The sequence below is a fragment of the Salmo salar genome, chromosome ssa06 (assembly GCF_905237065.1).
Source record: "Salmo salar chromosome ssa06, Ssal_v3.1, whole genome shotgun sequence".
NCBI classification, from domain to species: domain Eukaryota; kingdom Metazoa; phylum Chordata; class Actinopteri; order Salmoniformes; family Salmonidae; genus Salmo; species Salmo salar.
The window spans coordinates 37,089,570-37,150,517 of NC_059447.1; the positions used below are offsets into that span (position 1 = coordinate 37,089,570).

The following is a 60,948-nucleotide window of genomic DNA, read 5'->3' on the forward strand; positions in this document are numbered from 1 at the left end:
GTGTCAAGCTTATAGTGATCAGAGTGATCAGATGCACCAACTCTCTGTGATGGGTAAAATCTTGACAAAAACAGGCAGGGAGAGTTTTGTGCTGAAGCTTGAAGAGCAGTGACCGCAGATAAGGTTTGCTGGATCAGAGTTCTCCAACTTATCTCTGCTCTCTCCCTCTCTCTGGGACTTCTGCAGCAGGCGACCCGTGCAGGCTTTGCAGCCAAGAATGAAGTCACTTTCTGATGATTCATCTTTCTGTCCCTCTCTTTCTCTGCTTTCTGTCTGATAGCAGTGGTCCTCCTGGCCCCTGTCACTTAAAATCCGCTCCTTCTCCCTCTCTCTTCCTCCCTCCTGGGTCAATGGCCCCTTCATTGCCTTTCTGCTTATCCATGACTGCTGAGGATAGAGCTGGTGAAAAGAAACAGACCAAGCCAGGATGAAGGTTGCCGCCGCGTCTCCCTACCAGGTGCTGACATTTAATCCATGCAAATGTATCACAACTTTGGCCCACCGCAGCACACAATATTGGATGGCAGGCGAGTCAAAATTGACTGCAACCACTGACATATTGCGGATGAGAAGCAATGTGTGTGTGCATGTGAGACGTGGGTGTTTTGTATTTGAATAAAAAATACAGGAGCCTCCTCATAAAGAGCTGATTCTTGTAACTGTAAAAGGAACAAACAAAGTGGCCGCGGTTAACCACGGTACTAAGACGTATTTATGAACCTATTTGAATAGCAGGATGTAATGTCGCAAAGTTCCCTCCATCAGACATTCGTTAGCATATTCTTTGCTGCATTGAGGAAATTGTCAGGAGATCCCTTGGGACTTCATAAATTGTGCAGCAGGTCACTGTGGAAGCATCTATAATGTGTTTATCAAAGGCGAAGTCAGCACTAACAGGCAGTACGACTCCAACAAGAGCTAGGTGTTTATGTACACAGAGCTGGAACTGTCAGGACTAATACAGTACCTCCCACCAAACTCGTCTCAGAGCCTAGGGAGTGTTTTCCCCCTCCATCTCTTGAGATAATAACAACACAGATTATATTAATTTTCTGTCAGGTTCCACCCACACTCTGTGCATCATTGTGATTGATTTTCAGCTTATTCGCTACAGTGAGACGTTCAGCCCGGGGCTTCAGAGAGGAGGAATCAGAGGTGGTTCTACCAACAGATTAATGTCTGTGTGTGTGACAGTGTGGATTCTGTCTCTCCCACACAAAGCAATGTTCCGGCTGATGTTGACATTCAAGGTGTCACGCATTCACTGAGAAAAGCGCATCAATTTTTTTCCCCCCCTCAGTATATGTGTATACTGCAGGGAGAATGCAAACAGTCAAGAAAGAGGAGGACAGCCAATCTATCTGACATCATTGAACATGCTTCTTCCCTGCTTGTAGAACCACACTTACAAACGATCTCTGTCAGCCGTACAGCATATACAAAAGAACATAGTGCTGAAGTTTTATCCGTATTGATGTGAAGCATATAACGGATGCTACTGGTGGTGAGAAAGTCATTCACCTGCCCTTTCAAAGTGTGGCTGACTGGGCAGAACTAGTGTCTAACTAACTAACCTGTTTCTGCTGCTACAATTCTGTTCCGTCAAGTCGTTATCAACCAGAAGTAAAAGTCAACATGGTCTGCCTGATATCCCTGCATAGTCCCAAACAATAACGTATAAAGGTTTTATGAAGTATTCATAAGCACTATAGAGATACTTTCTAAGCAAAGTCATACTTTTGTGCATTCATGGTGATAAAAGATCCTTAGTAAGGACTCCCTACATCTGGTGTTTGCTCTGCTGCATTCATAACAGCACCGATGAAATTTCAGCTTGGTGAGAAATGCCGATATTATGGACTGCTTGTTGCCTTTTCTCCCTCCCTCCCTCCCTCCCTCCCTCCCTCCCTCCCTCCCTCCCTCCCTCCCTCCCTCCCTCCCTCCCTCCCTCCCTCCCTCCCTCCCAGGCAGGCAGGCAACAGTGGGCTCTCTCTCTCAGGCCCGTGGCCCATCAGTCCAACCCAGAGCATAGCTCTGAGGGGCCATCCATCACAGGGCCCGCCCCGCAGCCAGGGGATAGATTTCCGCTTCCCCGGCCCACTCATCAATCACCACGGGCTCCCCTGCATACCCAAGCAGCACAGAGAGGATAAGGTGGGAACGACCAGGTAATGTCACAACTACTAGTACGAACCTGCCAGGCAGCTTGCACTAAGGTGATAAACATATACACACAGAACACTGCTTCTGAGGAGACCTCCATGAAAAACAGTATAAACCAGCAACTGAAGAGGACTTGCATTTCTGTACACTATTCCATTTTTGCTTTGGATTAAATGAATACCAAGTATGTATAGTGTAAAACTCCACCACGGTTGGAGATATTCTCTCAAACTGTCTAAAATGGGATTCTGTGATCAATGCAGTGAGTGAAAACGGGTGGAGCCAACTGATGCAAGGAAGAGAGAGACCTGAGACAGTGCACACTACAGTGATGATACGAAAAAAAGGAGGGAGCTGATGCAACAGGATAGAAAGAGCAAGATATGGGGAATGGGGGCAAAAAAACAAAGCTGCTGTGGGGGTGTGTATTGTGGGTTACACCACTTCAGCACATCAACTGTAGTGGAGGGAGAGGGAACATATAAACAGTACTTACTGTATTGAGTATGAGTCCAGCTGTTTCTGGTACTGCCGCTGCTACAGGCACACTTGCAATTAAAACCTCTAATTAATCAGAGCTATTTAAAGAATCCCATTCATCCCCCTCGGCAGGCAGAGCAGGCAGGCAGACAACCAGAGAGCAGGCAGGCAGACAACCAGGCAGGCAGACAACCAGGAAGCAGGCAGGCAGACAACAAGAAAAGGCAGACAACCAGGCAGGCAGACAGACAACCAGAGAGCCAGCAGACAGACAACCAGGCTGGCAGACAGACAACCAGGCAGACAACAAGGCAGGCAACACAGAGCAGACAACACAGAGCAGGCAAGAGGGAAAGATTAACTGAATGTTCTCTCTAATTTACCTTCTCTCCCTCCATCCCCCACTTTTTAGTTCTGCTGTTCTCGGTTTTCTTTCAGAGGCCTAGCAGCTGCTTCCAGAATTATTGCATAATGAGAGATTGGATATGCATTCGTTTGAGGAAAGGGCTGGCCCAGAGCATAAAGATGTGGACTATTATAAGCAGAGTAAAGTTTGATGTTTGTTTGTTTACAGTTCCAGCATAGCATTCTCAGCATTGTATAGTGTTCTGGAAATCAATCGTGCAATACAGTACATGGTTTCCGTGACTGAGAATCCACTGACGGAAGTTCCAACCCCACACACAGAGCTATACCAAAAACCTGAAGCTTTTCCTTATTTTCTCCAGTGCCTCTTTCTCCAGGAAAATGGAACTGATGGTGGATCTGGCTGTTGAATCTTTAATCACCAGTGCTGTACTCCACACAGACATAATATCTTGTTTTGTTGGAACATGCAGGAATAAAGAGCAAGTGTGATAGAAACAGGCTGATGGTGGCTGACGGAGACAGATTTCCACTGGAGATAGTTACAGAGGATCAGCTTGTTACTCATATCTACAGTGTATATGTTCCCATGTAGCTCTACATCTACAGTAACTGATCAATAATCATCAGTTATCGGTTGTTTAATGGATACTCTGATATTTAACAGCTACCGACAAAACCACAGGACATCTTAGTTGGGAGTTGAGGTTATACTCTTTACCCATGAATTCAAAAGCTCCTGCGGGTGATGCGCCATGATCTGCCCTGACACAAACACTCCCTATCTACGTAATGAATATGAACTGGGTGGGTTGAGATTAGTAAATATAAAAGCACTAAACCGCAATTAATTGAAAATGAAACATTTTTCAAAGTATCTCTCTTTTTCAAACAAGTATTGCAGGGCTGTCTACAATTTCAATTTCAATTTCATCCCGCTGAAAAGATAGAACAAATATTATGGCTGAACTCAAATGTGCTGGTTGATAAAATACCTGTATTTATGGAAAAGGGTATTTTGTTTTTTAAATGATATTGTAAATTGGAATGGTAGAGTTATGTCTTTCATGGAGTTGTCAAAATTGTATGAGAAGGTCTGCTCAATCCAAGATTACAACCAATTGATTACAGCATTACCCCAAAAATGGAGGAGGCAGGTGGCAGTGGGAGGAGGTAGGGAACTGGTCTGTCTGCCTAGTATAAACGATCAAACCTGGCAGAGGAATAAAAATGGCAGAAATAGGAAAGTATACCAGTTTCACCTGAGTACCAGGATGTTGAGAGCTGTGCCGTACAGATTGCAAAATAGTTGGGAAGAGATTTTTGATGTACTGATTCCATGGCACAGGGTATATGAGTCGATATATAAAATGACGCAAGATTCAAGACTTTGTGCTTTTCAGCTAAAATTATTGTATTCTTGTCACCAACAAAATGTTGAATATCAGTGGCATACAGTCATCGCAGCTCTGCAGATTTTATTGTGAGGATACAGAATCAATAGATAATTTGTTCTGGTATTGCCCTCAGGTAGCCTGTTTCTGGTCTCAGGTTCAGGAATGGCTGAAAAAGCATAACATTAATCTAAAATGTACCCTAGAAATAGTATTGTTGGGAGATTTGAAGAGACCTGGTCAGTCAATTACTAATATACTAATACTCTTAGTAAAAGTATTTATCTTCAACTCACAATCTGTGGATTCTATTTGATTAGATAGACTCAAATTGTATGTTAAACATCAAATCAAATCAAATGTATTTATATAACCCTTCTTACATCAGCTGATATCACAAAGTGCTGTACAGAAACCCAGCCTAAAACCCCAAACAGCAAGCAATGCAGGTGTAGAAGCACGGTGGCTAGGAAAAACTCCCTAGAAAGGCCAAAACCGAGGAAGAAACCTAGAGAGGAACCAGGCTATGAGGGGTGGCCAGTCCTCTTCTGGCTGTGCCGGGTGGAGATTATAACAGCACATGGCCTAGATGTTCAAATGTTCATAAATGACCAGCATTATCAAATAATAATAATCATAGTAGTTGTCGAGGGTGCAATAAGTCAGTAACACAAGAGTAAGTGTCAGTTGGCTTTTTCATAGCCGATCTTTGAGAGTATCTCTACCGCTCCTGCTGTCTCTAGAGAGTTGAAAACAGCAGGTCTGGGACAGGTAGCACGTCCAGTGAATAGGTCAGGGTTCCAGCAGGTCTGGGACAACAGGTCTGGGACAGGTAGCACGTCCGGCGAACAGGTCATGGTTCCATAGCTGCAGGCAGAACAGTTGGAACTGGAGCAGCAGCACGGCCAGGTGAACTGGGGACAGCAAGGAGTCATCAAGCCAGATAGTCCTGAGGCATGGTCCTAGGGCTCAGGTCCTCCGAGAGAGAGAAAGAAAGAAAGAGAAAGAGAGAATTAGAGACAGCATATTTAAATTCACACAGGACACCGGAAAAGACAAGAGAAATACTCCAGATGTAACAGACTGACCCTAGCCCCCCGACACATAAACTACTGCAGCATAAATACTGGAGGCTGAGACAGGAGGGGTCAGGAGACACTGTGGCCCCATCCGATGAAACCCTCGGACAGGGCCAAACAGGTCGGATATAACCCCACCCACTTTGCCAAAGCACAACCTCCACACCACTGGAGGGATATCTCCAACCACCAACATACCGTCCCGGGACAAGGCCGAGTATAGCCCACAAAGATCACCGCCACGGCACAGCCCAAGGGGGGGCGGCAACCCAGACAGGAAGACCAACGTCAGTGACTCAACCCACTCAAGTGACACACCCCTCCCAGGGACGGAATGGAAGAACACCAGTAAGCCAGTGACTCAGCCCCCGTAATAGGGGTAGAGGCAGAGAATCCCAGTGGAAAGAGGGGAAACCGGCCAGTTTAGAGACAGCATCACAGGATAGTTGAAAGATATATATATATATATATATATATATATATATATATATAATGCGTAGAAATCCAAAGAGGGTGGCCAGCAGAGATAGGTGGGATGGGCTGAGGGTTGGCATGTGGAATTGGAGACAAGTGGGAGTAGAGTTGCTGGGCAGAGGGTAGCATGACGGTCAAAGATAAAAGTCAACAACAACAAAAAGTCTAAAAATGTTTACAAAATAAAGTATGTTTGAATGACAGTGGCTGATGCCGCGCAAGTATTCGCAGACATGCATATACACACACTCTCATTCAAATGCACACACGTGCACATAAATGGACACACACCCATACACACATGTAAATAGTGACATACATGCACTCAAACATATTCAGTTGGCCTTGCTGTTATTTTTTGTGTTGTCCTTGATGTCTTTGCTTTTTGCATTGGGGTTTTCTGTTTTCCTTTGTCTTTCTCTTTTTCTCTTTTGTTCACTTTGTTGGTGCATTGGGAACGGGGCGGGGGGTCTTGGAATGGAATTATTGTATTGGGGGGGGGTTGAGGGGCAGCTCTTGGGGAACTGTGGGGGGAACATGGAGGGCGGGTGGCCTGGCGGTCGGGAGCTTGGGCCGGTGGCTGAGAGTGACAAACATAGTAACCAAGCACAACACACTTCACATGTACCTAGGGTTTCCTCGTAAGTGAAGCCTGTTTTGTTCATTTTCTCGGACAATTCAATCTACATCCAAACATGAAACTAAATATGTTGAATTCCCATGAAGAACTCATCCAACTCAAGGAGAGCAAACATCTACACTTAATGCACACATGGATATCTGAGAGCATGAACATCAGTGTTGACATTGAGCCCAAGTACATCAAATGCACACACATCGATACAAATCCCTTATGCAAGCAGGTCGCCTATCATACATTACCTAGTAGATCTCCAGCTATCTCTGGTCTTGTCTCTCCTGTTTACTTTTCCTCTGCCTTGGCACTACATCTCTTGTTCCATCAGTCTCACATGCCTATTGAGGAATCCACCATCCCTTCCTGTCATTTAGTCTTTGAACAGCTTATTTTTAGGGGAAGAAGGGATCATTAAGTTTGTTTTAAGCACAGGAGCTTTTCCTGCTCTCCCACCTTATTGATTGATGAATAACGTCCTGAGTTGATGTATCGTTAGCACCTTTTCACAGAAAGAGCAGTACAGGGAAATAACATCGATATTATTTTGTTGACCGTTTGTCCAGATGCAATAGGCTTAGGCTACATGAGAACACAGACTACAGGTTGGCACTCTGACCATGTGAAGCCCCCTTATCTCTGACAACCGCTGCTGCTTGCAGGGAGATATTTTAAATGATAAAAGTTTTAAAATATCAGGCTATCCCTTGACATTCAGAGGGCAAACAACGAGATGTTCCTTTCTGATTGGAGGAAGTCTACACCGTATAGCCTATCTGCTTGGTTTCTTAAAGCCACAGTCTAAGTTTTCCAGTGCCTAGTTTGAACAAAGAAAATAAACTTGCACCATCCCGAAGAATTCTGACCATAGCCCAAACTTTCCAACCTCTAGTGGAGCGATTCAGCCTCCCACCTCAACAGTGAGGACAAAGTCATCGTTAACGCATCAGTTATGACAACAGAGGAACCATCGGATCGTTTATCAGTCGCAGCGAGGAATGCTTCTTTACAGGAGAGGCTGATCCCGTTACCCGGGCAACCCCAATGCGAGGACAGGCAGTTTTATGGACCATCTGACCTTTATCGTTCTGGAGAGTAAGACTAGTGCATACAAATGACCAAGCTCAATCAACTGACCGGTCAATGCTGCCTGGTGGTCACTTGGCCTTGAGCGCAGCAGCAAGCCAATTAGGTGTTAGAAAGGAAAGGTATAATTTCCTCTGTGAGGGCCCCCATACAGAGCATCATTATTATTCAAAAGATCAATCAGTTATTGAAGGACTTTTAGATCACTAAAAAAAGTCCTTGTTTTGATCAAGCAGAGGCCAATGTTCGGAATGAGCGCAAGCGCACCGTGATTAGCAGGGCGTGCGTGAAAATAACCTCTGTAGTTGGTATGTTTTCAAGTGAATAGGTGTTAATGATGCATGCAAATTATTGGTGTACATAATATTAAACAGGTTTAGGAAGGCTTAATAAATAGTTTGAATACCCCGCTCAGAGAGAGCAGGATAGAGGACGAGGCTATTTGGATATCAGATCACAAGAAATGATACACTACAGCAATAGTGCCATCTGCTGTGACTCTGCTATACACTCTAGAAATGAGGGGTTCAACAAGGGTTCTTCTAAGATCCTCAAAGTCCTTTGAAGAACCTTAGGGTTCTTCACAATGAAAATTGTCCCTAAAGGTTTCTTCAAAGAACCCTGTTCTTTGAGGAACCTCCTTAGTTATTGGGGGTTCTTGCAGGAACCTAACTGCCCAACAGAAACATTTGGATTTTAATTTGAGACAGCAAGGGCAGTCACTTAACTGAAAAATGTAAAGATCTCCTCAATTTAAGGTAAGGTTTGTCCCCTGTATGATCTAAACTGATATTTTTTTATGATGATACCATCTAGCTTTTTATATTTGTGCAAATCTTTCTAAAACAGAAAATGGACAATTCAATGGATATCAATTGAGAAAGAGGTAAGAATATGTAGGCTATAAGAATATGTTGAAGGCTAGCTGTATTGGGTGCAGATGACTGAACTGCTCACTTTTGTGTCTGCAGGAATACAGATGAGGAGGCATACAAAGTTATGTCAATTGGTATTGGTATGCAGATCAAATTTAGCATCCTCCTCCCTTACTTCTTTAATGAATACCCCATAGGCCTCTACATGATGGACATGGTATGTGTATGACACCCATTAACACAGGTTTTTTGAATTCACATTTACCACAAAAACCAATGTATGAATACCTGTCATGTGCATGTTTTGTTAATCATCTGTATAATTACTATTTTTGGGATTCACAGACTTCACCCTCCCTTCACCTCTGATGAATGTAACAGGAAACCTGTTAAATCACCATACACTGCAAAATCATTCTGGCTGTGGATACATCAACACATTAACCATTTGGGGCGGCAGGTAGCCTAGTGGTTAGAGCGTTGGGCCAGTAACTGAAAGGTTGCTGGACTGAATCCCGAGCTGACAAGATAAAAATCTGTCGTTCTGCCCCTGAACAAGGCAGTTAACCCACTGTTCCCCGGTAGGCCATTATTGTAAATAAGAATTTGTTCTTAACTGCCTTGCCTAGTTAAAAAAATGTAATAACATTAACACACCAGAGGACTTGGGGTTCTGCTGGGAGTTTGCCTCATTTAGATTTTTTTATTCTGCTTTACAACTAAAATGATAATTAAACACTGAAATATTTATATGCATATTATTAACAACAACAACAGGGGAGGGGAAGGGGAGGAATAGTTAAAAAATGTACCCCAAAAGGTTATTTGAGGATCCATTAAAAGGGGTTCTTTGAAGAAGTTTCAAATTTGAAGAACCCCAACAGCCTTTCCCTTTAAGAGTATGTACATGCACCTGATATTTCTAGGCATTTTCTCATCTCATTCAAATGCATCTTATTTCTTGGGGACCAACTTGCTCTCTTATAAATAATACAACGGTTGGCTCTATGCAAGACAAACATTCGCAATAAAAAAAGACATGAATAAATGATACAACCACTTGAACTTTGAAATGTGTGTTACATTTATTAGTCTTAAAAACAGAAGACATTTGGATGTTAGGTATATACACAATGCTTTTAACCAGAAAGGCACCTTGACATGCGAGTGAGTTTTTACGTTAGGAATATTCCTGCGTGGCTCAAAACTGGAGTGTCGTTTAAACTCCAGACAAAATGGACACATTCACCTCACGAAGATACACATCTTTATTCATAAGGTTAAAAAGCTAATAAGACAATAGTGGTGTAGTGATAGCTAAAATATATTATTTTATAACAAATACGATAGTCTTAACGCTGCACATATTCTGTCTGCAACAATTTACTGGTATCCATCTCACCTCTGGATACAGACAGTCCACTGTGTTTGCAGGGAAAAGTACAAATGGGAGTTAACTCCTATGATATAAACCAAAACATGCCTTAAACTTTAACTCTTTTAAATGTAGCAACCTACACATACTTAATAAATTATATTATCTCAATACAAACAATTCATTATTTACCATTCAGAATCAAGAGCTATAAAAGATCTCTCGTATAGGCCATTTATGTCGATGGCTTGAAACTGAGCTGTAGTGAAGATACGGCTGTGATTGTCTGAAACATTTCTTTATTGCTATCAGTATGTGCATGTCTCTCTAAGGGGGCTTTAATATATACATACACACACACACACATCAGAGCACAAGGAAATAAAGTCACGCTAACTGGTGAGTATATCTGATCTGAATAGTGGCTTTCCTACTGAAATGCAGTGCCCATAGACCTGTGTTGAGACACTTCCTTTATCTGAGCAAATGTTCTTTGTCCAAAACGCCGTGTGCAAATATGAAGAAGAGCAAGAACGTGATCAGTTAACATTCTGGCTGCATGGGAGTGATAGAGAGAGTAGGTTATACTTACTTATCCTGGCTGCTGTTCAGTAGGGAACACTGTAGCACTGTGTTCTCATTGGACAAGTTCAGGTAGTACCTCTGTTTCACTCGGTTTCAAAACGTTTTATCCTTACTGAACACAACCCTGATGTCAAACGCTCCAGTACGGCCCTGACAACAGCACTTCTCTTCCTCCTCTCACTGTGAAAAGGAGAAGCCTTCCCACAGTGAGGTGAGGGCATATGGTCATGTTGGTTGGTGCAGCATTCTAATCTAGATCATCAGTCCTGCTATGATATCTACTACTAAACCACAACCACAAACACACTGTGATAATATCAAGGAGAACTACGATGAAAATGTGTGGCTTGTGGTAAGTATAGTGACCTGGTACCGACGTACAAGCCAGAAGGAACCAAAAGCACAATTGACTACATCTTCTCTGGCCAGCAGAGGGGAAAGAAATCATGGGTGCGCATCTCAGTGAGGAAATCAAAGCAACTCGATTGGCCCTAGTAGTCTCCTTACGGACACCCAGATGGTACCGCCCACATTGGTCCCATGAGAGAGCTGCCACAGTATTTTGGAATCATCGTCAGTGATGATTGGCCGTTCCCTCGGGCCTCGTGTGGGTGGGATGGGTGTCGGGTCACTTGCTGAGGCTGATGCTGACGTAGGATGTTGGGATGTAGCCCTCATTCCCGTTGGCCCTGCGGACCCTGGTCCAGCCATCACCTTTATCCTCCTCCACTACAGACAACACCTCCCCCTCCTGCATGGTGATGGTCCCCTCACTGGCACCTAGCAGGGACATGACAGCATGTTACACTATCGCCATGTACAAGTGTGTTATACCATAATAGTGTTGAGTACATTAGTGTCATTGTGACCCATCCACACCTACCTGGGAAGTTGTACATGGCTGTACATTGGCCGATGGGAGCGACAAGCTCCTCCACTTCCTCCTCAAAGTCATCGTCAAACTCGGCGTAGATGGCATGAGAGGGATCTGGGGCGCCTTCTTCAGAGTGGGTTCCGTCAGGGCTGGAGGGAGAAACACACATGTGCTTAATAATAAACATAGATATACGACTACAGTACATTCACTGACAGCCATGAGTGAAGCCTCAGCGTCTGGTTTCTAACCTGTATGGTTCGTGAGTGCTGCCGTTGTTGTTGGAGTGAGACCTGTAGCTCAACGCATCCTCTCGCAATGTATCTCTCCTGAGCACCAAATCCCCTCGCCTTCCTGCCTCTGACAGCCATGACTACGAAACAAAGCACGGAGGAAATATACCAGTGTTTCCTAAAGACTGTGCTCGTGACAGATTGTGAGTGAGACCAAGTCAAAGAGAGGGGAAAAGGGTTAGTATATTAAATTAAGGAAAACATGAGGTCTGTGTTTACAAAGAACTATGTGAAGAGGTAACAAACAATATGTATTCTAGCTTGAATATGAGAACATGGCATGCAGTACATGACTGCGGCCAGTAGAGGGGAGTCCATTACCTCATACTTGTTGAGCTCTCCTCTCAGTCTCTCCATGTTCTGGGCTGTCTGGTTGATCTGGGGAGACAGGCTGGCAGGGTCTCCCATCTGGGGGTTCTTCTCATACACATCCTTCATCTTCTCCAGGGCCTCACTGGAGAGACACACACACAGAGACAGAGCAACACAGAGAGAGAGGGAAAGAGAGAGAAGATGAGAGGTGGATTGATTCTCTGTGGAAATGCATCCCTGTGGAGTGCAGTAATTGGTAAACAACACACACACACACACACACACACACAATGTTGGGAGCAGTTGTCAGTAGTCACAGAGATGGTTGCCACAGCAGTCAGTCAAACTCCCCCACACACACCTCTGGTCCACTTCTTTCTGCAACTCCTTGCCAATGTCATCTAGTTTCTGTTGTAACCTCTTCCTGCGCTGCTCGGGGGGGAGATGGCCAAAGTCCTCCATCACCGTGGGCTGAGAAAACGCACAGGGAGGAACAGTCACTTTAACACACACACACACACACACGTTCTCTATCACCATGGCACGTGGTAGGAGCGGAAGACACCCCGTCACCCACAACTAGCTCTGGCATTTCCTCTAGTCTGTGGTCATGGTTCAGCTCAAGGGAAACGGTTGATGACTAGAAAACATACTTAACCTCTAGTAACGACATTGTTCACTCTAAAGCAAAAACAAACAGATATACTTCGTTTTTACAGTGAGCTGAACCCAAAACCACCACCATTTTCACCCATATAATTCTTCCCAGCACCTTCCCATTGGCAGCACACCCACCCAAATAAGAACCTGTTTTTAGGATCTCTTCCATTGGGTTTTGTAGTGAACGTTTAAAGGAAAGAGGTTATCATAGTGACAGACGAGTAATACAATGGAGGTAAACTGAAGCCAAAATATCGGTCAAATTGTACAAATTAGATAATGTTTCTCCAATGCTGCAGTGACTTGAGTTAAGTGTTGTTACACCCCTAATCCACCAGGTGGCCACCACTTCAACTCTAACTCCAAACGGACAGACAGACAGGCCATGTTTTCAGCCCTCTGCTTCGCATCCAAAGTTGAATTTGAATCTGGCTGTGTTCCAGTTCATGTGCTAGCAGCTGAACTACAGCGTGAACATTCCAGCATTGATTCGAGAAGGTAAACAAGCAGACTTTAGTGTGACGTTTGAGACCAAGATGCTTGTTCAATTGTACTGATGGAGAGGTGGTCATGTGTGAGATTCCCCGTCGATGTGAGAAGCTGAGACACCCTTTAACACCCCACACAGACACCACTCTAGTATTACCATTACTATGATCCTCTCTGGAGTGAGCCTCTGAGGGAGAGAGAAACAGACAACGTGTGTGTGTGTGTGTGTGTGTGTGTGTGTGTGTGTGTGTGTGTGTGTGTGTGTGTGTGTGAGAACTGGGTGTTTCGAGCCCTGAAGGTTGATTGGCTGAAAGCCGTGGTAAATCAGACTGTATAGCACGGGTATGAAAAAACATTTATTTTTACTGCTCTAATTACATTGGTAACCAGTTTATAATAGCAATAAGGCACCTCGGGTGTTTGTGGTATATGGCCAATATACCATGGCTAAGAGCTGTATCCAGGCACTCCGTGTTGTGTCACGCATAAGAACAGCCCTTCGCCGTGGCTTATTGGCCATATACCACAAACACCCGAGGAGCTTTATTGCTTAAATATATATACAAAGTGCATTCGGAAAGTATTCAGACCCATCATCTTTTTGTTATGTTATCAGCCTTATTCTAAAATGTATTAAATAAAACATTTCTCATCAATCTACACACAATACTCCATAATGACAAAGCAAAAACAGATTAAAACTGTTTACATAAGTATTCAGACCCTTTGCTATGAGACTCGAAATTAAGATCAAGTGCATCCTGTTTCCATTGATCATCCTTGAGATGTTTCTACAACTTGATTGGAGTACACTTGTGGTAAATTCAATTGATTGGACATGATTTGGAAAGGCACACACCTGTCTATATAAGGTCCCACAGTTGACAGTGCATGTCAGAGCAAAAAAAACAAGCCATGAGGTCGAAGGAATTATCCGTAGAGCTCCGAGACAGGATTGTGTCGAGGCACAGATCTGGGGAAGGGTACCAAAACATTTCTGCAGCATTGAAGGTCCCCAAGAGCAAAGTGGCCTCCATCATTCTTAAATGGAAGAAGTTTAGAACCACCAAGACTCTTTCTAGAGCTGGCTGCCCGGCCAAACTGAGTAATCGGGGGAGAAGGGTCATGGTCAGTGACCAAGAACCAGACTGTCACTGACAGAGCTCTAGAGTTCCTCTGTTGAGATGGGAAAACCTTCCCGAAGGAGAACCATCTCTGCAGCACTCCACCAATCAGGCCTTTATGGTAGAGTGGCCAGACGGAAGCCACTCCTCAGTAAAGGCACACGAAAGCCCATTTCGAGTTTGCCAAAAGGCACCTAAAGGAATCTCAGACCATGAGAAACCAGATTCTCTGGTTTGATGAAAACAAGATTTAAACTCTTTGGCCTGAATGCCAAGCATCACATCTGGAGGATATCTGGCACCATCCCTACAGTGAAGCATGGTGGTGGCAGCATCATGCTGTGGGGATGTTTTTCAGTGGTAGGGACTGGGAGACTAGTCACGATTGAGGGAAAGATGAATGGAGCAAAATACAGAGAGATCCTTGATGAAAACCGGCTCCAGAGCACTCAGCACCTCAGACTGCGGCGAAGGTTCACCTTCCAACAGAACAACGACCCTAAGCACACAGCCAAGACAATGCAGGAGTGGCTTCAGGACGAGTCTCTGAATGTCCTTGAGTGGCCTAGCCAGAGCCCGGACTTGAACATCTCTGGAGAGACCTGAAAATAGATGTGCAGCGACACTCCCCATCCAACCTGACAGAGTTTGAGAGAATCTGCAGAGAAGAATAGGAGAAATTTCCTGAATACAGGTGTGCCAAGCTTGTAGTGTCATACCCAAGAAGACCCGAGGCTGTAATCGCTGCCAAAGGTGCTTCGACAAAGTACTGAGTAAAGGGTCTGAATACTTATGTAAAATGTGGGTGTAGATTGATGAGGATAAAAACAAAACAACGTAATTAATTTTAGAATAAGGCTGTAACATAACAAAATGTGGAAAAAGTCAAGGGGTCTGAATACTTTGAATGCACTGTGTATTCAGAGTATAAAAAACATGAAGGAACCCTGCTCTAAGGTTAAAGAAAGATTTTTAAGCCTTGAGACATGGATTGTGTGTGTGTGCCATTCAGAGAGTGAATGGGCAAGACAAAATATTGAAGTGCTTTTGAACAGGGTATGGTAGTAGGTGCCAGGCACACTGGTTTGTGTCAAGAACTACAACACTGCTGTGTTTTTCACGCTCAACAGTTTCCTGTGTGTATCAAAAATAGTCCACCACTCAAAGGCATCCAGCAATCTTGACACAACCGTGGGAAACATTGGAGTCAGCATGGGCCAGCATCCCTGTGGAACGCTTTAAAGACCTTATAGGGTCTACGCCCCGACAAATTAAGGCTATTCTGAGGGCAAAAAAGGGGACGCTGGGGGGGGGGGGCACGACTAACTCAATATTAGGAAGGTGTTCTTAATGTTTGGCATACTCAGTGTATGACACCTTCAAATATTCTGTTTTTCCACTCTGAAAGGTCAACACCTGAAACCTAAAACATTTTGCTCATTAATTTAGTCCGTTTTGATTGGACGTATTCAGTCATTTCCTGGAACAATAAGACAGAACAGGTTGATCGACCAAACAGGTTGGCGGAGGCCTTTGTGAGGAGACGTTGTGGCCCCTGACCCTGATGACTCACCGTTCGCCCGAGGGTCCGGAAGGAGGATATTCTGGGTTTTACTGTCTTATTGATCTCCTTCAAACAGTACGACAATGGGTCCCGGCCAAACTTGGGGGAGGGGGGTCCGTTAGCGGGCGAGGGGGCGGGCGGCGTGGACAAGGGGGTGAGTGAGGAGGGGGAGGGAGAGAGCTGGGGTGGGGTGAAGCACAGACACCCAGGGAGGGGGTATGCAGGGGAGGGGGTGGCATGGAGGGAGAGAGGGAGGGGAGGGAGGACAAAAACAGATGACAAGGGAAAGAGAGAGAGACACCATCAACACCTTAAGCACACCACACAGAGAAGACAACACTGCAGCAGTTACCCCTGCAGAAGCCCACAGTCACCGGGTCATTCACATAACGCCACAACACCAGCAACGAAACACCAGTACAGCACCACAGCCCCAACACCAACAAAACACAAGCCACGATGAAGGGTAGAGTAGAGTGAGCCTACGTGAGGAACAAGATTGACAGATTGGAGTGGACCAATGGGAGGTTCCATTGGTTAACCTCAATCTGGACACAGACACACAGGTAGACTGAACTATGTACAAAGGACACCCTATACGTCTGGGCCTGGTATACATGCTTGTAATACGGGTAATAAGACACATGGCAGGTCTCTAAGCTGGTGGGAACTACTGAACGTTGGCATGATGGTGTAACCACATGACCAAGTGAGGAGCAGTGAGGGAGAATATAGTCAACTCGACAGGCTGGTTTCTCAGACACAGATTAGCCTAGACATACGGTAGTCCTGGACTAAATAGCATTTTAACTAGGAGCTGTTTGAATCAGTGTTGTGCAGTGTTGTGCAGTGGGTAGACATTTTACAAATTACATCCAAAGCTCTTTCTCACAGGCCAATATGAAAGTTAGCTCTAATAATTACTGAACCAATTCCTTGGGGAGAGCAGGAGCGATGACACAGAGCGGTGCACCACACAGACAGGATGGGAGGTGGGCGCGGTGTATTAGAGGAACAGGATTGGACAGCAGTCAGCAGGGTAGCCAATCAGACATGTAGCAGGAGGAAAGTGCTGGAAGAGACTGGAGGGAGGGGAGAGAGAGATGCAGCAGTGGGTAGAGGCTGGCCATGATGTAGGTTAGCTAGGTGTTAGTTTGCTGTCCTCTCAACATTCCTGTCTAGTTTATTTTCAGTCATTTCAGAGTGGCTCAGGAGGCCTGATTAAGGGACATGTATTCTAGATCTAGACGTCCTCTAGTGGTCCAACGTCATCCGTGATCTCCAACGACGGTGTAGAGAGAACACAGCAAAAATGAGGTGACCTGGAACTAGTCATCCCTCCCTGTCCCACTATCATCCCTGATGGTTGGCATTTCCCAAAGGTGTCATTGTGGTGCTTTGACTGCTAATGTTATAGTCCAGGCCAGTATAATACAGTATAATAGCAGTGTGTTTGTAGCGGAAAATTCAATGTGTTTGTGCCCGTCTGTGCTGATGAAAGCACAAGCTCTGCAGAACGCTGCCTGCCAGTAGAGTTGACCTATTGGAAACCACAGTCAGTCACACGCTGCAGAAAGTCAGAGGGGGCTTATTCACAGACAGGCCAGGGACACAGCCATGCACATACCAGTTCTAGAAAGGTGTGTGTGTGTGTGTCTGTGTGAGAGAGAGAGGGGGGCCATGCAGTATGTACATGCAGAGCTCTGGGAACAGGAAGGATTGTGTATGAGACCACAGCTTCAGGACCAAAGTGACAGAGGTGGTCCCCAGAGGTGGTCCCCAGAGGTGGTCCCCAGAGGGACGTTCCCAGACACTGTCTCCCTGATTCAGCCCCTCTGCCTCAACACTGACACACACTGCTCATGGTTTATCTACCTGCACCTTGGAGCGCTGATCATTTCAAACACTAAAGAAATCCACTCCTTCATAGGAGTGAAATCACCTGATTTGGGCATGAATTGTAGATTAGGATAATAATGTCTATTCCTAATTCAGAGTGTTACTCAGCTAGTCAGAACTGAGTCATGGGAGTGGGGTGTTCCAGGGGTGTAAACTAGCCATTGTGTCTGTGAGGAGGAGGAGTGGTGCTACTAGCAGCCTACCTTACTCTTCTTGCTGAACAGCCAGAACGGTTTGCTCCTGTTCTTGCCCAGCAGCTCCAGGGGGCCTTTGGGGGTACCGAGGGTGCCCAGGCTGCTGTCTGAGGAGGTACGGTTGATGCCCTGACTGTAGTCCTCAAAGTCCAGGTCCCCAGGACGCTCAAAGCCTGACTTGTACTGCTCTATAAGAGCTATGGAGTCCTGCAGGGACAGTAGGTTACATTATGACAGTGAAACACAGACCAACAATACCAAAGCATTTCAAAGGATTTGTGTTTCATACCCATTTCCCTCACATTCTGTCAAACTTCATTGGACCACATGCATCTACGATACGTTACGTCTGGGTTTGTTTTGTATACATGCAGTACAGTACGGCCCACTCACATTCCTCTCGTTGACATTAGTGCCCGCTTTAGTGACGCCCTCCAGACACTTCCCGATAATGGGCATCACGTGCCTCTCCGTGTCTGAGAACAAGACGTAGCCCTGCGCCAGCTTCCTCACCCGCCTCTCATCCATGTCCTGGAGTTTCTATCGGGAGAGGAGGCACATACAGGACGTCACTCAATCAGATCTGCCACGTCTTGGTGCCTGATTACAGGAGAACAACCTCGAAAAGGTCTGCTGTGTTTTTAGTGTCTGTTGAACCAAATGTTAGCATTTAAAATAGTTCCAGCAGAAGGAAGGAAAGCTAGGCTAAGGTCAGGATGGACAGGTGAGAGTCTCTGCCTTACGTTGAAGATGAGAGGCATGTCGCTGAAGTAGAACTGGCTCTGCTCCTTGTTGTATTTCTGCAGCTGGGCGGCGTAGTCGTTCTTACACTCTTCCGCTATGTGTGTCCTCATGTTGGCCTGCTGTTTGGCCTGGACACAGGTAACAAAACAAACACACAGGTCACACACAGGTCGGTCTGGTGGCTCACATTCCACTGTTTAAAGGGGAAACAGGACAAGTAGGACAGCTGGATTGTGTTCAGTAGGGCACACCGTAGGAAAACGTTTTGCAACGGAAAACGAAAACCTGTGTTCTTTTTATTCTGTGTTGGTGTCCTACTACCTTCTCGACGTCGGCCTTCGTAGCGTTGATGTCCTGGTCAGTTTTCTCGGCATACTGAGCAGCTTTGTCCGCTTCCCGCCACTCCCTCTCAAAACGTTTCTTACTCTAAAACACAGAGAGAGACAGAAGCACATCCATGTTGATCTTAGCTAACCCAATACTGTGCTCTGTGGGCATTCTTTGAATGGAATAGAATAGAATAGACTCTACTATTGTGTACAAGCGAGACCTCTGCTTCACCCAAGGCTAGTGAACACTTGCCCTATGGCCACTAGCACCTGGCTTTACTGAATGGGGCTGGAACATCAGTGGTTTAAGTCAGTGGTGCTGACCCATACAGTGACGAGCAATGGGCTGGAGTGCTGCTGGCTTCTGGTCTCGTTTTGGTTCCCTACCCCTGCTTTAAAAAGGAGCTCCTCATCTCTTTTTACTGTATATTACAAATACTGGTCACCTGAGTCACCACACACACATGCATGCACTCACAACTAGTGAACAAACGTCCCTTTCACTGATGTAACAATGACCCCACTTACAGCAGACAAAAAGCAGACAATATGAGAGAGCATTCAGAAACATTTGACTGCTTTCACCGCTATAGACAATGGAGGACAGTGACTGGACAAAACATTGCCCTTTGACTGAACAGAAAGAATAAACAGTTGTTCACTGACAAGCAGAGTATAGGCCTACTGTATAGAGAGGATGTATACATTAGTATTCTACCAACAAAGTAGATTTTCCCTTTGGAAGAGGGGAGTTATTGGCTGACGGCCTGACATGTAAACAAACTTACACTGTCGAGCTGCTTATAGGTGCTCTCCAAACTCTGCTGGGCTTTCTTGGCCTCCGACAGATGCTGCAAACAGACAAACAGAGAGAGGACACATGAGACACCAAGAACACTAGGATGATAACATGACGGTCCCTACTTAGACAGGGCCATTGGGTACAGAATACCACCAAAAACCACTGAACAAAACAGATGGTAAACAAATAGCAGCCTGTCTGTCTGTGGGTCATGTCTACTGGGAGACTTTATAGTGTTTGTGTGCGTTCTATATTCCATTGGGGTTGGGCCAAGGCATTCCTCTCCTTTCAGAGGACGACAACACGACAGTGACCACCCCCCCTACGAGACAACCCAAGTAAGGCTACCTTTGTGCCTTAACAGAGGAACCTACAAATCTCTGCTGGTCCTTCCTGTCTCCTTCATACTCTCCCTCCCTTTCCCTAGCTCCCACCCATCTTCACTCGCCCTCACTATAATAATCAGAGTTTTGAACTCCTCCATCCTTCCCTCTCAGTGTGAATCTCTCTCTCTCTCACCGTCTTGCGCTCCATCTTGAGCTCCTGCAGGTACTTGGTGAGTTCGATGCAGATGTTCATCATCATGTTCTCAGCAATCAGCTCCCTCTGTCCTGCGTAGTCGTTCATCTCATTCAGGATGTCCAGGAAGGACTGGTGGTTGGAGAACCTATGGGAGGGGGGGGGGGGGTACAGAAGAGATGAGATCTGTAATGGATTTTGGTGTTGAGAGGAAGTTACATACACTGTTGCTTAAATAGCTGTGTTAGCCAGGTAATGATAGGTCCATTACTTCCTTATTCCCGTTTCCCTCTCAGGGGGTATAGTAGCAGTCATTTGCATTGCTCTGCAGGTGCTGCCATAGCCTCTCCAACTACAGTACTATAGACAGGAAAGCAGTTTGAAAACACGTCATTGAAATTACGTCATGTATTGTTGGTGTTTTATTGTAGTCAAGCTTTGTTTTCCTTCTCTATGTCTGATTAGGAACTGAAAGTCCTATTGAAGATCACAGCTGGCCTGGGCAGGTACAAATACAGCACATGTATTTTATGCACACACACACATTCACACACACACAAGCCCACAACAGCTCACCTGCATTCCTGTTCCTCTTTACAGCCTCGTTTAGGATTGTATTTCTTTGTTAGATTTCTGTCAATATTAGGAGAGGGGGAAGATATGGTAAGTAGTCTGGAAGATTGAATATGTCAAAAGCACAGATGCAAACTGAATTATCCTAAATGATAGGAAAACACAACGCATCAAATTAGGATATCTATTCAAATCTCAATGAAGAAGTTCTACCCACCTAAATTGGTTACAGTTTGTGTTTAATAGAAATGATTCAATTTAAAATCAATCCACACCTCTAAGAAACAACACACAAATATTTGCTTCTTGTAGGCAAGACCGCCCCAGTCCACTGGCACAGTTGATCTTTCCTTTTTGACGTTTTTATCTCAATATCAAATCATTTCTAGGTAACAATTAATTACCTCACTGTAATTGTTTTGAATTAAAATGGTCAAAAAGAAAACAAAAATAGCTCAAGCAAGAATTCTGCTAAGACTGAGTGGTCTGTCTGGGAGTGGTCAGAGAGGAGCCTAATGGGAAGGATGTGTAACCTGAAAGCTAGCTGTTATTGGTCTCCTATTAATATCTAGGTCTAAAAAAACACCCAGCCAAACAAGCTCTTACACTAAAAGGGCATTATCATAATTGTCACAATTTCACTGTATTATTCCAACCTCACTGTGGTAATATATATATAAAAAACAAAGGATATCATGTTTCTGACTGCACTGCCCTTTTAAGGGAAAGCCAATGCAAAATGACAGTCAAGAAGGACATCCATGTAAAAACAGAGTCACTTCTCCTATTCTTCCTTCTTTCATTAGAGCTCTCTCTGACCACATCCTGTCCATCATGTGCCAGTCTGCTCCCACTTCCTCTCCTCTCCACCAGAGCACAGCAGCAGATACTGACAGACGCACTCGGAGTGAGAGTTAGGAATAGAGAAAAAGGGAGGCAGTAATGCAGGCTCAAGCTTAAGAATGAGGGCAGTGTTTCTGGGACTGTCTGGGCTGGGGCAATGCCAACAGGGGGGAGACAAGTTCAATTCTGCCCCAAACTAGTCATAAGACACCACATACATTTCATAAAACAGCTTTTGAGCACAAACATCAACTGCTGTGGGCACACACGCAGGAATGAGGTCTGAGGAACCATGAAGAATGAGGCCTACCTCAGCTGCTTGGCATAGTTCTGCTCTATCTCCGTCCTCTCCTTCACAAACTTGACATACTTCTCTACCAGTTCCAGTCCGGATTGCGTGTGCTTGTCGATGATGTCATATTGGTCCTGGGGAGAAGGAACATGAAAAAGAGAGAGAGAAAGCGATATTATGGACGATACACACGAGATGCATGACAGCTCATCACCATTCGATAAGAAGGACAGGGCGCGTTCCATTGGATGAGTGACGTCATCTAAAAGAATGCTGGATATTAAATCAGTCTGAGGCAACATTTAGTTTACAGACTGTTGATACTGAATCTCAAGTCACCATATCTACCCAAATGTTAAGCCTTCCAAGAATTCTCTACATATGCACAACCATTGACCCCAAGCCTTGAGGTGCTAAATCAGGCTGCGTTCTGCTGCTAAAGAGAGGGGGAGTGGGAGAAAGTGGGAAAAGGGCCAGAGAGAGAGCGAGAGGCCACAGGTAGGAGGACGACCTTTTACCGACAGGAAATAGGAAGCGCCCCAGTCTTGCACTTCCTGTGGTACGTGGACTCCGTAGAAACATCCCAAATATGAATTGCATATAAATATGAATTGCATAGAACACCAAACAACCAATTGATTGCCGCATTACTGCAAAATTGGAGGAGGCAAGTGGAAGGGAGCGAAGGTAGGGAACTTGTTTGTCTACCCTTTAAAAGGCCAAAATTGGCTAAAAGAAATCGTCATAAATTGAAAAACATACCAGTTTCATTTGAGGACCAAAATGTTGACAGCGGCGCCATACAGATTGTAAAAAAGAAGAGATTTGATGTACCGATTCTATGGGACATGGTTTATGAACTGATACAAAAAAAAAAAAAACACTTGAAGAGTTTTTCAATAAAAAATGTTGCTCAGCTCAGCAGATGTTTCTACGAAGAGACAGTATCATTAGATCATTTATTCTGGTATTGCCCCTATGTAGCTTGTTTCTGGTCACATGTTCAGGAACGGCTGAAAAATCACAACATTTACCTCAAATTAACCCTACAAATAGCACTGTTGGGAGATTTGGAAAGCCATAGTCTATCAATCAACAATACAATAGTTTCAAAAATATTAATCTTTAATTTACAATCTGTAGATACTATGTGATTAGGAAGGTTCAGAATCTATGTGAAACATCACAACACAGTTGAAATCAAGTTGAGGGAGCGTGCAATTGGCGTGCTGACTGCAGGAATGTCCACCAGAGCTGTTGCCAGAGAATTTAATGTTCATTTCTCTACCATAAGCCGCCTCCAACGTTGTTTTAGAGAATTTGGCAGTACGTCCAACCGGCCTCACAACCACAGACCACGTGTAACCACGCCAGCCCAGGACCTCCACATCCAGCTTCTTCACCTGCAGGGTCGTCTGATGGGTGGTGGGAAGGGGGTGCTGAGGAGTATTTCTGTCTGTAATAAAGCCCTTTTGTTTGAAAATACTCATTCTTATTGGCTGGGCCTGGCTCCCCAGTGGCTGGGCCTGGCTCCCCAGTGGCTGGGCCTGGCTCCCCAGTGGCTGGGCCTGGCTCCCCAGTGGCTGGGCCTGGCTCCCCAGTGGCTGGGCCTGGCTCCCCAGTGGGTGATCAAATGGCCACCTGACTATTTACATTGACACCCCCCCCCCCCCTCCATTTGTTTGTACATTGCATATTTAATAAATAGCGAGTAGCAGCAGTCACTTCACCCCACCTACATGTACATATTACCTCGACTAACCTGTACCCCCACACATTGACTTGGTACCCCCCCTGTATATAGCCTCGTTATTGTTATTTTATTGTGTTACTTGTTATTATGTTTTACTTTAGTTTATTTGGTAAATATTTTCTTAACTCTTCTTGAACTACACTGTTGGTTAAGGGCTTGTAAGTAAGCATTTCACGGTAAGGTCCACACTTGTTGTATTCGGCACATGTGACAAATGAAGTTGATTTGATGCCCTCCAAGACCCACCCATGGCTGCACTCCTGCCCAGTCATTAGACTAGGGCCTAATTTATTTATTTAAATTGACTGAGACTTCCTTATATGAACTGGAACTCTGACAAATCTTTGAAATTGTTGCATGTTGAGTTAATATTTTTGTTCATCGGTGTATATTCTTGCTGTGTAACTATTGTTAAGAAAAGAAAGAAGTATGTAAACTGTGTATATAATGTACAAAAAATTAAAAGCTGTAAAAACAACATTTATTTTTGTCCTCCGAAGAGGGTGGTGGATGGGTGAAACAAAAAAACGAAAACGTAATGCATCGTTATTTGATTTCCCTACACTTCATAAGCAAATACATCGTCAACTCACACAAGAAAAACAAAATAGGCTTGCTACCACACGTATAATGAACAGAAATTCCCACACTTTGATATGCAGTGAGGAGTCTTCTAGTCTCTTTTCTCTTTAGTTCCTTTTTTGGCTGGGTGCTTCATGGCCAGTTCAAGCACAGACAAGCCTGTTAGAGAGTGATGATGATATCAAGGAACTCTGTAGTTACAGTATGGAGGAGGGCCATTTAATGGGAAGAGATTCCTATCATGTTGGGCCATGTTCTTGACCCATCCTACTCCTTCAAAAGGGCACACGAAAAAGAGAGTGAACAAATAACACCCAAGGCCTTTGATTTGAGAAGAACACGTGAACATGTGGGCTTCTATGAGACATTGCGAGCGAGTTGCTGTATGTGTGCATGTGTATAACACAGAGGACTTTTTTTTTTTAGAAGTCTGATCAAATGTTTTGGGGCAGGAAAATGAGGGCCACAGCACACAGTGTGATCTTTTTGTGTTCACCCTAAACACCACCAAGAAACGAGGAGAGAACGTACCAACTGCTCGGTTTACATCCCAGTTTAACAGAGTCCTCCTGTCTTAGAGGTTAAGTTGTAAATAAACCAAGCTGATTGTTGTTTCACAACCATTCGGTCTACTGCCTGGGATGGGTGTCTTCCACCACACAAACATAACCTTGTTTGCCCTCGTCATAAGACCATTTTGTTTAGAAATTGGTTCCAATTTAAAGTTTCAGTAAGCTAGGACATTCAGTTGGGCTTTTCATTAGCATACTGTTGGCTTCGTGATAGCATTTAGGACACGTCGAAGAACAGTAATCTTTCAAAGACTGTAGGCCTATCCATCCATGTTGGCCCTGCTTCAACCCAGCAGCCTGTGTCTTCTACCTCCACACCCCAACTCCAGACAGATGAACTTGTAAAGGCATCACCCTAGGCATGGGAAGTCATCCTGCTCAGTGGTGGAAAAATTACCCAATTGTCATACTTGAGTAAAAGTAAAGATACTTTAATAGAAAATGGCTTGAGTAAAAGTGAAAGTCACCCAGTAAAATACTACTTGAGTAAAAGTCTTTTCAAATATACTTACGTATCAAAAGTAAAAGTAAAAAATACATTTCAAATTCCTTACATAAAGCAAACAAGATGGCACCATTTTCTTTTTTTTGTATTATTATATACAGATAGCCAGGGGCACACTCCAACACTCAGACATCATTTACAAATGAAACATGTGTTTAGTGAGTATGCCAGATTAGAGGCAGTTCGGATAACCAGGAATGTTCTCTTGATAAATGTGTGAATTAGACAAATTATTTTAGAAATTAACAAGTACTTTTGGGTGTCTGGGAAAATGTATGGAGTAAAAAGTACATATTTTCTTTAGGAATGGAGTGAAGTAAAAGCGGTCAAAAATATAAATAGTAAAGTACAGATACCTCCAAAAACGACTTAAGTAGTACTTTTAAGTCTTTTTACTTAAGTACTTTACACCACTGATCCTACTCCATGACCACAGAGAATGTTTCCTACCTTAGTCACTATCTTTCATGAACTTTATAAAGGGACCGTCTGCCATGCTACATTTTTTTTACAGTCCTGGATTGTGGAACACACACAGAGCCTGTCCTCACTCAGTCACACTAGCAGCCAGGGTTAATATCCATGCACTGATCTTTCACACTGAACACTAGGTGCCGAAAATAACTGCTGGATTAACGGCAAGGAAAGCAGGGGACAGATGCCACAGAACAGGCAGCACAGTTGGCCACGAACATTACTGGCCAAACACAATCACAACCAATTAGGCAGTCTGGCCATTGTGGCGAGAGAAAGAACGAATGTTGAATGAATGTTTTCCAATAGTCTCCCTCACACATAAATACAAACATATGAAAACCTGGTTAGATCTGTGTGCAAATTGAAGTCATTCTCTAAATTACCAGCTAATAAAACCTGATAGGAGAAGGTACAGTAAACTACCAGCTAATAAAACCTGTTTGCGTTTGCATGTTTTCAGAGAAAAGTAGAGGTATGAAGAAATGTCTCTTGGGTTAAAAAGTGAAACAGATGTGGCAAATATATCCATATAAATAAATAAATAAATACATACAAGAGCATGGATAGATGAGATGTTTTGAGTTCATTAAACGAGGTCAAACCTAATTAGGTTGCTGGTGCTTCATGCAGCACAGCACTGAGGATGGAAAGAGGACATGAGGAAGAGAGAGGCCCAGGGGGAACATGGGTAATGAGGTCAGAACCTACTGTCCCACCCTCCTCTCTGTAACGCACCATTTACATATTCACTATATGGGAGGTGTGTGTGTGTGTGTGTGTGTGTGTGTGTGTGTGTGTGTGTGTGTGGAGGAGGTCAGATCACTGGGTAAGTGGTGGAGTAGCCATAGCCTAGCTCTCAGATAAACAGTGTAGCAACATTGAGGGGCAGTGTGTTCTCGGCTTGATTTTCTAGTGAAAAGACTGCTTGTTTCTCTGTTTGTCTTGTCCATTGTGTCGCCTACCAGCTACCACTGTAACTCACTCTTGTGCACATTGGCTGGGGAATCCATGACAACCAGTGGCAGTGAACAGAGGTTGAAATCGACTCATTATACTCATTAAAACCATGTGAGATCGATGAGCGAGAACAAAGATCCATCCAGCTATGTTAAAAAGTAAGCTATTGTACTCTAGTGGACAGCAATCCTGGTCCTTGAAAGCAAGTGTACACTACAGTGTTTTCCCAGGCTATTTTAAACTCCTCAATTAAGGTATTGGTGGTCAGTAATTAGCCTAGTTGGCAGACTCTCTCTCCAGGACTAGAGTTGGGTTGGTGACCACTGGCATGCTCAGTACAGTGCACTGTTGAAAACATTGAAGGATCTGGAGTAAATGTGCCATCGTGTAACTGATATCATTCAATATGTCAACTTCAAGTCAATGGTAGGGGACAATATAAGTTGCAAAAAAAAATGTATTCGGAGCAAAATTACTACAGGGTAGCAAGCAAGCGAGTCGGAGGCCGAAACTTCTCTGGTCTCTACTCCTCCCGTTGTGGGGTCTGAGACGCCGAAGCCTCCCACCGTTAGCTCTGACAAATTGAAAACCCTAGTCATTGGCGACTCCATTACCCGCAGTATTAGACTTAAAACGAATCATCCAGCGATCATACACTGTTTACCAGGGGGCAGGGCTACCGACGTTAAGGCTAATCTAAAGACGGTGCTGGCTAAAGCTAAAACTGGCGAGTGTAGAGAGTATAGAGATATTGTTATCCACGTCGGCACCAACGATGTTAGGATGAAACAGTCAGAGGTCACCAAGCGCAACATAGCTTCAGCGTGTAAATCAGCTAGAAAGATGTGTCGGCATCGATTAATTGTCTCTGGCCCCCTCCCAGTTAGGGGGAGTGATGAGCTCTACAGCAGAGTCTCACAACTCAATCGCTGGTTGAAAACTGTGTTCTGCCCCTCCCAAAAGATAGAATTTGTAGATAATTGGCCCTCTTTCTGGGACTCACCCACAAACAGGACCAAGCCTGGCCTGTCGAGGAGTGACGGACTCCATCCTAGCTGGAGGGGTGCTCTCATCTTATCTACGAACATAAACAGGGCTCTAACTCCTCTAGCTCCACAATGAAATAGGGTGCAGGCCAGGCAGCAGGCTGTTAGCCAGCCTGCCAGCTTAGTGGAGTCTGCCACTAGCACAGTCAGTGTAGTCAGCTCAGCTTTCCCCATTGAGACCGTGTCTGTGCCTCGATCTAGGTTGGGCAAAATTAAAGATGGCGGTGTTCGCTTTAGCAATCTCACTAGTATAAAGACCTCCTCCATTCCTGCCATTATTGAAAGAGATTGTGATACCTCACATCTCAAAATTGGGTTACTTAATGTTAGATCGCTCACTTCCAAGGCAGTTATAGTCAATGAACTAATCACTGATCATAATCTTGATGTGATTGGCCTGACTGAAACATGGCTTAAGCCTGATGAATTTACTGTGTTAAATGAGGCCTCACCCCCTGGTTACACTAGTGACCATACCCCCCGTGCATCCGGCAAAGGCGGAGGTGTTGCTAACATTTATGATAGCAAATTTCAATTTACAAAAAAAAAAAAGACGTTTTCGTCTTTTGAGCTTCTAGTCATGAAATCTATGCAGCCTACTCAATCACTTTTTATAGCTACTGTTTACAGGCCTCCTGGGCCATATGCAGTGTTCCTCACTGAGTTCCTATCGGATCTTGTAGTCATAGCAGATAATATTCTAATTTTTGGTGACTTTAACATTCACATGGAAAAGTCCACAGACCCACTCCAAAAGGCTTTCGGAGCCATCATCGACTCAGTGGGTTTTGTCCAACATGTCTCTGGACCTACTCACTGCCACAGTCATACTCTGGACCTAGTTTTGTCCCATGGAATAAATGTTGTGGATCTTAATGTTTTCCTCATAATACTGGATTATCGGACCACCATTTTATTGCGTTTGCAACAAATAATCTGCTCAGACCCCAACCAAGGAGCATTAAAAGTCGTGCTATAAATTCTCAGACAACCCAAAGATTCCTTGATGCCCTTCCAGACTCCCTCTGCCTACCCAAGGACGTCAGAGGACAAAAATCAGTTAACCACCTAACCGAGGAACTCAATTTAACCTTGCGCAATACCCTAGATGCAGTTGCACCCCTAAAAACATCTGTCATAAGAAACTAGCTCCCTGGTATACAGAAAATACACGAGCTCTGAAGCAAGCTTCCAGAAAATTGGAACGGAAATGGCGCCACACCAAACTGGAAGTCTTCCGATTAGCTTGGAAAGACAGTACCGTGCAGTATCGAAGAGCCCTCACTGCTTCTCGATCATCCTATTTTTCCAACTTAATTGAGGAAAATAAGAACAATCCGAAATTTCTTTTTGATACTGTCGCAAAGCTAACTAAAAAGCAGCATTCGCAAATGGAGAATGGCTTTCACTTCAGCAGTAATACATTTATGAACTTCTTTGAGGAAAAGATCATGATCATTAGAAAGCAAATTACGGACTCCTCTTTAAATCTGCGTATTCCTCCAAAGCTCCATTGTCCTGAGTCTGCACAACTCTGCCACGACCTAGGATCAAGGGAGATAAAGTGTTTTAGTACTATATCTCTTGACACAATGATGAAAATAATCATGGCCTCTAAACCCTCAAGCTGCATACTGGACCCTATTCCAACTAAACTACTGAAAGAGCTGCTTCCTGTGCTTGGCCCTCCTATGTTGAACATAATAAACGGCTCTCTATCCACCGGATGTGTACCAAGCTCACTAAAAGTGGCAGTAATAAAGCCTCTCTTGAAAAAGCCGAATCTGGTTTTAGACCCCATCATAGCACTGAGACTGCACTTGTGAAGGTGGTAAATGACCTTTTAATGATGTCAGACCGAGGCTCTGCATCTGTCCTCGTGCTCCTAGATCTTAGTGCTGCTTTTGATACCATCGATCACCACATTCTTTTGGAGATATTGGAAACCCAAATTGGTCTACATGGACAAGTTCTGGCCTGGTTTAGATCTTATCTGTCGGAAAGATATCAGTTTGTCTCTGTGAATGGTTTGTCCTCTGACAAATCAATTGTAAATTTCGGTGTTCCTCAAGGTTCCGTTTTAGGACCACTATTGTTTTCACTATATATTTTACCTCTTGGGGATGTCATTCGAAAACATAATGTTAAATTTCACTGCTATGCGGACGACACACAGCTGTACATTTCAATGAAACATGGTGAAGCCCCAAAATTGCCCTCGCTAGAAGCCTGTGTTTCAGACATAAAGAAGTGGATGGCTGCAAACTTTCTACTTTTAAACTCGGACAAAACAGAGATGCTTGTTCTAGGTCCCAAGAAACAAAGAGATCTTCTGTTGAATCTGACAATTAATCTGGATGGTTGTACAGTCGTCTCAAATAAAAAACTGAAGGACCTCGGCGTTACTCTGGACCCTGATCTCTCTTTTGAAGAACATATCAAGACTGTTTCAAGGACAGCTTTTTTCCATCTACGTAACATTGCAAAAATCAGAAACTTTCTGTCCAAAAATGATGCAGAAAAATTCATCCATGCTTTTGTTACTTCTAGGCTGGACTACTGCAATGCTCTACTTTCCGGCTACCCGGATAAAGCACTAAACAAACTTCAGTTAGTGCTAAATACGGCTGCTAGAATCCTGACTAGAACCAAAATATTTGATCATATTACTCCAGTGCTAGCCTCCCTACACTGGCTTCCTGTTAAGGCTAGGGCTGATTTCAAGGTTTTACTGCTAACCTACAAAGCATTACATGGGCTTGCTCCTACCTATCTTTCCGATTTGGTCCTGCCGTACATACCTACACGTACGCTACGGTCACAAGACGCAGGCCTCCTAATTGTCCCTACAATTTCTAAGCAAACGGCTGGAGGTAGGGCTTTCTCCTATAGAGCTCCATTTTTATGGAATGGTCTGCCTACCCATGTGAGAGACGCAGACTCAGTCTCAACCTTTAAGTCTTTACTGAAGACTTATCTCTTCAGTAGGTCCTATGATTAAGTATAGTCTGGCCCAGGAGTGTGAAGGTGAACGGAAAGGCTGGAGCAACAAACCGCCCTTGCCCCTCTCAGGGATTCTCTGCCTCTAACCCTATTGGGCGTTCACTGGGCTTCCCATTACTGAGGGGGACGTGGTCTTCCTGTCTGAGTTGGCGCCCCCCCCTTGGGTTATGCCGTGGCGGAGATCTTTGTTGGCTATACTCGGCCTTGTCTTAGGACGGTAAGTTGGTGGTTGGAGACATCACTCTAGTGGTGTGGGGGCTGTGCTTTGGCAAAGTGGGTGGGGTTATATCCTGCCTGTTTGGCCCTGTCCGGGGGTATCATCGGATGGGGCTACAGTGTCTTCTGATCCCTCCTGTCTCAGCCTCCAGTATTTATGCTGCAGTAGTTTATGTGTCGGGGGGCTAGGGTCAGTCTGTTACATCTGGAGTATTTCTCTTGTCTTATCCGGTGTCCTGTGTGAATTTAAATATGCTCTCTCTAACTCTCTCTTTCTCTCGGAGGACCTGAGCCCTAGGACCATGCCTCAGGACTACCTGGCATGATGACTCCTTGCTGTCCCCAGTCCACCTGGCCGTGCTGCTGCTCCAGTTTCAACTGTTCTGCCTGCGGCTATGGAACCCTGACCTGTTCACCGGACGTGCTACCTGTCCCCGACCTGCTGTTCTCAACTCTCTAGAGACAGCAGGAGCGGTAGAGATACTCTCAAAGATCGGCTACGAAAAAGCCAACTGACACTTACTCTTGAGTTACTGACTTGTTGCACCCTCGACAACTACTATGATTATTATTATTTGACCATGCTGGTCATTTATGAACATTTTAACATCTTGACCATGTTCTGTTATAATATCCACCTGGCACAGCCAGAAGAGGAATGGCCACCCCTCATAGCCTGGTTCCTCTCTAGGTTTCTTCCTAGGTTTTGGCCTTTCTAGGGAGTTTTTCCTAGGGAGTTTTTCCTAGCCACCGTGCTTCTTTCACATGCATTGCTTGCTGTTTGGGGTTTTAGGCTGGGTTTCTGTACAGCACTTTGAGATATCAGCTGATGTACGAAGGGCTATATAAATACATTTGATTTGATTTGATGAGCTTGGCTCAAGCAGCCATGCCCATGAGAGTGTGTGTTCCATCCATGCGCGCGGTGGGCAGCAGGAGGCAAAAGTGTCCCATTTCTGGGAATCAACTGTGTGACAACTTGTTGTAGGCATGGCCCTCCCAAAAGTGGATCCTTCCTTAGGACAAAACTAGTCTTGGGACAAGGAATGTCAATGAAATTCACTCAAGTTCATAACATCAAAGGCCTAGGCCCTAGACATTCTGAATGTCTGGCAGTTTGTGCACAACCATCTGGGTCATAAGCTTTTTCTTGACAAATGAAACATTGACTTGAACTTGGCTAGCTAGCTAATACCATAATGATCTGAAAGACAAGAGACCAGCACAAGCTGCTTTGTTCTTCAGCATCCCCAATGACAGCACTTTGATTTGAGTTACTAATCGTGCTATAACTTATATAGCTGCTACAATGGCTGTGTTTACACAGACAGCCCAATTCTGCTCTTTTGCCCATTTATGGAAGGGGGGGGGCTTATATACAGATTCAGGAATGCGCACATGCAGGAACGCCACAAATTGCGTGCTGCAATCACACACTATTACAATTATGGGCAAAATAAACTGATCTGATTGAGCAAAGGACAAATTAGTGAAAAATATCCGAATTGGACTGCCTGTGTAAACACCGTCACATTTGTATCTGTTCAGAGAGTGACATGCTGGTCCAACTCAAGGTGTCAAAAAAATAATATGGACCCATCCAATTGGCAACAGATTTTCATGTGAATATTCAAAAATATTAGTCATTTCAGAGTTTCCATTAGGAAAATCTGGCACCGGACAACAGGGAACATTTTTATTGACCAGACATTTGAGAAATTTTATGGACATCCATATGCATTCAGATCCAACCTGAGGCAGCCAGCAGCATCAATAAATGAAGGATGCTGGCCAAATTAGCCACATTTACGAGTCCTTAAAAACCACCCTTAAACAAATTACAAAAACATTATTCCTTCTGTTTCAATGTGTAGCATATGCAAAACTTTAGACTATTTTGAGGCTACTTTCCTAAAACAATTGTCCACCTCACGGTTCAGCTGTTAGAGATTTGAGCACTAAATGCATCAGGGCATTGCATGCAAAGGCTTCCGTGTCCACAGTATGATATTCATATTTTAACAGCTTATTTCTTGTTGTGCACAAATTTGTTTACATCCCTGTAAGTGAGCTTTTCTCATTTGCCAAGATAATCCATCGACCTGACAGGTGTGGCATATCAAGAAGCTGATTAAACAGCACGATCATTACACAGGTGCACCTTGTGCTGGGGACAATATAAGGCCACAAAAATTACTACAGGGGAGTATCCTGCAACTTTGCACAACCATTGAAGAGGAGTGGGACAACATTCCACAATCAGCCGCCTGACAACTCCATGCGACGGGGCTATGTCACGCTGCATGAGGCACGCTGCCTAGTTAAATAAAGCTTAAATTAAAAAAATGGTCACACCAGATACTACCTGGTTTTCTGATCCACGCCCCTTCCTTCGTTTTTAAGGTATCTGTGACCAACAGTCATGTGAAATCCATAGATTTGGGCCTAATGAATGTATTTCAATTGACTGATTTCCTTATATGAACTGTAACTCAGTAACATGTTTGAACTCGTTGCACGTTGCGTTTATATATTTTTGTTCAGTATGCATGCATGCAAGTATGCATGCGTATGTGTACAAAGTATTCAGACCTCTTGACTTTTTCCACATTTTGTTGCATTACAGCCTTATTCTAAAATTCATTACATTGATAAGGAAAATTAACAATCTACACACAATACCTCAATCACAAACAAAAACAGGTTTTTAGAAAATGTTGCTAATTTCTTACAAAAAACATATCACATTTACATAAGTATTCAGACCATTTACTCAGTACTTTGTTCAAGCACCTTTGGCAGCGATTACAGCCTAGGGTCTTCTTGGGTATGACGCGACAAGCTTGGCACACCTGTATTTGGGGAGTTTCTCCCATTCTTCTCTGCAGATCCTCTCAGGTTCGGTCAGGTTGGATGGGGAGCGTCGCTGCACAGCTATTTTCAGGTCTCTCCAGAGATGTTCGATCGGGTTCAAGTCCGGGCTCTGGCTGGGTCACTCAAGGACATTCAGAGACTTGTCCCGAAGCCACCCTGCGTTGTCTTGGCTGTGTGCTTAGGGTCGTTGTCCTATTGAAAGCTGAACCTTCACCCCAGTCTGGAGGCCCTGAGCACACTGGAGCAGGTTTTCATCAAGGATCTCTCTGTACTTTGCTCTGTTCATCTTTCCCTCGATCCTGACTAGTCTCCCAGTCCCTGCCGCTGAAAAACATTCCCACAGCATGATGCTGCCAACACGCTTTACCATAGGGATAGTACCAGGTTTCCTCCAGACGTGATGCTTGGTATTCAGGCCAAAGAGTTAAATCTTGGTTTCATCAGACCAGAGAATCTTGTTTCTCATGGTCTGAGAGCCCTTTAGGTGCCTTTTGGCAAACTCCAAGTGGGCTGTCAAGTGTCTTTTACTGAGGAGTGGCTTCTGTCTGGCCACTCTACCTCAAGGCCTGATTGAAGGTTGTCCTTCTGAAAGGTTATCCCATCTCCACAGAGGAACTCTTGAGATCTGTGAGAGTGACCATCGGGTTCTTGGTCACCTCCCTGAACATGGCCCTTTTCCCCGATTGCTCAGTTTGGCCAGGCGGCCAGCTCAAGGAAGAGTCTTGGTGGTTCTAAACTTCTTCCATTTAAGAACGATGGAGGCCACTGTGTTCTTGGGGACCTTCAAAGCTGCAGAAATGTGTTGGTACCTTTCCCCAGATCTGCGCCTCGACACAATCCTGTATCGGAGCTCTACGGAGAATTCCTTCAACCTCATGCCCGGATTTTTGCTCTGACATGCACTGTCAACTGTGGGAACTTAAAATAGACAGGTGTGTGCCTTTCCAAATCATGTCCAATCAATTTAATTTACCACAGGTGGACTCCAATCAAGTTGTAGAAACATCTCAAGGATGATCAATGGAAACAGGATGGACCAGAGCTCAATTTCGAGTCTCATAGCAAAGGGTCTGAATACTTATGTAAATAAGGTATCTGTTTTATATATTTGCAAATAAAAAAGTTTAAACTGTTTTTGCTTTGTCATTATGGGGTAGTGTGTGTAGATTGATGAGAAAAAATGCATTTAATCCATTTTCGAATAAGGCTGTAATGTAACAATATGTGAAAAGGGGTCTGAAGGGGTCTGAATACTTTGAGTATCTGCTTCCATACATTTTTTCAACTGGTGCCGGGGGACCTTCAGATGAGTCTTGCAAAACAACTGACATGTACATGTTTGTGAGTCTAACCTTTCCACAGAGGGGTCATATTAGTGTAACCCAGACTGTTTGGATGCTACAGACAGAAGTTGGCAGATCGGCTGTACCAACTTCAGGCGTGTCCCATGGTGTTCGTGAGAGTAATCTTTCCATAGAGGAGTCATAATAGTTTGTAAGCCAAACCGTTCCGACGCTACATACGATTTTGTGAGAAGACAGATTTTCGGGATGTCTCATGGTCTGACAAACCCTGCTCTAGTTCTGCCACCTTTCACCGCAGATGCGGAACTGCGACATCAGCGGATGCGGTGGATTGAGACGCATCCAATGCAAAAAAACGGATCTCTTGCTTGAATTGACTGATTTTTATTATTATTATGCTAACTAGAGTTCCGCAGGGCACGGACATCAACTCTAGGGGGTTTTAAAGCAAACTTAAAGCACACTCAGAGCTGCCAACTCTCACACATTGGCCCTTACCATGTAGGTCCATTGCTTGGTCAAGAGTTGTTGATATCTGATAGAGTTTTGCATAATATATCCCATGCCTCAACTGGATTCGCCCGAGCTTTATTTATCACGGCCACTGATCACTCTATAGGAACATTATCTTGAAAATGTTTGCGGTGAGACGATTGTAGGGGTAATCCAAGCACTAAGGATAACATTAATTGCTGATGTTAACCCCGCATAAGTGATTCATTTTCTGAACCAGTTGCAGTACAAATGCCGAGTCCTCATTCAACAAAAGCAAAAAGGTGGATCTTTGTTAGTAAGGAAATTTGAAACATGTAACCAGACTGGGACACCACAGGACATTCCCAAATCATGTGCATTAGTGTTCCAACAGCATTCATGCAGCATCTATCACATATTGGAGTAGGAATCAGCTTCATAGAATGCAGCCTTTTGACAGCATGTACTAAAGTCGATTTCATCCACACTTGCATTAGTCCCCTCGTTTGGTGATCAATAATTCTGTCAAACAGATTGTGAACCGAAAACTGTATGTTTGATTCTAGAGGGGGGGGGGGGGGGCAATGAATATAACAATTATTTGGTTAGGGTGTAGGGACAGATTTATGTCATCTTGTCTTCAGGAGATTTTATCATCAATTTACTTTAGTCTGATCTGTGGAACAATTCTCATTCTTAACAATGGGCTAAAATATAGGTTAATTACTATGCTTGTCAGCATGAACAATACGGGTATTCCCCACACATTTTATTATTCCACTTCTTCCCGATTTTGCCAGTGTAATCACACATCTGAAGTCTGATATGGCTACTTGTGTCTTTGAAAATGAATGGTATTATTGCAGCCATTCATGGACAGTTTTGAATAAATTATACAAATAAGCATTGATATTAAACGCTCCAGGAATCAAATATTTTAGTATTGTGCACAAGCTAGGCACAGATGACAGCAAGGATCTTCAACTATATAGTAAGCAAGTACGTAAGTAGTCTCGCACGAGCCGCAACGGCTCATAGGGCAGGAGCCCATCTCCTGTTTCTGTAGCGTGAGGCAGCTTGATGTAATATAAATGTAATAATATAATGTAAAATAATATATATGGATGAGACGCTAGTCTATCGCAGGGCCTTACCTACAATCTATCTCCTGAGTAGGCACAAACCACCTGAATATTGATATGGATTCGATTTTTCATCAAGTTTGGGTGATTGAAATAAAATATTGTTATAACAAACAAAAAAATTCAAAACACCCAGCACTTGAGAAACATAGATCAGGTATGGCCAACTCTCCTGGAGAGCAAGCAGGATTTTCTTCCAGCCCTATTTTAAAGAGAGTTGCCCACTACCATCAACCATCAATATTAAAAATTCCTGTTCCGAGCCTTGGTGTAGTGGTAACACTCCCTGGCATGTGTTGCATACAACTTTCCACCTGAGAACAGGGATCAAATCCCTGCTTACAACCTTCCCATTGTTTCTAGTATTTGCCAGTGTCCCTATCTCCATTTCATTCCTGTCTGAAAGTGTCAAACCACAACAACAACAAATATACATCATCCCAAAAAATCTCAAAGTAACAAAGTCGTCAAATTGAGTGTTCATTTCATGTTCAAAGCATCCTAAATACACCTAACCTGTGGTTTAATTTGGGGTTTTTTTCTCACCCCGGTCATAGGCCTACGTCATGTCAAAATACATAGAATTGCAGAAAATTTGTTGTTTTAAAACAGTAACATTTTCTTGGGGGAAGACCTCCAGGGTCCCATCTAGGGGTTGTGCCAGGGGGCAATGAAATTCACACGCAAATCTCCGCTCCAAGATTTATTTTAAAGCGTATTTCCTGCAATTGTACGATATCGTATGTATGTTTGCATGATACCAGAGGACGAAGCCCAAATGAGTTCCAAAAAAATAAATATTTATATTATTCTTTTTTACACTTGGTACACGCGGTCAATTTTGACCCCGTTCTGAGTCCAGTTGAATATGGCTGGGACAGATGTTCTGAGAAAGAATTCTCAGCATAGTTTGACTACCTCCATCAAACCCAGTCTCTTGGTATGCTCATACTCGTAGAAGAACCTACATGCTACATCACATTAAAAGTGGCAAAAACAATACTTTGCAAAACTTCACGACAGCTAAAGCCCTTGGCAGATCCCAGACAGCTCGCAAACTCACCCAGAGATCCGTGCCCCAGTCCATGTTGAACGTCTTCTTATCAGCGGATCCCTGAATACAAAGAACTTATTCAAAGTTATCCCAATTTGGAGGACGCCTCAATCCTGCGAGATGAATTCCGAGGACGCTCAAATACCCCTTCTGTATCCTTTCCGTTACTAAACAGTGAGAATCATTTCTCCCTATAATTTAGCTAACTAATCTAGTTAATCTAAACAATATTCGTAGCAAAGGAAAGAGGGATAAACTAGCTTTCATATCCGCGTCACTCCCAAATCCTAATTCTTAAAGGGACAGTTCCCTAATGTATTTGTCTTCAATAAAACGTTCACTGACGACAGACTGGCAGTGGCATGTCATAAGCAGTGAAGCTTGTTTATTTATGGGAATACACAAGTCACTTTTAAAAACAGTTTTGAAAATAGTTTTATAACGGAAAATGAATGTTCAGATTCTATTGTAATTAGACTACAGCAAGCAATACAATTAAGTATTGATATAGAAATATGAACATTCTTATTAAATTCCTTTGTATGTTGTCAGATGCAAGACACTTGAACAGGCAAAAATCTACAAAAGCATTTTAAAAACATTAGTCACACAAAAAAGCTCATAGTTAGAGTGTGTAAACACAATTCAACAAACTGTACCACTGAATCAAGGCCTATGTATCAACAGTATTCTGATTCATTTTCTAGACTGAGGTAAGCACATACACATAGCTACTTCATACTTACATAAATCCTCAAATCCTCAAATTTTACAACACTATTTGTTCAAGAGGGCAGCCAGCACATGGCAGTAATTATTTAATTTTGTTATTTTCTTATACAGTGCAATTCCTAGCAGGGGCACAACTTTCACTGGGGACGGGGGCATGTCCCCCCCACATTCTGAGATTCAATTTTGTCCTCCCCAGTTTTATCATTGGAATGTGATACAAAACTAGCCAACGGTGTGCTTTAAGACCATGTGGATGTCTCCGAGCGGTTGCATAGGCTGTTTGGAGTGTTTATCTGACTGGATATATTTTTTTAAATAATATTATGTCCCCCCACTTCTAAAACCAAAGTTGTGGCTCTCGTCCAGTCTACACATAGTTGACATTGACTCCAAATCCCATACAAGTACATTAACAGTAAACTCACATAGATTTGTTACTCAAAGTCACATTCAAAATCAAGCAAAATACATTACTCCGATTGAATCCCCACCCTAGTCTTACATTTTAAATACTTTTGCAGATCACGCAGTCTCATTGTTGTTTGAAATAAATTATATTTAGTTTTTCATTCAGAATGAATTGTTCAATGATGTGGATGAAATGTATTTTTAACGATTTGATTGACTAAATCCCATTGTTGCACGTAGACCAAATCATTTTAATGTTGTACAAAAGTGTTACTGTGCGTGAAGTTTAAAATGCATTCTGTCATTACAAAATTTGGAATGTGATATATTTTAACCCCCCCACAAAAACTTTACACACACAAAAAAAAAATACATTTCATGAATCTTTACAAGCGGGAGGGACTCTTATTTAATTGGTCTTCAACTCGTGGTTCAGTCACTTCAGTCAGGGTAAGTGGAGTTCACAGGAGATTGTTGGCACCTTATCGGGAGAAGACGGGCTCGTGGTAATGGCTGGAGCGCAATCAGTGGAATGGTATCCACGCTCCGGTCCAGCCATTATTATGGTCCGTCCTCCCCTCAGTAACCTCTATTGGACTGGAGTTAGCCTGCCCAGGAGCAGATTAGTTCTGAAATGGACCTGGCTAAAGGGTGAGACACTTTAGTATGACTGGCTATCCCGAGTTGAACTCAGAGTTTATCTAATTTACTTAGGTAAGTCCTCAAACCTTCATAGGATACCCCTCTGGATCATGGTTGCCTACCCCTGTTGTAGGTAGTGGCATCAATGGAACACCGTTTGGCTGGTTCACTGGTATGAAATCATAAAATCCTTGTCTTTTCTTACACATAAAGAAGACTATCGGGAAGACTATCAGGAGAATGACCAGGAAAACGAATACAATCGTCAAAATTATACTTGTGAAGCCACCTGAAGAGGAGGAAATAGAAGGAGAACAGGCGAGTTTAGACATGATTCAGACCAATTCTGTTTATAAATTGATTCAGGCTAGGTCGTGATCTAGGATTCGTGTTTCGCAATTCAGCTCTGTGGAATTAAATGCGATTCATTCATTCATTCATTCATTCATTCATTCATTCATCTTACTGAAAGAATATGAAGTATGTCTTATGACAACATGAATCACTACATCAGGGTCAGCTACGTTTCTACCGTAACATAACCCACAGCCGGTCAGTTATAATACCTTTCATAGTTACTGTTGTTGTTCTGGTGGCCGTCCCAACTCTATTCGTGGCAGTGCAGATGTAGATCCCAGCATTGGTAGACGTGGCTTTGGTGATTCTAATAGTCCTCTGGCGCCCCTCAGTGGACGACTTCACATTGTGTGCATCGTTGTTGGTCCACCTCAGCTCAGGAGGAGGGTTCCCCTCAGCACTGCAGTTCAGAGACACATCACTGCCTGCACTCACCTCCACTGTGTCATTCCCTAGAAGGAACTCAGGAGCATCTAAGGAGAAAGGAGGTGCTTTTAGAGTAGACCACTCAAAACTATGCAACTTATGGGATTTCAGATGGGTTGCCATGCAGTTCAGTTGAGACTAAAATACAGTAACTTTAAGGTGGTAAACAATTATGTAAAACCTGTCTCAATCTCTATTAGGCCTATGCTACCTTAAAGATTGGTTAGAACAGTGTAAAGCTGATAGCATGTGTGGCTAGAATTAGTTAAACGTTTGTAAAATAGTCCAATAATAACATACTTGAAAGATAGAAACATGACTTACACAAGACGTCAATAAAAAGATTGTGAGTGGCTTTTCCATGTGTGTTGTTTGTAACCAGGGTGTACGCCCCTCTGTTTCCCCTAGTGAGACTTTGATGGATATCCACTTCCTGTTGGCCTTTCAACCAGGTGATTTTAGAAGAAGGGTTGCCATCAACTGTACAGGTGACTGAGAGGTTGTGATTTTCATTCTCTTTAACTTTATATTGATTAGTACATTTAAACTTGGGGGCATCTGAAAAGAGTAGGGAGAGAAATATTCAGCATAGATGTCATCAATTTGAAAACAGATAGAGAAGCGTCTTACAGGAAGCAATCTGACAGATCTCATTTCGCAATACAATACTAGATCTCACACACTTACATTCCACTGTGATGTGAACAGTAGAGCTGGTGCTGCCTATGTCATTGGTGATCGTGATGACATACTGGCCAAAGTCTGTCCTGGCCAGGGGTGTAGAGGCATTGACCTGTCTGCTCTCCTGGTACCACACAACGTTAGGGGGAGGATTCCCATTGAATGTACAAGGGATCCTGTCGAGGGTGGAATTCTCCACGACACTGTACTGGCTTGGACATTCAATCACTGGCTTGTCTGCAAATGGAGAGATGGAGAGAAGAAGCATCAACTCAAAATGAGTAAATTGGAAGCTATACCTGTCATGTGGTTCTGTTTTTGATTTATGATAATGAAAAAGATCAAGATTAATAGTCAACTCACAGTGCACAGTAATGCTGAGAGGTTCTGATGTTACTGTAGGATGGGGTTGTGGTCCCTCTGGTCCCAGGTCCAGTTCTGCTCTACATCTATACTGAGCTCCATCATCATGTCTACTGGGGCTGATCATCAGAGTAGGTGACACATCCACTGGTGTCTTACTGACGTTACTGTAAGTTAATTTATCTAAGGGTTCATTCCCTTTGTACCACTTCACAACCAGGTTCTGTTGAGGAGCCATGTTCTGGATGTCACACTGCAGCTGGTACTCTGTCCCCTCCACCATGGGACCAGAGTGTCTCAGAACAGAGATGGAGACTCTGTCTGGAGTCTCTGTGGAGGAGGTCAACAAGGTTAAAAAAAACTCTACCTGATATACAGTTAAATAGAAACATACCTTTCACATTCACAAGGAGCAAAATACTCACTGTAGAGAATGACTGGAAGTACTTTTGAGGGTTGTTCGTTGTCAATGAGAGTGACGTAGCATTTAGGTTCTATTGTCCAATCAGTAAGGTTATCCACAGTCCAGGTGACAATGTTGACATCTTGTTCAAAACCTGTACCTCCGATTGTGGCCTCCCAGCCCATCCCCTCATGGTCTGTGTATGATGTGCTGCAGTTAACTGAGACTGAGTCTCCATATCTCACCACCACTCTGGGAGGTTTGAGCTCAAGAGGAAAGGTAACTACTGTAAAAACATACAAGAATGAAGACATCAATGTGAAATCCACATCAAATATAAACTGTTCTGCCTTGTGAGATAAGTGAGGGTGAATTAAATAATGTGAGCAAAGAGATGAGCTGGAAAATACCTTTTGGCTTGGCTGTTGCTGGGAGGGTGGTCATAGTTCCTGGAGTTGAGGGTGCTGTGGAGAACATCGTTGGGTGTTGTTGTGGAGGTACATCTACTAGGACATGTATCTGCTTGGTGATGGAGCCCAGTCCATTTGTGACTGTGCAGTTGTAAGTTGCATTAGCTGTTACTCTGGAGATATAGAGAGTACGCAGGCGCCCCACAGTGGCCTCATTGGCATTTCCCTCTGCAGTGTTGTTGGTCCACCTCAGCTCAGGAGGAGGGTTCCCCTCAGCACTGCAGTCCAGAGACACATCACTGCCTGCACTCACCTCCACTGTGTCATTCCCTGGAAGGAACTCAGGAGCATCTAAGGAGAAAGGAGGTGCTTTTAGAGTAGACCACTCAAAACTATGCAACTTATGGGATTTCAGATGGGTTGCCATGCAGTTCAGTTGAGACTAAAATACAGTAACTTTAAGGTGGTAAACAATTATGTAAAACCTGTGTCAATCACTATTAGGCCTATGCTACCTTAAAGATTGGTTAGAACAGTGTAAAGCTGATAGCATGTGTGGCTAGAATTAGTTAAACGCTTGTAAAATAGTCCAATAATAACATACTTGAAAGATAGAAACATGACTTACACAAGACGTCAATAAAAAGATTGTGAGTGGCTTTTCCATGTGTGTTGTTTGTAACCAGGGTGTACGCCCCTCTGTTTCCCCTAGTGAGACTTTGAGGGATATCCACTTCCTGTTGGCCTTTCAACCAGGTGATTTTAGAAGAAGGGTTGCCATCAACTGTACAGGTGACTGAGAGGTTGTGATTTTCATTCTCTTTAACTTTATATTGATCAGTACAGATAAACTTGGGGGCATCTGAAAAGAGTAGGGAGAGAAATATTCAGCATCGATGTCATCAATTTGAAAACAGATAGAGAAGCGTCTTACAGGAAGCAATCTGACAGATCTCATCTCGCAATACAATACTAGATCTCACACACTTACATTCCACTGTGATGTGAACAATAGAGCTGGTGCTGTCTATGTAATTGGTGATCGTGATGACATACTGGCCAAAGTCTGTCCTGGCCAGGGGTGTAGAGACATTGACCTGTCTGCTCTCCTGGTACCACACAACGTTAGGGGGAGGATTCCCATTGAATGTACAAGGGATCCTCTCGAGGGTGGAATTCTCCACGACACTGTACTGGCTTGGACATTCAATCACTGGCTTGTCTGCAAATGGAGAGAAGAAGCATCAACTCAAAATGAGTAAATTGGAAGCTATACCTGTCATGTGGTTCTGTTTTTGATTTATGATAATGAAAAAGATCAAGATTAATAGCCAACTCACAGTGCACAGTAATGCTGAGAGGTTCTGATGTTACTGTAGGATGGGGTTGTGGTCCCTCTGGTCCCAGGTCCAGTTCTGCTCTACATCTATACTGAGCTCCATCATCATGTCTACTGGGGCTGATCATCAGAGTAGGTGACATATCCACTGGTGTCTTACTGACGTTACTGTAAGTTAATTTATCTAAGGGTTCATTCCCTTTGTACCACTTCACAACCAGGTTCTGTAGAGGAGCCATGTTCTGGATGTCACACTGCAGCTGGTACTCTGTCCCCTCCACCATGGGACCAGAGTGTCTCAGAACAGAGATGGAGACGCTGTCTGGAGTCTCTGTGGAGGAGGTCAACAAGGTTAAAAAAATACTCTACCTGATATACAGTTAAATAGAAACATACCTTTCACATTCACAAGGAGCAAAATACTCACTGTAGAGAATGACTGGAAGTACTTTTGAGGGTTGTTTGCCGTCAATGAGAGTCATGTAGCATATAGGTTCTATTGTCCAATCAGTAAGGTTATCCACAGTCCAGGTGACAATGCTGACATTTTTTTTAGAATCTGTACCTCCGAATGTGGCCTCCCAGCCCATCCCCTCATGGTCTGTGGATGATGTGCTGCAGTTAACTGAGACTGAGTCTCCATATCTCACCACCACTCTGGGAGGGTTGAGCTCAAGAGGAAAGGTAACTACTGTAAAAACATACAAGAATGAAGACATCAATGTGAAATCCACATCAAATATAAACTGTTCTGCCTTGTGAGATAAGTGAGGGTGAATTAAATAATGTGAGCAAAGAGATGAGCTGAAAAATACATTTTGGCTTGGCTGTTGCTGGGAGGGTGGTCATAGTTCCTGGAGTTATGGGTGCTGTGGGGAGAATATTACGTTATGTTGTTGATGATCTCATCCCTTCTAAAACGCGTTGAAAGGGGAATCACCTTGCCTAAAATATTCAGACATTATATCCTATTGTGCAAGCACAGTCCCCAAATCCAGAACAAATTCAAGAAAGCGTACAGTATTATATAGAGCCATTATTGCATGGAACTCCGTTCCATCTCATATTACTGAAATAAACAGCAAACCTGGTTTCAAAAACCAGATAAAGCACACCTCACTGCATAACGCCTCCCCCTTATTTGACCTAGATAGTTTGTGTGTATGTATTGATATGTAGGCTGTGTGTGCCCTTTTTATCAATTTAATGTCTAAAATGACATACCCAAATCTAACTGCCTGTAGCTCAGGCCCTGAAGCAAGGATATGCATATTATTGGTACCATTTGAAAGGACACAATTTGAAGTTTGTGTTAATGTGAAAGGAATGTAGGAGAATATAACACAAACGATCTGGTAAAAGTTAATACAAAGAAAAATAACTGTTCTTTTGTATTTCTTTGTACCATTATCTTTGAAATGCAAGAGAAAGGCCATAATGTATTATTCCAGCCCAGGTGCAATTTAGATTGGCCACTAGATGGCAGCAGTGATGTGCAAAGTTTTAGACTGAACCAATAAACCATTGCATTTCTGTTCAAAATGTTGTCTCAAGACTGCCCAAATGTGCCTAATTTGTTTATTAATAACTTTTCATGTTCAAAATTGTGCACTCTCCTCAAACAATAGCATGGTATTCTTTCACTGTAATAGCTACTGTAAATTGGACAGTGTAGTTAGATTAACAAGAATTTAAGCTTTCTGCCAATATCAGATGTGTCTATGTCCTGGGAGATGTTCTTGTTTCTTACATCCTCATGCTAATCGCATTAGCCTATGTTAGCTCAACCGTCCCGTGGATGGGACACCGATCCCGAAGAAGTTTTAAAAGTATGTATTTCTGTCCCTGAGCTGTTCTTGTCTATTAATTTTCTGTATTATGTCATGTTTCATGTATTGTGGGGACCCCAGGAAGAGAGCTTTTGCAAAAGCAGCAGATAAATGGGGAACCTAATAAAATATCCACAATACACAGTATATCATGGAACAACAATTGTTTAAAAGGGCACTGAAAAGCACATAGTCCATCCATATGTGTTCCAAAATGAAAGTCAAAGGATTCTTATTTTTGACAATGGTGGATCTGTCAAATATGGAGCACATACTAGACAAACTACCATACTACCAACAATGCACCACACCCACCATCAGTGGTTTTCAGAAGTCATTTACGTTGCTCTCAATGTTTCACAGCATGGACGTTCACACCCACCACACCCATTTAGACAATGTCATATCACTCAATAACATCAACAGTGTCTGTGTTGTACCTGAGTGAGTGTAAGTGTATTTCTTGTGATTTTATGTTATTATATAATTGTATCCTTTAATTAGGGTCATGAGTTGGTCCTATCCATGTGACCTGACCAGGAAAAACTCAGGGCCCTGTCTACTGATGACTGTTACCTTATTGCATTATTGCTACATATCAATATTCCTTTTTTATTGCTCATTAAATACTTTAATTTCTTGACTTTAATTGCTCTCAAATATTACTCTTCAAATTGACCGTTGTGGGGTTAAAACAAATGTCCTTTATCAACAACCAACTTCCGTTCAAGTTCGGTTAGTGGGAGGTGAGCACATGTTTAAGTACCACCCTGGGAGACAGCAAACAGTTACTATATCACCAGAGTAGATAATAACTATGGTCAACATAAACATAATCCACACAGAGATCACAACAATAGATATTAATAGGTAAGTATGGAACAAATTAACCACTCACCTCCATGTAACAGCATGAGCATGAAGAGGCCCAACATCCTCTGAAGTGAGATCATGGTAGTTCTCTGCCTAGCAAGGTGAGGGTGATGCTGAGCAAGGTGAGGGTGATGGGGGATGTTGTAAGAGACGATACCCTGACTGATGGTCCACCTGTTGGTCCAAGCTCGGTCCTAACACTGTGCTAATGCCAGTTAGTGTATCTCAGGCTGAGAGCTTACTGTGTGAAGCAAGTGTTTCAAAGAGGAAATTCAAACCCTGCCCTGATCCTGCGCAAAGAGGAAACTGCTAAACGGAAACATGACATCAAACCAGTGGTTGAAAAAGTACCCAACTGTCGTACTTGAGGAAAAGTAAAGATACCCTTATAGAAAATGACTCAAGTGAAAGTCACCCAGTAAAATCCTACTTGATATAAGTAAAAAAGTATTTGGTTTTAAATAAACTTAAGTATCAAAAGTAAATGGAATTGCTCAAATATATTTAAGTATCAAAAGTAAAAGTATAAATCATTTCAAATTCCTTATATTAAGCAAGGCACAATTTTGTATTTATTTTTTATTTACGGATAGCCAGGGGCACACTCCAACACTCAGACATAATTTACAGAGCATTTGTGTTTAGTGAGTCTGCCAGATCAGATGCAGTAGGGATGACCAGCGATTTCCTCTATGTGTGTGAATTAGTGTCACGCCCTGGCCATAGAGAGGTTTTTTATTCTCTATTTTGGGTAGGCAAGGGTGTGACTAGGGTGGGCATCCTATGTTCCTTTTTTTATGTTCTTTATTTTCTATGTTTTGGCCGGTATGGTTCTCAAATCAGAGACAGCTGTCTATCGTTGTCTCTGATTGGGAACCATACTTAGGTAGCCCTTTTTCCCACCTTGTGTTGTGGGAAGTTGACTTTGTTTAGGGCACATAGCCTTTAGCTTCACGGTTTGTTGGGTAGTGTTTATTGTTTTGTTCGGCGTCTTTTCTAATAAAAATAATATGTACGCTCATCACGCTGCACCTTGGTCCTCTCCTTTCAACCGACGAGACAATTTTCACGTCCTGTTAAGCATTCATAAGATAACGAGTACTTTTGGGTGTCAAGGAAAACGTATGGAGTAAAAAGTACATTATTTTCTTCAAGAATGTAATAAAGTAAAAGTCATCAAAAATATAAATAGTAATGTACAGATACCCCATAAATCTACTTACGTCGTACTTTAAAGTATTTTTACTTATGTACTTTACACCACTGCATCAAACCACAACGTCAGTTCTCATAAGCAAAAGAAACGGACTCCTACCTCACCTTGTGGTGTGTGTATGCGAGTGTATGTGTGTGAGAGGATAGATAGATAATATCAAAAAGTAATGTTACAACATTGTTTTGCAATTTTTTATTAAATAAATACATTGCAGTTAGAAAACAATTCCACATGTTGTGTTGGCATGTCAGTCTAACGCTGTCTTATTAACATACCTGTTTAACATATAAGAACTTCATTAACAACCTTCCTTATCCATGACGGAACCATAATATTACCCTGATGCCTGATTGACATGTGTGTGTATAACATAGGAGGCTGCTGAGGGGAGAACGGTTCATAATAATGGCTGGAACGGAGTATTTGGAATGGCATCAAACACATGGAAACCATGTTTGATGTATTTCAAACTATTCCACTCCAGCCATTACCACGAACCCGTCCTCCCCAATTAAGGTGCCACCAATGGGGAGAGGGTTAGGTGGGTTTGATCATCATGGTTACCGTCTTGAGGGAGTAGGAGCCACCGTGGAACTCTGCCCAGTAAACCCCGTCCTGGTAGCGGCTGCGGTAGTGACCCCCTCGATACCACACGCCGTTTAAGTTGGAGTGGGCACACATGTGGTACCACCAGCCCCCCTTCTGGAAGTGGGCACAGTTCCCTAATGAGGAAATGGAGAGAGAAACCAACTCATCAAGCCAAACCTGGGTGTTCAAACAGGCAGCCATGAAAAGAGGCAGAAATTAAAAGAGAGAGGGTAGTAGAGAGTGAGAGAGGATTCACCTGAATAAGCGTCCTTATCCTTGTCCAGAGTTGTAAAGGCTTTGTTATTGTGCCAGGACATTGAGTCTCCGGCATTGCCTTGGTATTCCCCCAGCCTCAGACGGTACCAGTCGCTCTCAGGCTCCAGGCGGAAGCTGTCGTACTCTGCAAACACCTGGCGGCCCTGCCAGTCCTCCATGGCCACCCGAAGCTTGTAGTGGGCCTGCTTGGTCAGCCAGTAGAGGTGCTCCAGACCCAGCCAGTACTCTCCATCCAGGTTCCCAAAGCCTTGCTGGGGTGGAGGGGTACAACAGATAGTTTAGGGTTAGGTTCACTGTAGCAATAGTTTTCATGACTTCTGTGCTGTTAAACCGTCATCAACTGAAGGATACTCTTGAGTCTCTGAGCTGTAATACCAGCTGTTTTTCTGGTTTTAGAGCCCACTGTGATGGTTGCCAATTACAGTAACTATACAGCTCATGTTTCATCACACATAATCAGATGAAATGAAAGGCAAATGGAGGAGGGGAAAGGATTATGGGTCTGCAGTCCACACATTCACTGTGTGGGTTTTGTATTGCAGTGTTTTGGAGCAATGGTAATAGCACACTGTCTGATGTCATAACAAACTCTTGAGCGCTTCACTTTTAGTGGCTCACTGCACACTGGAGGTGAGAGCACCTTGTACTGCTCCCAGGTCCTGAAGAAGTTGACTGATCCGTCCTGTCTCCTCTGGATGACGGTCCAGCCTCCCTGGGCCTTGGTCTGTTCACACCAGGCCTGCAGAAGCCGGTTGGCGCTCTGTGGACGCAGCAGGTAGATCCCATTGGTGGTCTCGCCCGAGTCCAGTGCATGCTGGCAGTCCCTCCAGGGTCCTGAGGGACAGAGATAGTATAGGTATGTGGTTCACAAAGGCAGTTAGGATTTCGGAACATACCTGGGTTCAAATAGTCATAATTGTGCTCGATTGAGCCTGCCTGGTGCAATGGAACTAATGGAAGTCCAGAACGTCCAAACTCCACCCACCTGCCACTAGGCAGGCTCAACCAACTGCTGGGAATGAGGGAGTGAGTGAGACACGTAATGGAGAGAGGGGTCTGGAATTCTGTTTGTTTTAGAGCCAACAGGGTCACAGATACATGTTTTCTCGCTTTGCTTCAGCTTATCTCTTTACGGCCGAAGACATTCTTTCACCACACATGTTGAATGTCTTATTTCACACTGGAAAAGATAAGCATACACCGCAGGAACGGACACAGAAAGGCTAGGCATCATCCCCTCTCTCTCACACACTCCAGATCAAGGGATATTCATACTGTAACCGTACACTTATTATATAGAAAAGTCCTCCTTGTCACTCATCACACACACATAAGCTCTGAGTCATGGTCCCTTTATTATACACTGTAACTGGAGTGAAGTCCTGTCCATACAAGGTGGTGTCACCCATCTGAATGCTCTGCCTTGTAATCTCACACATTCCAGTTGCACACACAACGTGCATTGTATTGGGGTATCGTCTTGTAATTCAAGGTTACATAGCAATGTCCTAAAGAGGGCTGTGATTAGGGTGTGTTTGTTAGGGTGGGTTGGTGTGTGTGTGAGAGAGACTGTTTGTTGTGTAGATTCAAATATATTTTTATTTGGAATTCATCCTAATCGCTCTTTCTAAATAGGACGTGCTGACAAATCTGATTATTGGTGCCAAATTCTGGATTAGCTAATTTTGATGGTTTATTTCCTAAAAGAGAGGATTATATTTTGGCCCATTTGATTGTTATTTATAACAAATATTATTGATGAATTTGCAAATGTTATATCAAAGTCAAACCTTGTGCGTGTGTGTGTGTGCATGCGTGTGCATGCGTGTGTGTGTTACTCATTAACAAAGTGTCACGTCTTGACCAGTAAAAGGGGTTATTTGTCATTGTAGTTTGGTCAGGGCATGGCAGGGGGTGTTTGCTTTGTGTGTTTTGGTGTTTTTGGTTTAGGTTCTATGTTTTCTATTTCTATGTTTAAATCTAGTTTTCTATTTCTATGTTGCGTTTTTGGTAGGACCTCCAATAAGAGGCAGCTGGTTGTCATTGTCTCTAATTGGAGGCCGTATTTAGTTGAGGTTTGTTTCACTTGTGTTTTGTGGGTGGTTATTTCCTGTATAATCTGTGCACCTTATGGGACTGTTTCGTTGTACGTTTAAGTGTTATCTTTAAATAAATTAAGAATGAGCACTTTACCCGCTGCGCCTTGGTCCTATCCTTACGACGCCCCTGACACAAAGCCCCTTCTCCACTCTGATGAGAACAGCTGGCAGTTATTAGACATTGTTTAGGCATTCCCAGAGAGATAACAAAGTCCTATCAGCGGGTCAGTGACTCCCCGAGCTTCTGCAGTGTCTTCTGGAGTGTAAATAACACTGACAAAATACTGACACTGTTTCAAAACACAAACTCAAGGTCTGAACAGCAAACAACTAAGCATTTGAAGGGCCAAAAGAAAACAGCTTGCTTGTTCTGATTGTTGTCAGAGGTGACAATGAAAAACAATGTCGAAACAGGAACCAATGAGATGTGCGATGTATTGACTGAAATAGAAACAAGGTGTTGTAATGTGTGATAACGCTTCCGGGGGAAAGTAGATACATAGTGTTACTCTTTCACACTGTCTTACAAAGACAGACGTTCATTCCTACACAGACAATGTTGGTTAAGCTGAAAGCGCCGTTGGCAGTTGTAAGCTCTGAAGGTGCCGTGATTTACCTGGGGTTTTAGTGACAGGGAAGCTTATGAAGGGGGCGTCAGTAGGGGTGTCGGCCATGGTGGTGGGGAGCACCTTTGTCCCCTGCAGGGGTTCTCTCTCCACGTGTGGCTGTAGTGGAGGGGCGCCCTGGTCTCTCTGAACATCATTAGCCATCTCCTTGGACTGTGAGCTGTCATTCAGGGGCCCACTGGACTGGATACTCAGGGGTTCAGAGGTCATCTGTCCAATACAACACAAATATATAAAGACTTTTGTACAGAGCATTGTGGGTACTGTAGTATGTTATGGTACCACTTTAGCTTCATGGGTCAGGGTCAGTGCTTGAGAAAGGCCCATGATAACAATGCCAGTGGTTTGATAAATACAGAGCTCCCCCTACCTGTGGAGGTGGGGTAGTGTTCTTGGTGGCCTGGCACAGCTTCTCCAGCCGGGCGATGAGCTGACTCTGGTTGCTCATCATGGAGGTGAGGGCTCCATACTTCTTCTCCAGCTCCCTGTAACTAGTGGAGATCTGCAGCATCTGGGATGTTGGTCCACCATGACCGAGTAACAGACAACGGGCCAATCAGGGATGTTATCAAGGTGCTACATGCCTGTCATCGATGGGTAAAGGATACTAAGACAGTAGAGAGATAGTAGGAGCAGGTATACAGTTATATGATTCTAACTTCCCTCCTTATGAACACAGCTGTTCCCACAATGCTCTCTGTCTGATTACCTGTGTGGTGGCGTTGAGCAGTAGGTTCTCGACCCGCCTCTGTTCGACCACCTGGTCCTTCTTGTACATAACCTCATGCAGCAGCTGGGCGTAGATCTGGGCAATGCGGGAGTTCATGCTGCCGCTCTCTTTCCGTAGCGCCCGTACCTCCGTAACCAGGGCCCCCTCCTGCTCCAGCTGGCCTCTCAGCTTCTCCAGCTGTTCCTGCTGACGGCTCAACTCCCCCCGCAGAGCCGTTACCTCTGAGTGGTTGGCGGCGCCGGTGGTGGACTCGGTGCTCACACACAGCGCCCCCTTCAGTTGCTGCTGGGGAACGATGAAGGTGTAGGAGCAGCGGCCTGCTTTTAGCTCTGAGAAGCGGGACGGGCGCTTCTGGGACTCTTCCTTCCGCCCCCCCACCTCAGGCATGACTAGGAGGAGCCCCAGCAACAGAGACAGGCCAATAGTCAGCTGCTTCTCCATCTACCTGTTCAACTGCTCTTCTGTCCATGGAAATAAGCAGTGATAGAGATTCATTAGCAGATTTCCCCAATAAAACATGATACTCTATATCTAGAACATGTAGAGATGTATTCATTCAGTAAAAATAGCTTTTCCCCATTTCAAACAACTATAATTGTACACCAACAAGTACATCAGTCAGACAGTGGCCACACAGATGCAAAATTCCATACAGGCATTTTCAGTGGAAAGCAGAACATGTAAAAGTGCTACCGCAATATCTAAGATGCAGCTCAGACTGTCTCTCAAGCCTTGAAAGCCCACCAGATGTTCCCCTGGAAGGTGAAAGTAAACTTAACCCTGTCTGCCTGGCTGGAGTTTATTAGCAAGTCAACACTGGGGTGACAATGGTCAACAAAACCCAGACAGAGTCAACTCACACTTCCATCCCATTGGTCAACACAATCCTTTCAGGGTCAACTCTGGCTACCACCATTGTCAACACCATAAACACCATTATCACCTCAACATTGACACAACACACTATATTTGCAGGGGTCACTACTCCTCAACCTCAGTGAAACACATTATTGGTACCAACAAGTTTCTGTAAGTAAACTGGAATACCAAAGAAAAAGAATACATCACATGATTGCCAAATGGTAGTGTCATAAGCCCTGTACCATATCGCCAAACATTAACCATTGATCATCTATCATTATAATAGCAGCACTATTCTTATTAAATCTGAAAGGGGATCCTACCTTTGTAACTTTTAAAGTGAGAGAGCATGACTTACCTCAGTCCTTTTCAGAGGTATAGAGTCAGTTGGCAAACTCTGTCAGCTGTGTTCCTGTGTGTATCCCAGAATCCTGAGCTCCAATGGGTACAGATTGGACTTCTTTAAAGCATCCTCATCTAGAATCCAGATGTCAGGACTAATGGACCTTTCCGTAGCATTGCCTCAGAATGGTCTACTGCCTCAGAATTGCCTCCCAATGAGAAAGTCCACTGCTGTGGCTGTAGCGTCCACTGCTGTGGCTGTAGCACCCTTTTTCCTAGTGTGTCTGAGCCTCACAGAGACAGGCAGACCAGAGAGACTGAGCTACAGTACGAAAGACTCGCGGGAGAAAGAGAACTACACACAACACTGACACACAACGTTTTTTCAGCAGCAAGACCTCCCCCTCGCTTCATCCCTGTCACAGGCCCTCTAAACAAAGAGAGACATAATTACAAACTACCCTAATGACACCCCCCCTCTCTCTCCTCCCATCCTCTCAGCTCAGCTGCCTCTGGCCCTCAGTGCAGGAGGCAGGAGCCCTCCCTGTCTCTGCCCGTTGACTCCCTGCTGTTCTCTCACAGAGGCCTACTCCCAGGCGGTCCATCTGTTTACTGGAGTTCAGCTCGAAAAGGTAGCCTATGAGTAATCAATATCATTTATTAAACAATGTCAAACATAAAAAAACATATATTGAGGGTTATAATATGGATAAGATGCAGATGAAGGTGAATATCCACCGTACGATGAGGAATAATTCTGTCAGTCATCGTGGATAGTCTCTGCTGTGTGCTAGTAGATACGGTGAAGAGGGCATTTCATCTAAAAGGACGCATGAACGCAACATGTGACGTTTACAGGAGCATGTCAAATGTGGTGTCAAATGAAAGTTAAGTGTATGGTTTTACAAATTAACACATATATACATTTTCCAACCATTTTCATCCTAAAAAATGTGGAATAAGCAAAGGTTTTGATTTCTGGTCAAACAGATAGAAAATGGGTCTTAGAAAACATCTACCAGAAAAAGTATTAAAGGGTATTAGAAATACATTAAAAAAACAATAATGTAACGACCTCTGCCAACTATATCAACACTTATATTTAGTTTTTTAGATTACTTTAGATTACATTGTCTTCTGCCTTGTAATTCCGTTACCAAAAACCTCAAATTTCTCTCACTCATGAGGAGGGAGGATAATGAAAGGTCACAGAAGTAACAAGTAAAGGTATACCTACCAATTAGTCATAGTGTTTTTTCTGATATCAAGTTTGTTTATGAATTATTAACTGATTAAAACTATACCAGGCGGTGTCAGAGGAAGGCCCAAGAAATTGTCAAAATCTTCAGCCACCCAAGCCACAGACTGTTCTCTCTGCTACCGCCATGCAAAAGGTACCAATGCAAGTCAGGAACCACCAGGAGCCTGAACAGCTTCTAACCCCAACCCATAAGACTTCTAAACAAGACCGCTAAATAGCTAATCAAATGGCTACCAGGACTACCTGCATTGACCCTTTTTGCACCAACTCTCTTGCACTGGCTCTATGCACACACACTAGACTCTATCCACACACTCACATATATTTACACTGACACCCCAACATACACATACATACACACACAAACACACTACATACGTCCACACACACATAACATGTACACACATGTATACTGACACCACACACATGCATACTGATGCCACACGCACACACACTTTCACACTCACCACATACGATGCTGCTACTGTTTTATCTATCCTGTTGCCTAGTCACTTTTTACCCCTACCTATATGTACAGTACATACCTACCTCAATTACCTCGTACCCCTGCACATCTACTCAGTACTGGTACTCCCTGTCTATAGCCCTGTTATTTTCTACACTCTATATATATATATATAGCCATGTTACTTTTACTCGTTATTTTTATTCTTTATTCACAGTGTATTTATTCCTTATGTCACTATTTCTATTTTCATCTTTAACTCTGCATTGTTGGAAAAGGACCCGTAAGTAAACATTTCACAGTTAGTCTACACCTGCTGTGTCACGACCTCCGCCAAAGTTGGTTCCTCTCCTTGTTCAGGCGGCGTTCGGTGGTTGGCGTCGCCGGTATTCTAGCCATCATCGATCCACTTTTCATTTTCCATTTGTTTTGTCTTGTCATCCGACACTCCTGGTTTCAATTCCATCAATTACATGTTGTGTATTTAACCCTCTGTTCCCCCCATGTCCTTGTTCGGAATTGTTTATTGTAAGTGCTTGTGCACGTTATTCTGGTGTGCGACGGGTTTTGTACCCATTGATTGATTGTTCTGTTTCCGGTGGTTTTATTATTAAACTGTGCCGTTGTCGACACAGTTTTTGCTCTCCTGCGCCTGACTTCTCTGCTGCCAGTACGCACCCCTTACATGTTGTTTCCGAAGCATGTGACAAATAAAATCTGATTTAATTCTGTTCTGAAATTTGTCATGTAATTACTGAAAAATCTGTAATGAAATTACTGCAATTCAATTCGCTACAATGGGTAGTCATAGTTGTCACAAACCACAGTTGGGACCAACCAAATGTGGTCTTGTTTGGGCCAGAGCTCATTACAGTAATAGCCAGTGTGTAGAATACCCAAATCTGGTGATGGTGATATATCCTCTATTCATTTATATACATCACCATGAAGATTATGATATTCATATCCATAAAGAGAGTAGTGGGATGAGCAGTAGGCTTACTAGATGGCATCTTAACTGTAACTTTTGCTTTCTTTATCCGACCTTTAGCGACAGTAGTCAATCCAATATTCTCATCAACTTCTTTCCCATTGTTGCCGGCGTCATCGGATTCAAACTCGACATCTTCATCCATCATCCTCAATCTTGGATAGGCATACCCATTAGTATCCACATGACTTTCACTATCGGACGCACTGTTGGATGCCATCGCCGAAGCCACACTCTACCTCTTGCCCCAGGAAACATACATGACTTGGTAAAGACTACTTAAATGAGGATGTGCTGTTTGTTTTCCTGACTTCCCATTCTTTCTGCAGACATCTTTGAATCTTCATTCGGAGCAGATATTTCGTTTTTGGAAAACTTGGTCGCATGAGAAAACTGAGGGAGATTTTACTATCATTCTGTTACCAAACTTTGCATCTGCACAGTTCTTCCAGTAAATGTGTTTTTTGAGAAATGTTCTGTGTAAATTGTTCAAAGTTGTCCGAGTTGTATGGTTTGTTAAACTTGTAATCAATGTTTTCTGTTTGGCATACATTTAAGTGAAAAATCTGAGTCAGCCCCTTCCTGCACGTCTCCAACTCAATCATCAAGTTTGCAGAGTACACAACAGTGGTAGGCCTGATTACCAGCAATGACAAGACAGCCTACATGGAGGAGGTTAGGGCCCTGGAGGAAACTTACCTCTCCCACAACGTCAACAAAATGAAGGAGTTGATCGTGAACTTCAGGACACAGCAGAGGGAATACGCCCCCATCCACATCGACGGGGACGCAGTGGAGAAGGTGAAAAGCTTCAAGTTCCTCGGTGTACACATCACTGACAATCTGAAATGGTCCACCCACACAGACAGTGTGGTGAAGAAGGTGCAACAGCACATCTTCAACCTTAGGAGGATGAATACATGTGTCTTGGCCCCTAAGACCCTCACAAACCTTTACAGATGCACCATTGAGAGCATCCTGTCGGGCTGTATCACCGCCTGGTATGGCAACTCCACCGTCTGCAACCACAGGGCTCGCCAGTCTCCAGAGGGTGGTGCAGTCTGCCCAACGCATCACCGGGGGCACACTGCCTGCCCTCTAGGACATCTACAGTACCTGGTGTCACAGGAAGGCCAAGATGATCATCAAGAAACTGGCTCTCATGAGGACCGCAATAGGAAAGGAAGACCTAGAGTTATAAGTTCATAAGAGTTACCAGCCTCAGAAATTGCAGCCCAAATAAATGCTTCAGAGTTCAAGTAACAGACACATCTCAACATCAACTGTTCAGAGGAGACAGCGTGAATTAGGTCATCATGGTCGAATTGCTGCAAAGAAACCATTACTAAAGGACACCAATAATAACAAGAGACTTGCTTTGGCCAAGAAACACGAGCAATGGACATTAGACCAGTCCAAAGTGGAAATCTTTGGTTTCAACCTCCGTGTCTTTGTGAGACGCAGAGTAGGTGAACAAATGATCTCCACGTGTGTGGTTCCCAAGAATGGAGGAGGAGGTGGGATGGTCTGGGGGTGCTTTGCTTATTTCAAATTCAAGGCACACTTAACCAGCATGGCTACCACAGAATTCTGCAGCGATACGCCATCTCATCTGGTTTGCGCTCATTTGTTTTTCAATAGGACAATGACCTAAAACACACCTCCAGGCTGTATAAGGGCTATTTGACCAAGGAGAGTGATAGAGTGCTGCATCTGATGACCTGGCCTCCACAATCACCCGGCCTCAACCCAATTGAGATGGTTTGGGATGAGTTAGACCGCAGAGTGAAAGAAAAGCAGCCAACAAGTGCTCAGCATATGTGGGAACTCCTTCAAGACTGTTGGAAAAGCATTCCTCATGAAGCTGGTTGAGAGAATGCCAAGAGTGTGCAATGCTGCCATCAAGGCAAAGGGTGGCTACTTTGAAGAATCTAAAATCTAAAATATATTTTGATTTGTTTAACCTGTTAGGGCTAGGGGGCAGTATTTACACGGCCGGATAAAAAACGTACCCGATTTAATCTGGTTATTACTACTGCCCAGAAACTAGAATATGCATATAATTATTGGCTTTGGATAGAAAACACCCTAAAGTTTCTAAAACTGTTTGAATGGTGTCTGTGAGTATAACAGAACTCATATGGCAGGCGGTTGACATGCTTCGAAGTACGGTAATGGAATATTTAGAATTTTTTTGTCACGAAACGCGTCGTGCGCGTCACCCTTCTTTACACTTTGGATAGTGTCTTGAACGCACGAACAAAACAGAGGATATTTGAACATAACTATGGATTATTTTGAACCAAACCAACATTTGTTATTGAAGTAGAAGTCCTGGGAGTGCATTCTGACGAAGAACAGCAAAGGTAATAACATTTTTCTTATAGTAAATCTGACTTTGGTGAGGGCTAAACTTGGTGGGTGTCTAAATAGCTAGCCCTGTGATGCCGGGCTATCTACTTAGAATATTGCAAAATGTGCTTTCACCGAAAAGCTATTTCAAAATCGGACATAGCGAGTGCATAGAGGAGTTCTGTATCTATAATTCTTAAAATAATTGTTATGTTTTTTTGTGAACGTTTATCGTGAGTAATTTAGTAAATTCACCGGAAGTAAGCTAGTTCTGAACGTCACATGCTAATGTAAAAAGCAGTTTTTTGATATAAATATGAACTTGATTGAACAAAACATGCATGTATTGTATAACATAATGTCCTAAGATTGTCATCTGATGAAGATCATCAAAGGTTAGTGCTGCATTTAGCTGTGGTTTGGGTTTATGTGACATTATATGCTAGCTTGAAAAATGGGTGTCTGATTATTTCTGGCTGGGTACTCTGCTGACATAATCTAATGTTTTGCTTTCGTTGTAAAGCCTTTTTGAAATTGGACAGTGTGGTTAGATTAACGAGAGTCTTGTCTTTAAAACGGTGTAAAATAGTCATATGTTTGAGAAATTGAAGTAATAGCATTTCTAAGGTATTTGAATAACGCGCCACGGGATTCCACTGGCTGTTACGTAGGTGGGACGAAATCGTCCCACTGGCCCTAGAGAAGTTAACCTTTTTTTGGTTAGTACATGATTCCATATATGTTATTTCATAGTTTTGATGTCTTCACTATTATTCTACAATGTAGAAAATAGTAAAAATAAAGAAAAACCCTTGAATGAGTACGTGTGTCAAAGCTTTTGACTGGTAATATACAGTTGAAGTAGGAAGTTTACATACACCTTAGCAAAATACAGTTGTGGCCAAAAGTTTTGAGAATGACACAAATATTAATTTCCACAAAGTTTGCTGCTTCAGTGTCTTTAGATATTTTTGTCAGATGTTACTATGGAATACTGAAGTATAATTACAAGCATTTCATAAGTGTCAAAGGCTTTTATTGACAATTACATGAAGTTGATGCAAAGAGTCAATATTTGAGGTGTTGACCCTTCTTTTTCAAGACTTCTGCAATCCACTCTGGCATGCTGTCAATTAACTTCTGGGCCACATCCTGACTGATGGCAGCCCATTCTTGCATAATCAATGCTTGGAGTTTGTCAGAATGTGTGGGTTTTTGTTTGTCCACCCGCCTCTTGAGGATTGATCACAAGTTCTCAATGGGATTAAGGTCTGGGGAGTTTCCTGGCCATGGACCCAAAATATCGATGTTTTGTTCCCCGAGCCACTTAGCTCCATCATGCTGGAAAAGGCATTGTTCATCACCCAACTGTTCCTGGATGGTTGGGAGAAGTTGCTCTCGGAGTATGTGTTGGTACCATTCTTTATTCATGGCTGTGTTCTTCGGCAAAATTGTGAGTGAGCCCACTCCCTTGGCTGAGAAGCAACCCCAGACATGAATAGTCTCAGGATGCTTTACTGTTGGCATGACACAGGACTGATGGTAGCGCTCACCTTGTCTTCTCCGGACAAGCTTTTTTCCGGATGCCCCAAACAATCGGAAAGGGGATTCATCAGAGAAAATGACTTTACCCCAGTCCTCAGCAGTCCAATCCCTGTACCTTTTGCAGAATATCAGTCTGTCCCTCATGTTTTTCCTGGAGAGAAGTGGCTTCTTTGCTGCCCTTCTTGACACCAGGCCATCCTCCAAAAGTCTTTGCCACACTGTGCGTGCAGATGCACTCACACCTGCCTGCTGCCATTCCTGAGCAAGCTCTGTACTGGTGATGCCCCGATCCCGCAGCTGAATCAACTTTAGGAGACGGTCCTGGCGCTTGCTGGACTTTCTTGGGTGCCCTGAAGCCTTCTTGACAACAATTGAACTGCTCTCCTTGAAGTTCTTGATGATCCGATAAATGGTTGATTTGGATGCAATCTTACTGGCAGCAATATCCTTGCCTGTGAAGCCCTTTTTGTGCAAAGCAATGATGATGGCATGAGTTTCCTTGCAGGTAACCATGGTTGACAGAGGAAGAACAATGATTCCAAGTACCACCCTCCCTTTGAAGCTTCCAGTCTGTTATTTGAAGTCAATCACCATGACAGAGTGATCTCCAGCCTTGTCCTCATCAACACTCACACCTGTGTTAACGAGAGAATCACTGACATGATGTCAGCTGGTCCTTTTGTGGCAGGGCTGAAATGCAGTGGAAATGTTTTTTGGGGATTCAGTTAATTTGCATGGCAAAGAGGGACTTCACAATTAATTGCAATTCATCTGATTACTCTTCATAACATTCTGGAGTATATGCAAATTGCCATCATACAAACTGTGTAACGGCTGTCGTGGTGAATGGATGACCAAAACACAGACTGGATGTGAATGCTCATCGTTCTATTTAATTAGAATACAATGAACACAAAAGAAACAATTGACCGGCAGGAACAGTTAGCAGGCTAACATAAAGCAGTGCTAAAACAACAACCCACAAACCCCAGGTGAAAAACACACTCCTAATATATGACTCCCAATCAGGAACAACGATATCCAGCTGTTCCTGATCAGGAGTCACAAGACTAACACAGAAACAGACATACTAGAAAACACATACAGACTTCTTCTGCCACGTCCTGACCAAAATACTACACAACTACTCC

At 43.5% G+C, this 60,948-nt stretch overlaps 3 protein-coding genes across 7 annotated transcripts; all 3 read right to left on the reverse strand.

The window, feature by feature from the left end:
- Positions 1 to 9,617: 9,617 nt before the first annotated feature.
- Positions 9,618 to 38,277, reverse strand: trip10a (thyroid hormone receptor interactor 10a). Of its 3 annotated transcripts, none has more exons than XM_014203920.2 (15): positions 37,991 to 38,277; positions 22,041 to 22,156; positions 20,891 to 20,947; positions 20,315 to 20,462; positions 19,782 to 19,844; positions 18,986 to 19,090; positions 18,664 to 18,792; positions 18,314 to 18,460; positions 17,930 to 18,127; positions 15,837 to 16,007; positions 12,352 to 12,461; positions 12,000 to 12,132; positions 11,637 to 11,758; positions 11,395 to 11,534; positions 9,618 to 11,291 (listed from the first exon to the last, which is right to left on the reverse strand). In XM_014203920.2, the coding sequence occupies exons 1-15, from the start codon at positions 38,012 to 38,014 to the stop codon at positions 11,140 to 11,142; spliced, it is 1,815 nt and encodes a 604-aa protein (XP_014059395.1). In that variant the 5' UTR covers positions 38,015 to 38,277; the 3' UTR covers positions 9,618 to 11,139. The 3 variants fall into 3 exon arrangements, with proteins under 3 accessions (XP_014059395.1, XP_014059396.1, XP_014059398.1); XM_014203921.2 differs by lacking the exon at positions 37,991 to 38,277 and adding an exon at positions 20,586 to 20,674; XM_014203923.2 differs by lacking the exon at positions 15,837 to 16,007.
- A 56-nt stretch (positions 38,278 to 38,333) lies between these two features.
- icam5 (intercellular adhesion molecule 5) lies at positions 38,334 to 46,757 on the reverse strand. 3 transcript variants are annotated; one of them, XM_045720476.1, is made up of 13 exons: positions 46,470 to 46,757; positions 44,558 to 44,611; positions 44,170 to 44,433; positions 43,744 to 44,073; positions 43,395 to 43,625; positions 43,032 to 43,265; positions 42,404 to 42,754; positions 42,016 to 42,279; positions 41,591 to 41,920; positions 41,234 to 41,464; positions 40,871 to 41,104; positions 40,330 to 40,593; positions 38,334 to 40,052 (listed from the first exon to the last, which is right to left on the reverse strand). In XM_045720476.1, exons 1-13 carry the CDS (start codon positions 46,522 to 46,524, stop codon positions 39,844 to 39,846), a joined length of 3,051 nt encoding a protein of 1,016 aa, XP_045576432.1. In that variant the 5' UTR covers positions 46,525 to 46,757; the 3' UTR covers positions 38,334 to 39,843. The 3 variants fall into 3 exon arrangements, with proteins under 3 accessions (XP_045576432.1, XP_045576433.1, XP_045576434.1); XM_045720477.1 differs by lacking the exon at positions 44,558 to 44,611 and having other exon boundaries at positions 46,470 to 46,727; XM_045720478.1 differs by lacking the exons at positions 43,032 to 43,265; positions 43,395 to 43,625.
- A 1,080-nt stretch (positions 46,758 to 47,837) lies between these two features.
- Positions 47,838 to 53,602, reverse strand: LOC106607207 (angiopoietin-related protein 2). Its single transcript, XM_014203927.2, has 7 exons — positions 53,199 to 53,602; positions 51,959 to 52,440; positions 51,620 to 51,760; positions 51,240 to 51,459; positions 49,165 to 49,358; positions 48,505 to 48,775; positions 47,838 to 48,382 (listed from the first exon to the last, which is right to left on the reverse strand). Exons 2-7 carry the CDS (start codon positions 52,418 to 52,420, stop codon positions 48,198 to 48,200), a joined length of 1,473 nt encoding a protein of 490 aa, XP_014059402.1. The 5' UTR covers positions 52,421 to 52,440; positions 53,199 to 53,602; the 3' UTR covers positions 47,838 to 48,197.
- Between the last annotated feature and the right edge of the window lie 7,346 nt (positions 53,603 to 60,948).

What these genes read in the sequence shown, in the direction of transcription:
- trip10a (XM_014203920.2), bottom strand. Translation starts at nt 38,014, where the DNA reads ATGGACTGGGGCACGGATCTCTGG. An exon ending in CGAAGGCCGACGTCGAGAAG is followed by an intron (nt 18,793 to 18,985) that starts GTAGTAGGACAC and finishes ACCTGTGTCCAG; the next exon opens with GCCAAACAGCAGGCCAACAT. An exon ending in ACATGCCTCTCATCTTCAAC is followed by an intron (nt 18,461 to 18,663) that starts GTAAGGCAGAGA and finishes CTCTCCCGATAG; the next exon opens with AAACTCCAGGACATGGATGA.
- LOC106607207 (XM_014203927.2), bottom strand. Translation starts at nt 52,420, where the DNA reads ATGGAGAAGCAGCTGACTATTGGCCTGTCTCTGTTGCTGGGGCTCCTC. An exon ending in TGCTCAACGCCACCACACAG is followed by an intron (nt 51,761 to 51,958) that starts GTAATCAGACAG and finishes CCAACATCCCAG; the next exon opens with ATGCTGCAGATCTCCACTAG. An exon ending in ACACTACCCCACCTCCACAG is followed by an intron (nt 51,460 to 51,619) that starts GTAGGGGGAGCT and finishes TGTATTGGACAG; the next exon opens with ATGACCTCTGAACCCCTGAG.
- icam5 (XM_045720476.1), bottom strand. Translation starts at nt 46,524, where the DNA reads ATGATCTCACTTCAGAGGATGTTGGGCCTCTTCATGCTCATGCTGTTA. An exon ending in AGCAACAGCCAAGCCAAAAT is followed by an intron (nt 44,434 to 44,557) that starts GTATTTTTCAGC and finishes ATGTTTTTACAG; the next exon opens with TAGTTACCTTTCCTCTTGAG. An exon ending in TGTTCACATCACAGTGGAAT is followed by an intron (nt 43,266 to 43,394) that starts GTAAGTGTGTGA and finishes TACTCTTTTCAG; the next exon opens with ATGCCCCCAAGTTTATCTGT.